This window comes from Capsicum annuum, unplaced genomic scaffold (genome assembly GCF_002878395.1).
Source record: "Capsicum annuum cultivar UCD-10X-F1 unplaced genomic scaffold, UCD10Xv1.1 ctg1490, whole genome shotgun sequence".
Lineage (NCBI taxonomy): Eukaryota > Viridiplantae > Streptophyta > Magnoliopsida > Solanales > Solanaceae > Capsicum > Capsicum annuum.
Genome location: NW_025820315.1, coordinates 2,690,402 through 2,762,490, shown reverse-complemented (window position 1 = coordinate 2,762,490; position 72,089 = coordinate 2,690,402). Strand labels below are relative to the sequence as shown.

The following is a 72,089-nucleotide window of genomic DNA, read 5'->3' as shown; positions in this document are numbered from 1 at the left end:
GACTACAACGAATTTATTCATGCGGAGAGTTTAGAACTCAATTGAAGCATTTATAACACAATCGTACATATAGAACTATGACGTGATAGCTAATGTGATAAAATTCCCAAGTGTTACTTAGAAAGGATTGCAAGTTTGCTCAGACACTCCGTATCATAATTTCTAATAACAATCAATGAAAATAATTTTGGGCATGATTTGAGTATAGAATTTGAATAAGTAATCACAACATAATCTAACTAGTCAAATTCATTAATATAGGTCCTTATGATAGAGGATGGTATAGACTTAGACATGAGACATCCTCTGGCTAAAACTATATATCATGGAATATAGATATATAGAACAGAAACAAGAGTAGGATTACTACACCTTAGATGATGCAACAGTTAACTTTAAAACTTAACAACACTTCTCAAACACTCTTCCCGACTATTCTTCTCCTCTCAAATACTACACTTCATTTGATGCAACTTATAATCCTCATATATGTACATGTGACTAACCCAACCAAAGTCTGAGTTGAATTACATACTCTCACTATGCTCAAGCCTAACTTAGAGTCACAAGGTACTCCACATAACACAATAATACTAGTCTAAACTACGATATTCAATATCCTATGATTTTCTTTCAGGGCTCTCATCGTAAGAATAATACTCCTTACCACTTCAACACTAATTTTGAGCTCTAATCAGGAATTCAGTAGTACACAATTCATTCATCCACTTGTACACCAACATGATATTCAAGTCTATTATTATAACCACATATGAACATCTAGGCAACTAACCCATCTGGTATTTTTTTAATATTTTCTAATACTCCTTTCAATAACAATTTCATGAATTTCTACAAAAAAGGCATACAAAAAATTCTCAACTAATTATTACATATACCATAGTTTTGCATCGATATTTATCCACACTTATAGTCTTAAATAAAATAAGCATACAATATTTTTTCTAATAAGGAACATCTATCCTCTCCCATCTAAACCAGCGTTCATTCATTTTCATCAGCACTATATTAACATAAAGTTAGGTCACTGAAGGGCTAGAACATGAGGACATAAAGCATGAAAGAATACTTTTCATAACTTTGACACTTACTTGTACCCTGGGGAGTATAGCATCGTAGGCACAGGTTTGTTGAAGAGATTTAAACTCAGGACATACATGACATAATTTGATTTCACTAGTCATTCAGGACTTATCGTGAGTTCAAAATACTAAGCATACTATGAAACATTAGTTCATATATCATAAGTTACTTAGTATAAGACAAAATTTATAGATTCATAGGGAATGAGTGGGATCACGGAGTGAAGCTATTACTTTTTTAACTAGGAGATGAGATGAAAATGAATATATATCAAGTGTATAAGCATTAGTCACAGGTGTAGTTCTATCACGCAAGACATGAATAAAGTGCCATAATGACTGAAATTCAAGGAATACACTAGAGTAAAAATGGATCACTATCTTATCAGAACTCTTATTTACATGCATGACAATCCAATTCACGAAACTTGATTTTATTCTTCACTCTATCATTTCTCACTTAGATTGAAGCTGATATTTTCAGCATATGGGCCTATTCCACATTCTCAAGACTAAGCCAGAATTCCTCTAGTTTGACGATCTATACATGAATGCTCAACTCACATAAGTAAATTATACTTAAAAAATACTAACTTCATCTTTGCACATTTCTTTTATATATACAACCCTTAACTTTCTCTAGCTATAATAGTTATCGTCATATACTTACACTTATCTCAACAAATATACCAGCCTCACTAAACATATTTTATTAATTAAATTTTTATTTGATCGGATGGCCATTTTATTCAATCATACAAAAATGCAAATCTGACACTAAGTCCCAACAGAAAATAAAATACAAAAGATAATCCTTGATTTGGGTCTAACCCAACCTCAAAATCCTATGTCTATAAAAGACTCCACTATCCAAAATGAGTGCACTTTCCATTTTTGCCTCTCCTTTTCCATGTTGCCTCCTTATTGTCGGTGGAACGCTTTATTGATGTCACTTCTATTGTGGGTCGTATGTTCCCCTATTCTCATTGTTAAGCAGCTTCTCTTTTTAGAACAACCAAGGTATCAGTCAGCTACCAGTGGCTACGACCCATATAATAACTCATTACCAAACGTTATGAGTCATTACAAAGGATTCATCGTCATAATAGTAAAGATCTCAGTAACAAACCCATCCTATGACTCGTTACCAGTGGCTACGAGTCGTTAGGAGGGACTTATCGTCACAAAAATGTATAGCCAAGTATCCATACCAGTGGTAACAAATATAGAACATGACTTGTTATCATACATTACATATCGTTGTGAGGACATATTGCCTGAATAATAAAGAATCCAAAAACTAAGTCTTAGACTATGACCACCCGACGACTCGTAGTCAGTCATAACGAATTGGTAGGAGGGTAGTCTTAGTCATAACATAATGGACCTAAGATCCCAGGACCTCAGGTTATGACTTAGACCACGACTCCTAACCAGTCATGACAAGTCATGGGGTGAGTCATAACGACTGAAAATAAAAATTCCTACACGTTTTAAAAAGGGATTATTATGTAAATTCCCATCCTTGTAACCCCAAACCCATGTCGTTTGGGCACTCTAACATCAATTATTGAGGTATTAAAATTACCCTAACACCTCAAAAATCCCAAAATCACTTCTCTTAGTGAAAAAAAAAAGCAATCTTTTTTTTCTCAAAGTAAACTAGGGTTTCTCAAGAATAAGATTAACTCCAAAGATATTTCCAAGGCTTCTACGTTCAGGTATGTCGAATTTTATCAATGGGTCCCTTTCACCCATTGAGTCCCAAGAACTTCCTAAATTTACAAGTACAAACCCTTTTCTTTTTTAATTAAGTTCCAACTCAAATATGAGATTTATCAACTCTCTCTCCGTTGTTTTGGTTATGAACTATGAAAATATGTTTTCCCATGAGAATTGTGTTTTCATATGTTTGACAATTTCAATTGTCTATAACATGATCAGTTATTGAAATATTGAACACTATTCATGAGTTTTCATACCATGGTCAGTTTTATTCTTATCATGTTTTGCTGCATTAGTCTATGCTAGTGAGTTATGAATACCTAATACTAGGTTATTATCACCAGATACCTAGGAACTCATTGTAACACCCCAATTTTCTAAATCGGGATGTTACACGGTGCTTATGACCCCAAAGGACCACAAGCTAATCCATGACTGATTTCTGTACCTGTGCACTGCAATATATAATGTAATAATGCAGAGACATGAACATGTAGGCCATAAGGTTTAACTTAATAAATAATATGTAAATAGTAACATCCATGTGGGTGAAAGATACCCAAAACAATTGAAAACTAAATCAAATCTGAACTAAATCTGAAAGCCTCTAAATACTGTCTGAATAAAGAGTTGAAGGAACATGTCTCCAACTAACACCATCTAGCAAAACTGAGCTGAAATAATAATAAAATAAAATAATATCATATCATCCTTGAATGAAGAGGACTCACTGCAACTCTGTATACTGGAATACAGCTACTACTGCTGGTCTAGGACTCGTTTCTCTGAACCTATGGTGTAACATGAAAATAAAGCACCATAGCGCAAATGCGTCAGTACAACTAGAGTACTGAGTATACGAGTGAGGTAGGCTAATGCAAAGGGTTTACATACATGAATAATGCTAACTAACTGACTGATATAAACGTAAGAGTACAAACATACATACATAGTAACTGAGATCATGAGTACGTGATAGCTAAATCTATATGTTAATACATGGTTTAATGATAACTGACATGGCTAAAACTGTAGTTCTTATAACATGGGCGACTGTGTCTGACAGTCTTGAATCTGATGAAACTTTTTGAGTCTCGTGTAATAACTAAATTTGACTGTATCTAACAGTCCTGGTATACTGATATCTAAAGAACTATCTGAGTTCTTTTACTGAGACTGATTTTAAAATTATGGGAGATAGTTGTTTAACCAACATACCCCATGTGTGCCATTATGGCTAAGCTGGGGTCCAATCTCTACCCCGACTGAAGGGGTGTCAATATCGCGCCACTGGTAAGGACAGTTGTGAGTGACCCTTAGCTGGAAGGTACTTGAAATGGGAGCGGTGGGAACCCTGAACTGACAGGTTAAGCCACCTCATCAGCCCTAATCTAACAGGTTAAGATGTCTCAACCTATACTAGCTACATAGTTTTAGAACGCAAGGATGACTGCTAAGAATCACACCCTAAACTGGTAGGTGAGTTCCCATCCTTAGGTTCACTCGATGCTAACTTCTACTCCCATCTAAAGAGACTGAACATGATTCAACTGACTGTACATGGACTGATTAACTAACTTCCATTGACTGACAGAATAGTACTACTATCTGAGAGTTAACTGAGATCATGAGATTTCTGAGGTTTCCTAAGTCACGTGACAGAATAAGTTCGACAGATTATAGCTTGACTGAGATTATCGTGACAACATGACATGGCTCTAGGCACACAGCTATATTTTTTGGGTACAAATACCCCCAGGACTCGATAGAAGGAAACTGACACACATAACATGACTTGATCACAAGATTGGAGTCCACAATTCATAATATCATAAGTAGGGGATCTTATACTTCATGTAGTTATTCAACATCTTAGACATTGTAGGGATTGCATGGATATATTTCGTGTACATATTATACATATCCATTATCATACATGCTTCATACCACAACAATAGCAACATATCAATAGTATGGAATTCATATTTAAGTATATAGCTAACATCAACTTGTCATTTAGATATCATGGAACTATGTAAACATAAATTCCTAGCATCCCAAGCATTTTATCAACCACCTAGCATTCATTCTTTGAGGCATAGGTGTGTTTCATAACTTGCACCATATTACACCACCTAAAGTTCATAGTTTTCAACTAACAACCATATATATTCCATGAAAACACCTTTAGAAATCATCTTAAAACTTAAACAACAATCATCAAAATGTACATGCTCATATCACCACAAAAAGTTCACAAAATAGTATTTAAAATATGGTTCTTGAGCTCTATGAACGGATTGAATCCATAGATGAACACTACGCATACCTTAGATTGATAATCCGTGAAGATAGTAGTGAAATAAGCTTGGAATTTAAAACCCCCAATTGAACCCTAGACTTGCTCTTGGTTGTTCTTGAGTGAATTTTGATAAAAAAGTAATGTAAAGAGCTGATTTGGGGCCTCAATCCCATGTTTGGGACTTATATAGGGGGGAAGATGACCCAAATACCCCACTAGATACGTCATTTAATTTCTATGAAAATTACCCGATTTAGGCTCCCAGCGCGATGCAGAGACATCACGTTTCCACTCGTTTATGACCTGAAAACTCATCGCGACGCACTGGAATAGTGGAGAGACACTGGAAATTGACAAACGTCATTTTACCTTATGGCGCGACGTGCCACTGACTGAAATGACGCTGCTGAAGCTTTAAATCACCATAACTTCTTCACGGGGTGTCCGTTTTAGGCGAATTTGGTATCAACGAAAAGTTTATTCAATTCTCTACAATTTGGAGGGTATAAATCTGCCAAAATACCACCTATAAACCAAGTTATGCTCATTCAAAGATGATCTATATAAAATCACACACAAAACCTTGGTGGATTCAAAAGTTCTTAGCTTGGCTTACTCTAAGTGACTCTTATGAACATGCTTAACACATCATAAGCTCTATTATCACTAGGATACTCATCCTAACTCACGTACTAAAATATGAATCACAGGATAGGAGGTTTCATGTGGTTCATTTTCTAGCTTAGAAATACATGGGGTATTATAATATCTACCCCTTGAAAACATTTGTCCTCGAATGAGACTAACTGAAATAAAGAGAGATGATAAACTGGAGTACGTACAAGAAATACACTACTGGAGCATGATCTCATGATGGACATGACTGGTAAGCTAAACATATCATGCTGGACATGCATATCTAATGCATGAGTAACTGATTCATGAATGCATAACTGAGACTTCTGATAACTGAGTTCTCCCAATGAGAATGCATATTTAATGAATAATTATGCACTGGATTGATACATAATGCATGACTGAATATGCAACGATAATAGATACTAAGTTTATGATGAGAACATGAACATGAAACTGAGTACGCTTAAGGAGAACTATTACCTTGAGCTTGATCTAAATTGGCGGAGAAGAGGTGAGGATACTTGGTATGCATATCTGCTTCTGCTTCCCAAGTAGCTCCCTCATGAGACTGATTTCACCAAAGAACCTTGACTAGAGGGACGTCTTTGTTCCTCAATCTATGAGTCTGATAGTCTAAGATTTCAACTGGTATTTCTTCATAAGAGAGATTATTCTAAACGTCAATGCTCTGAATAGGGACTACAACTGCTGGGTCTCCTATGCATTTCTTAAGCAAAGAGACATAGAAGACCGGATGAACTGAGGCTATATCTGAAGGCAATTTGAGCTCATAAGCTACCATGCCTAAGTGACTCAAAATCCTGAAGGGACCAACATATCTGAGACTGAGTTTCCCTTTCTTGCCGAACCTCTTCACTCCCTTCATGGGAGAGATCTTGAGGTAGACATAATCATTGACCTCAAACTCAAGATCCTTTCTACGAAAATCTGCATAAGACTTTTGTTATCTCTGAGCAGCCCGGAGTCTCTCTTAGATCAACTGAACTTTCTCTAAGGCACCGAATACTAAGTCAGGACCTATAACTGAGGCCTCACAAACTTTGAACCAACCGATTAGAGATCTACATCTCCTACCATAGAGAGCTTCGAATGAAGCCATCTGAATAATGGAATGATAGCTATTATTGTATGCAAACTCAATCAAAGGCAAGTGGTCATCCTAACTTTCCTTGAAATCAATTGCACACGCCCTTAGCATATCTTTGAGAGTCTAAATGGTCCTTTCTGCTTAACCACCTGTCTGAGGATAAAACGCTGTACTGAGATAAACTTGGGTACCAAGACCCTTTTGGAACACTTTCCAGAAGTGAGAGGTGAACTGGGTACCTCTGTTTGATATAATAGATAGTGGAATACTGTGTAATCTGACCAACTCCCTGTATAGAGTTTGGCATAATCCTCGGCTGAATAAGAGGTACGAACAGGAAGAAAACAGGCTAACTTGGTCATTCTGTCTACAATGACCCAAACTGAATCATGCTAATGATGAGTTCTAGGAAAACCCATCACGAAGTCCATGTTCACTTCTTCCCACTTCTAAGTAGGAATAGTGAACTTCTGCATGGAACCACTAGGTTTATGATGCTCTATCTTAACCTGCTGACATGTAGAGCACTTAGACACAAACTCTAGAATATCTCTCTTCATCCCACTCCACCAATAGATCTCCCACAAGTTGCGGTACATCTTAGTGGCCCCTGGATGAATAGAGTATCATGCACCATGTGCTTCTATAAGAATTCGCTGCCTCAAGCCATATACACCCGGAACGCACAAACGACCCTGACAACGAAGAACACCATCTCCCCCTTGGGAGAAAACCTCAACTTTCTAATTCTAAACTGACTCTTTCATCTTGACAAGGATAGGATCCCTGTCTTGCTTTTCTTTCACCTCGAACACTAGAGATGACTCTGATCTACTCTAAATATATACACCACCCTCGAAAGAGTCAACTAAGTGAATGCCTAGTCTGTCCAGCTGATGGATTTCCTGAGCTATTTTCTTCTTGCTATACTCAATGTGAGAAATACTACCCATAAAGAGTCTACTGAGAGCGTCGGCCACAACATTGGCCTTGCCCGAATGATAAAGGATGCTCATGTCATAATATTTCAAGAGCTCTAACTACCTTCTCTAACAAAGATTGAGATCTTTCTGAGAAAAACATACTGGAGACTCTTATGATCTTTAAAGACATCTACATGAACTCCGTAAAGATAATGTCTCCAAATCTTCAAGGCAAATACTACGGCTGCTAACTCAAGATCATGAGTAGGATAATTCTTTTCATGGGACTTTAACTGTCTGGAGGTGTAGGCTATGACCTTACCATGTTGCATGAGGACACAACCTAATCCCACTCTGTATGCATCACAATAGACTACAAAACCGTCTGAGCCATCTGGAAGAGCTAGAACTAGAGCTAAGGTGAGTCGAGTCTTCAACTCTTGAAAACTCTTCTCGTATGAATCTGACCATTAAAACTTAACCTTCTCCTGAGTCAATCTGGACATAGAAGATGCAATAGAAGAAAATCCCTCCACAAACCATCTGTAATAGTCGGTCAAACCCAAGAAACTCCTAATATCAGATAGAGATATAGGGCGAGGCCAGTTTCTTACAGCTTCGGTCTTTTGAGGATCTACTCTAATGCCATCACCAAAAATAATATGGCCAAGAAATGCTACTGAACTTAGCCAAAATTCGTACTTACTGAACTTGGTGAATAACTAATGATCCCTAAGAGTCTGGAGAACAATTTTGAGATGGTCTGAATGATCACATTCAGTGCGAGAATAGACCAGAATATCATCTATGAAGACTATGATGAACATGTCTAAGTACTGCTTGAACACCTGGTTTATCAAGTCCATGAAAGCTACAGGGGCATTGGTAAGACTACGAAAAGCTGTCTTCGAGATGTCACATTCTCTAACTCTGAGCTGATGATAGCCTGATCTGAGGTCTATCTTAGAGAAGTAACTGGCACCCTGAAGTTGGTCAAACAAGTCATCTATTCTAGGAAGTGGATACCTATTCTTGACCGTAACTTTGTTGAGCTGATGGTAATCGATACAAATCCTAAGATAACTGTCTTTCTTGTGCACGAATAAGACTGGTGCACCCCATAGGGATACACTGAGCCTGATGAATCCCTTATTTAAGAGATCCTTCAACTGATCTTTTAGTTCCTTGAGTTCTGCTGGTGCCATTCTATATGGCAGAATAGAAATAGGCTGAGTATCTGGGAGAAGGTCTATGCCGAAGTCTATTTCCCTTTCGGAAGGAATACCTGGAAGATCTTCGGGAAAGACATCTGAATATTCATTAACCACTGAGACTGATTCAAGACTGGGATATTCAGAACTAGAATCCTTAATATGCACGAGATGATACACACACCTCTTAAAAATTATTTTTCTTGCCCGAAGGTAAGAAACAAGTTGACCCATGAACGCTGAAGTACTACCCTTCCACTCTAGGACGGGCTCATTTGGGAACTAAAATTAAAATTTTCTATTTCTGCAGTCTACTGTGGCATAGCAGGAATGAAGCTAATCCATGCTGAGAATGACATCAAAGTCAGTCATCTCTAACTCGACTAAATCTGCTGACATGGATTTCTGAAATATCATAACCGAGCAGTTCCTGTATACCCATCGAGCTATGATGGTTTTACTCACTGGGGTAGAGACTAAAAAGGGCTCTGCTAAACTTTCAGGACTGATTCCAAAATCACCTGCTATGTATGGAGTGACAAAGACAAGGATGCACCTGGGTCTAGCAAAGAATAAATATGAACATGGAAAATTTGTAATGTACCAGTAATAACATCAGGAGAATTTCCCTGATCCTGTCGGGTCTGAAGAGCATAGAGTCTTTGGGCGTTGCCCACTAGTAGCACTGGAAGTGGTACCCTACTGGTTTGGGCGATTAGACAGAGTTGTGGAATAGTTCTGCTGACCCTGGGGACCTGGCTGAGGAAACTCTCTAATTCTGTGGCCTGACTTGCCACAACCAAAACAAACATCACTACCGGCTCTGTAAATACCCTTGTCATTCTTACCACAAGTCTGACATAGGGGATTTGTTCGGGCACTACTAACACTGTCCTAAGATTTAGAGCCTGGTACTCTATCTCTGTTGCCGTCTCTAAATTTTGGCACTGGGCACTATCGAAGGAAGGAGCTGGAACATGGTGAAATAATGAGCTAGAGCTGATGACTTGGGATAAAACTGTAAATGATTTCCTCCCTCTAATTTAGGTTGAGCAAAACTGAAACTTCCTGACCTTCCTCTCTTATTCTGTCTCTCCCTAGTCCTGACCTTCTGCTTCTATATTTGCTGAGCATGGGTTATGAGTCTGGCTAAAGTCATATCATTGTTCAGTATCGCAGATCTACACTCATTTACCACACTATCATTCACCCCTAACACAAACTTGCTCATCTTAGCCCTGTTGTCTGCAACCACATGAGGAGCATATTTAGTTATTTGAGTAAATCTAAGAGAATACTCTAACTGTCATATTTCCCTGCCTGAGGTTGATGAACTCAAGAACTTTGGCCTCTCTCAGCTCTTGGGGAAAGAATCTGCCTAAGAAAGCCATGACAAATTCCTCCCATTCAATAGGACATGCATCGTCTACCTTCTCGAACTTCCACTATTTGTACCAAGTATGAGATTCATTTGGGTGAAGTCCCAAATCCTAGCTGCTACGAAATTGGCCACTGGATTGGCCAAAATAACTGGTGGCCATTTATTTTGGGCATCCACAGACTGAGGAAGTATGGTGAATGCGGCTCTAAACTCCGCATAAGAGACATGTTCACCCAAAGGATCTTCGGGCTGGGAAGTTGGCTGGTTTCTTCTCTTTGGGGCCACATTCTGAAATAAGAGAAGAACAGATTAGACTGAGAGTTTAACTTGAGATTATGCTTACTAGCACGACATGAATACTAAAAGAAGGGAAACTGTTCCTAAAATATCTCATAGCCTTCTGTACATAAATGTGGCGCGCAACACACCAATGCACAAGAATCTACTAGATGCGACTTTTAGACTTTCTAGGACTCTATTGAACCTTAGGCTCTAATACCAAGTTTGTAACACCCTGATTTTCTGAACCATAATGCTACACGGTGCTTATACCCCGAAAGACCACAAGCTAACCCATGACTGATATCTGTACCTGTGCACTGCAATATATAATGTAATAATGCAAAAAACATAAATATGTAGGCCATAAGGTTCAACTGAATAAAGAATTTGTAAAGTAGTAACATCCGTATGGGTGAAAGATACCCAAAACAACTAAAAACTGAATCAAATCTGAACTAAATCTGAAAGCCTCTAAACACTGTCTGAATAAGGAGTTGAAGGAACATGTCTCCAGCTAACTCATCTAGCAAAACTGAGCTAAAATAATAAATAAAATAAAATAATATCATATCATCCTCGAATGAAGAGGACTCACCGCAACTCTGTATACTGGAATGCAGCTACTACTGCTGGTCTAGAACTCGTGTCTCTAAACCTATGGTGTAACATGAAAAGAAAGCACCATAGCGCAAATGTGTTAGTACAACTGGAGTACTGAGTATATGAGTAAGTTAGGCTAATGCAAAGGATTTACATGCATGAATAATGCTAACTAACTGACTGATATGAACGTAAGAGTACAAACATACATACATAGTAACTGAGATCATGAGCACGTGATAACTAAATCTGTACGCTAATGCATAGTTTACTAATAACTGGATTGGATTTAACTACAGTTCTGATAATATGGCGATTGAGTCTGACAGTCTTGAATCTAATGGAACTTTCTGAGTCCCGTGCTATAACTAAATTTGACTGTATCTAACAATCCTGGTATACTGATATCTAAAGAACTGTCTGAGTTCTTTTACTGAGACTGAGTCTGAAACTGTGGGAGGTAGTTGTTTAACCGACATGCCCCATGTGTGCCATTATGGTAAAACTGGGGTCCAATCTATGCACTGACTAGAGGGGTGTCAATACCGCACCACTGGTAAGGACAGTTGTGAGTGACCCTTAGCTAGCAGGTACTTGAAACGAGAGTGGTGGGAACCCTGACCTGATAGGTTAAGCCACCTCATCATCCCTAATCTGACAGTTTAAGATATCTCAACCTATACTGGCTACATAGTTCTGAAACGCAAGGATGACTGTTAAGAATTACACCCTAAACTGGTAGGTGAGTTCCTATCCTTGGGTTCACTCGATGCTAACTTCTACTCCCATCTAAAGAGACTGAACATGATTTAACTGACTGTACATGGACTGATTAACTGACTTTCGTTGACTAATGAAATAGTACTACTATCTAAGAGTTAACTGAGATCATGAGATTTTTGAGGTTTCCTGAGTCACATGACTGAATTAGTTCGATAGATTATAGCTTGACTGAGATTATCGTGACAACATGACATGGCTCTAGGCACACAACTATATTTTTTGGGTACAAATACCCCCAGGACTCATTAGAAGGAAACTGACACACATAACATGACTTGATCACAAGATTGGAGTCCACAATTCATAATATCATAGGTAGGGGATCTTATACTTCATGTAGTTATTCAACATCTTAAACATTGAAGGGATTGCATAGATATATTTTGTGTACATATTATACATATCCATTATCATACATGCTTCATACCACAACAATAGCGACACATCAATAGCATGGACTTCATATTTAAGTATATAGCTAACATCAACTTGTCATTTAGATATCATGGAACCATGTAAACATAAATTCCTAGCATCCCAAGCATTTTATCAACCACCTAGCATGCATTCTTTAAGGCATAGGTGTGTTTCATAACTTGCACCATATTACACCACCTAAAGTTCATAGTTTTCAACTAACAACCATATATATTCCATGAAAACACCTTTATATATCATCTTAAAACTTAAACAACAATCATCAACATGTACATGCTCATATCACCATAAAAAGTTCTCGAAATAGTATTTAAAATATGGTTCTTGAGCTCTATAAACGGTTTGGATCCATAGATGAACACTATGCATACCTTAGATTAATAATCCGTGAAGATAGTAGTGAAATAAGCTTGGAATTTGAAACCCCCAATTGAACCCTAGACTTGTTCTTAGTTGTTCTTGAGTGAATTTTAAAAAAAAGTAATGTAAAGATCTAATTTTGGGCCTCAATCCTGTGTTTGGGACTTATATAAGGGGGAAAGATGACCCAAATACCCCTCTAGATACGTCAGTTAATTTCTATGACATTTACCCAATTTAGGCCCCCGTCGCGATGCGGAGACATCGCATTTCCACCCGTTTGTGACCTGGAAACTCACCGCGATGTTTTGGAATCATGGAGAGACACTGGAAAGTGAAAAACGTCATTTTGGCTTACGACGTGATGCGCCACTGACTGAAATGACTATAATGAACTTTAAATCGCCATAACTTCTTCATCGGGTGTCCGTTTTAGGTGAATTTGGTATTGACGGGAAAATTATTCAATTCTCTACAATTTGGAGGGTATAAATCTGCCAAAATACCAGCTATAAACCAAGTTATTCTCATTCAAAGATGAGCTATGTGAAATCACACACTAAAAGTTGGTGTATTCAAAAGTTCTTAGCTTGGCTTACTCTAAATGACTCTTTTGAATATGCCTAACACATCATAAGATCTATTATCACTAAGATACTCATCCTAATTCATGTACTAAAATATGAATCATAGGATAGGAGGTTTCATGTGTAGGAACAACGGTCCATTTTCTATCTTAGAAATATACGGGGTACTACACTCATGCATATAACAACTTACATGTTATTGAGTATTTTAACTTGTGCATGTATTGTTATTTTCATAATACCATGACTTGACCATATCAATTATTATTTCATGTATTAGTTTATACTTCAATGTCTTTCAGTTGGGAGTAGTACTTAGCACCGAGTGAACGCAGGGATGACGATTCACCCATCAGCTAGACTTGAGACTGCTAGGAGCAGTCCTTAAGTTCTAGAACTATGGTGCCACTGTAGGTTATAATGGCCACCCGTTAGTTTAGGCTTGACATCCTAGTCCTTTTGGACATCAGATTAGTGTATCCACACCAGCCAGTGTTGGTACCTCTCGCAAGGTACTAGTACCTATACAATAGGGGTTACAAGTTGGACCCTAGTTTTGCTCAGATTGGGGTATGTCAATTGTAGTTAGCTTCCACAGTCTCTAGTTTAGTTTTAGATTTACATATTCAGTTTATGTTTCAACTCAGACATGCATGACCTTGTATTAAGTTATCCAGTTATATAGATTATTCAACACATGTTTATACTTGGTTTTACATTCAGTTAACATGTTCATGCATTCATGCTCAGTTATACCAGTTAGCCTTCCCATCATGTATACTCAGTACATTCAAAGTACTGATCGCATACTCTCTTTTGTGTTACGTTGTCTTATAATATAGGTTTGGACGCTCAGTTTTTGGATCAAGCCTAATAAATTTCTATGCCACTCAACAATAGTAGTGGTGAGCCCTCGTCCTTTTAGGACTAGTCATTAGATTTTATTTTCATTACTTTATTTTATTTCGATTAGTTAGAGTTAGTTAGGGGTTTGTCCCATCAACTGCTCATGTTTAGAGGCTTTCTAACAGTCAGACATGTTTTTAATTTTATCAGATATTTAGATATGATTGATGTTATTTTTATTACCACTTATTATTGGATTTTTTAGTTCAAATTCCACCTAATATTTTTGTTGTTTTCTTCAGTGTTCATAGCAGGTGCCAGCCCATGGGTTAGCTTGGGGTTACTCGTGACTCTAAGTACCGTGTCACGACTAGGGAGTAGCCTCGATTTGTGACAAACTTAGTATCAGAGCATAAGGTTTAATGTGTCCTAGGGTGTTTAAAAGTCCCACTAAGTTGAGTCTGGTCCATGGGTGTAAAGGGCGCCACACTTATGAGCGAGAGCCTATAAACATTTTAGGAAAGTTTTACTTCTTTCATTACTTATGTCATTCGATGCAGTAAGAGCTCTATTGAATTTTATCTTCTAACTCATCCTCTAACCATTTACAAATTATTCCTCTTCGATGGTCTAACGGAAGGATGAATGGGGGACCAATCAGCACCGCCACCTATCCTGAAAGACCTTTTGAATAAGCAAGTCTCCAATGCTGAGTTTAGGGTTGCCTTCACAATACTATCCCAATCCATGGATGCCTAAAATAACCAACAAACTATCTCCTCATCCAACCATTAGCAAATACGACGGCCACCAAGATCTGAGACTTCAGCTGGATGAATCCCTGGGTGTTCTCTGGATCTAAGTCTAAGGAAGATCTATAAGAGTTTTTAGAATGCGTACAAAAGGTGACTGATATTATGGGTGTTACTCTGAGTGAGAGTGCTAACTTAATTGTTTACTAATTGCAAAGGGTGGCTCGCGCCTAGGTTAACCAGTCGAAGGAGGACAGATATAAAGCCCCGAATCTGGTACTTGGAATGCTACACGGTGCTCATGACCCTAAAAGACCACAAGCTAACCCATTACTGATATCTGTACCTGAACACTATAAAATATATTATATAATATGGAAATAAAGGCTGAAAGGCCATAAGGCTCAAAACTGTAACATAACTGATAAAAAAATAACATCTGGATGTAGTATTAAATACCCAAAACAACTGAAATAAACCGTCTGAACATGGTAATCTGAAAACACTGTAGTCTGAGAGCCTCTAAACTATCTGAATAAGGAGTTGATGGGACATGTCCCCAACAAACTCCATCTACTAAAAGCTAAACTGAATTAATGAAATAAATCATAATATCATCCTCAAATAATGAGGACTCACTGCTAAATCTGGCGGCTACTGATGCTCTAGAACTCGTACTTTTGAACCTATTGTATAAGACACCACAGAACAAATGCGTCAGTATGTTTGAATGTACTGGTATGCAAGTGAGGTAGGCTAAATGTAAAGGGTTCAAATGCATGAACAATGCTAAAAGACTAAATAATATGAACGTGAGAATGCATGCATGAATAGGTAACTGTGACTGAATTCGTGATGGTACTGACTACTGAGTCTCATTACTGATAACATGAGTCATTGATAACTGATATAACTGATACTGAGCGACTGGATCTGACAGTATAGGTTCTGATGGAACTAACTGAGTTTTGTACTATTCTAAGTTGACTGTATCTGATAGTCTTGAAATTCTAAAGAACTATCTGAGTTCTATTACTGAGACTGAGTCTGAAACTGTAAATGTGGGAAGTAGTCATCTAACCGATATGCCCCATATAATGCAATATAGCTGAGTTGGGGTCCAATCTGTAACCCTAATTGGTAGGGTGTTAATACTTCGCCATCGGTAAGGAAAAGATATGAGTGACCCTCATCTGACAGTGTCTCCAAAAGAGAATGGTGGGACCCTCATCTGATAGTGTTTATCCACCCTATCAACCCTTATCTGACAGTGTTGATGTCTCAACCTATGCTGTCTACATAGTTCTGGAATGCAAGGATGACTTCTAAGAATCACACCCTCATTTGACAGTGTGTGTTCCCATCCTTGGGTTCACTCGGTGATAATTTCTACTCCCATATGAATAGATAATGAACATGATTAACTGAACTGGATAACACTAAATTCATGGAGTTTCATTAACTGAAGGAATACTATTGAGATTACTGAATTACTGAGCTTTTCTAAGTCACATGACTAACTAAGTTCTATGGATCATGGCTTGACTGAGGATATTGTGAAACATGTCACTAACTCTAGGAACATAGCTATATTTTTTGGTTACAAGTACCCCAAGACTCGATAGAAGGAAACTGACAAAGCATGACTTTCTTGAATACAGGACCAACATCAACAATACATAATCCATTGGATAAGGCATTTCCTCAAACACTTGACATACAAACTTGTTCATGAATGGGGATTGCATATTATCATACTATTATGACATTTTTCCTTCACATAGGAATTTAATCAAACATATGGTGAGCATGATTTCGTTATACAATTATCAACACATCTAATAATCATGGATACATAAACCAACTTGTAAGTTGATGGGTTTATCATGAATATCGTGTAAATCATCACATATTAGAATCAATTCTTGTAAATAAATAGTCTATAACATGGAAAGAAATTAACCAACAACATGAACATCAATTTTCAATTCAATCAAATCATGAACATTCATAAATATACAAATCTTGGATTTTCAAAAGAGATTCTTGAGCTTAATGGGTGAAAGAGACCCATGAATCAACATATGACATACCTTACAATGTAACTTCGTAATGATCTTTAAAGAGATTCTTGATCCTTCTCCTTGAATTTTTAAGATTAGGGTTTCTTGGCTTTGAGAGTGTATGAAGAAATTGGGGGAAAATAGAGTGAATAATGATATCCTAAGGTCATGTAGGGTTAAATTTCATGTTTAAGGCTGAACTAAAATCATGAAAAAAAACCTATTTAACCCTGGACACATCTTTCAAATTTTGTGAAAAACTTTCCGATCTGGACCCTGGCGCGACGCGGTGCTATCTTGTCGTGTCGCTGGAATTTGACAACTGGGAAATTGAACGACAGCGCAACATGGGGTCATCGCAAAACTTCACTGGATTTTGACAATTGGGATTTGAGAGCCCTCCACGATGCGGTAAAATCATGAAGTCTTATTGGAAATTGACAAATGTCATTTTGGCTTATGGCGCGATGCGCCACTGACTGAGATGATGATGTTTTACGACTGACATTTTAAATCGCCATAATTTCTTACCCGGTAGTTAGATTTAGGTGAATTTGGTATCGATGGAAAGCTTATTGAATTTTACACACAACAAAAAGTGAAAATATTAAAAATTACCCATAGAATAAATATTATTCACTTTAGAAGATAATACTTGACATTTTGGGACGAAATTAGTTAGGAAACTTCGAGATATCACAATAGAGGTGCCGATGTAGGGCCTGTAGAGTAGGATGAGTTTGTTGTTGCTATTATGGATAGATTTTTCCCATGATATGAGGGAAGACAAGGTGGAGAAGTTCATTAACTTAAAGCAGGGCAATATTAGTCTTAAGGAGTATTAACTCAAATTTACTCAGTTGGCGAGGTATGTCCTAATATGGTTGCTAGGGCCCAAATGAGCAAGTTTATCTTTGGGGTATCAGAGGATGTAGTCAAGGAGTGTAGAACATTGATGCTAATTAAGGAGATGGACCTCTCTAGATTAATGGTTAAACGACGATGTTGATTAAGGAAATGAACCTCTCTAGATTAATGGTTCATGCTCAGCATATTAAGGAGTAGGAAATCAAAGAAAAGGAAAGAGAGAATAAGAGAGCCAGAACTGGTAGTTTCAATTCCTCTCAATAGAGGTCAGATGGTAGGAATCATTCTCAGTTGTAGCAGAAATCTTTAGCCCCAACCCCATCTTCTGCTAATGCTTTAATGCCTAAGTTCTGGCAGGTTATGTGTTCCCGATGTGGATGATTTGAGATAGTGGATGCTAGCAGAGGCTCATGGTTCTCAATATTTTATTCACCCAAGAGCCACTAAAAAGTACAACAACTTGAGAGAAGTCTATTGGTGGAATGGAATGAAGAAGGATATTGCAAAATTTGTGGCTAATTGTTCTAATTATCAGCAGGTTGAGGTTGAGCACCAAAGACCTAGTGGTACCCTTAAGGAATTCAGTATCCCTACTTGAAAGTGGAAAGTGGTGAATATGGATTTCATTACAGGATTGCCCCATACGCATCGTCAGTATGATTTTATTTGGATTGTTGTAGAACAAATGACTATGTCATCCTATTTCTTACCAGTTAATACTTCACATTCATTCAAAGATTATACTAGACTCTATCTCAAGAAGTTGGTGAAGTTACACAAAGTCTCAATTGATATCCTTGACCATCAGATTCGTAGGTTGAGAAATAAAGAGGTCGCTTGAGTAAAATTCTTATGGAGAAATCAATCCGTTGAGGGAGAAACTTGGGAAGCAGAGGCTGATATACGAGCCAAATACCCCTGTCTTTTCTTTTTGAACCCGGTTTCAGCTTGAGGTAATAGTTTTCTTAATTAATTCTTTTATGTTATATCAGTTATCCAGTCATCCTCATGTCATAGCATGCATTCACGAGTTTAGTTCACTCCATGCATCAACTACAAATTCAGATGTTAAGTCATGATTCAACTCATAAGGGTTTAGTACATAATCTCAGTTATCCTTAGTAGTCCAGTTCAAATAGTTTCATTGGGTGGATGAATGATTCCAAGGGGGATATATTGTAATACCCCAAGTTTTCAAGCTTTAGACCCCTCTAAAGATAGGCCATTATCTTTTCAACGCTATAAGTCTTGTCTTAATCTAATAGCATGGCAAAATGTTATGCAAATTTTTCCTTAAGTATCAGTCAGCTGCTAGTGACTACAACCCATGTGACGACTAATTAACAGATGTTACGAGTTTTTATAAAGGAGTTGTCGCCACAATAGTAAGGTTCTCAAAAGATAGTCTAGTGATAATAACTCTACCCTATGACTCGTTATCAGTGGCTATCAGTCGTTAGGAGCGACTCATCATCACAACAGTGTATAGCCAAGAATCCAGTCCAGTGGTAATGAGTCCAGCGCATGACTCGTTATCAGACATTATGAGTCATTGTATGGACCCATTGCCTGAATAGTAAAGAATCCAAAACCCAAGTCTTAGACTACGACTCCACCCGATTGCTCGTAGTCAGTTATAACAAGCCGTTAGGAGGGTAGTCGTAGTCATAATAGAATAGACCCAAGATCCCATAACCTTAGGTTATGACTCATACCATGACTCCTAACTAGTCGTGATGAGTCATGGGGTGAGTCGTAATGACTGGAAATAGAAATTTTTGCATATTTTAAAAAAGTCTTTTCGGTAAATTCCCATCATTATAACCCCAAACCCATGTCGTTTGGGGACTCTAACATCAGTTATTAAGGTATTATAATTACCCTAACACCTCACAAATCCCAAAATCAGTTCTCTTATTAAAAAAACAATCTCTTTCTTCCTCAAAGCAAACTAGGGTTTCTCAAGAACAAGATTAACTCCAAGGATTTCTCCAAGGCTTCCATTTTCAGGCATGTGGGATTTCATCAATGGGTCCTTCCACCTATTGAGTCCCAAGAACTTCTTAAATTTATAAGTACAAACCTTTTTCTCTATTAATTGAGTTCCATGTCAAATATGAGATTGATCAACTCTCTCTCAGTTGTTTTGGTTATGAACCATGAAAAAATGTTTCCCTATGAGAATTGTGTTTCCATATGTTTGATAATTTCAGTTGTCCATAACATGATCAGTGATTGAAAGATTGAGTACTATTCATGATTTTTCATACCATGGTCAGTTTTATTCTTATCATGTTCAGTTGCATTAGTTTGTTTTGGTGGTTGTGAATACCCGATAGCTAGGAACTCATGCATATAACAACTTAAATGTTATTGAGTATTATAGATTGTGCATGTATTATTATTTTTAGAATACCTTGAGCATATCAGTTATTAGTTATACTTCAGTGTTTTTCAGTTAGGAGTAGCACTTTGCACCAAGTGAACATAGGGATGACGACTCACCCATCAGTTAGGCTTGAGACCGTGAGGAGCAGTCCCTAAGTTCTAGAACTATGGTGCCATTTTAGGTTATAAAGGGACTCCAGTTAATTTAGGATTGACACTCTAGTCCTTCAGAACATTAGATAAGTGGATCCATGCCAGCCAGTGTTAGTACCCTTGGCAAGGTACTAGCACCCATCCAATTGGGGTTATAAAGTGAACCCAAATTTTGCTCATATTTGGGTATGTCAGTTTTAGTTAGCATCCCATAGTATCCAGTCTAGTTTTAGTATTTATATATTCAGTTTATATTTCATCTTAGATATGCATGACCTTGTATTAAGTTATCTAGTTATTCTCTTATTCAACACATGTTTATACTCAGTCTTGCATTTATACCAGTTAGCCTTCCTAGCCTGCATATTCAGTGCATTCAAAGTAAGGATCGCATACTCTCTTTTGCGATATATTGTCTTATAATATAGTTTCGGATGCTCAGTTCTCGAATTGAGCCTAGTCGGTTTCTGTGCCACTCAACAGCAATAGTGGTGAATCCTCATCCTTTGAGGACTGGTTATTAAATGTTATTTTTAGTACTTTATTTATTTTGATCAGTTGAAGTTAGTTGGAGTTGTCCCATCAATTCCCTGTCTTTTATATGCTTTCAGATAGTCAAACGTATTTTCAATTTTATCATATATTGATACACGATTGATGTTATTTTCATTACCACTTATTATTGGACTTTCCAATTCAACTTTCGCCAAGTATTTTTGTTGTTTTCTTCAGTGTTCATAGAAGGTTCCAAACCATGGGTTAGCTTGGGGTCACTTGTGACTTTAAGTTACATGTTATGACTGGGGTAGCCTCGGGACAAGACATTAACAACATAACTTCTCATACTATTCTTGCTTGGCAGAAATAAAATATAAAATCAAGAAATATTAGTCCACTAGAACCACATGATAACAATAATTGATCATAATCGTATGGTTTATCTTATTATAATCCATTAGCATATCTTGCTTTCACACAACACTACTACTTATTCATTCATACGCCTAAAATATATTCATAGCTCTATAAGTATCAACTAATTTCTTTTCCACAATAACAAAAAGGGAAGCCCATATTAACAACCCTTAACAACTGAATACTTTCACGAATGACCTATGCTTTTCTAACACATGAAATGCCATAAAGAACTCCTTTTCTACTTCAAGCATACCCCATTTCTCCTTAACTAATAAATCCTTTTCTACCATCCACCATGAAATCCACACTACCCTCACTACCCCTTAGTTAACACTCAAAGACATATTACCTCAATTCTAACTAAATAGCATATATAGACTCATCAATATACTCTTAGCCAATTGCTATTCCCACCTTTATTGTCACTACACTTCTAAAACCATACTACCAACTCTGAGGTTATTCTACTACTTGTAGATCATAACACCCTAAGTTTTACTAACCCTCAAATGAAAACTCTATTCAATAATCTAAGTACATACTCTCTTCTCTCATAGGTGTTAATTGTAATAAAGGGTTAAAGAAGAATTTGAATATATCATATTTTGTCTCAATCACATGATTTGTATGGATAAGAAAATAGGCTTTTATATTGAAGGACTTGAAACTCACTAACGGGCTCCTCTTAAGTCTTTTGTGCAATTTTTGAAGTTTTTGATAGTCAATCTAAGAGGTTCATATCGAGAGGAACTGAAATTTACTCAAATATAAGTCATAGCTGGAGGATTTTAGAATAATACATGAATCGACATGAATTTCTAGGAAGAAAACCTTACTACACGATCTAGAGTGTGAAAGAAGGGAAACAATTTCTAAATGTGTTGTACCCTCCTGATTATAAGTGTGGTGCATAATACACCAATAAACAAGACTCTACTAGATACAGCTTCGCATACACCCTAGGACACTTAAACTCTATGCTCTGTACCAAGTTTATAATGCTCCGAGACTATCCCCTGGATGCCACACGGTGCTTAAAATCATAAGTGATCTCAAGCTAACCTATTATACTGGCATAATTCATGAACAACTGAATAAAATACATAAAAATAAAAATACTAAGCAAAAGTAATATCATTGGCTGAACTTTTTCAACACAATACTATTTAAAAATATTTACATCACTGGATTACACAAAAGACAACTGGAATTGAATACATCAACTCTGTGTTACTGTCTATGAAGTTTCTACTAATAGTGACTATAAGTAGCTAAGACGTGACCCCAGCTATCCCTAATCAATACAATTAATTAAAATAAAATACTATAACTATAACTAACTTGAGCCCTCGAATAAAGAGAACTCATCACTGGTGGTCTGAAAGCTGCAAACTATCTGATCATGATTTTGTGAGCTATAACTGATGCCTCCATTATGAAACAATGTAGTCAAACATACATATATATGGCTAGTACTTCTAGAATGTACTGAGTATATGGGGTGAATGTAATAAGTAAAAACTGATATAACTAATAATCTTAAGAACATGCATGCTAACTGTATATGGACTCACCTTATTCATAAATAAACTGAGAGCTAAAATATCATAAAGCATAAGTCATAAAGCACAATCTGATAAACCCAGTGAGTTATTACACTTAGTTTTTGAAATCATCTTTTTCTGTAGGAAATTCATATAACCGACATAAACCATGTAAACTAGTATTGAGTCCAACGTTTGACAGATGCTAACGGTGGTTATTTCATACCTTGCCTTCGGTATAGAATTTGAACTGGAGTAATATTTAAAATAAGCTCACTTGGTCAAGTAAGACACTCTCTGGTGAGGATCCCTTAAAACTATGGTGGAATGTAGTTTCTAGGAAATAAGATACGATGGACCTATATCTTCTTCGTTTCTAGATACTACTCCCAAAACATATTGGTTCTCATATATATGAAATTCACCTTAAATTAAGCATATACATTTATAAGTCTGAAATTCAATCACGCTTCTATTTATATATCTTATTCTTAAATAATTGTGTGAATTTCATATCTTACCTGAGATCATAAGATCAAAACTAAAATCTGAATGATGTTGTGATAAACTGTAATATGATATTGCAAGTCTAAATTGCTTGTAAACTAACTGAATCATGTTGAAAATAATGTACATTTACCAACTCATAAATATTCATGTCAAAATACTAAAACTCATCTCATAATATAAACATGTGAGTAAAAACGTGAGTAAGTATGACTTCTTGTGCTAAATGGACTTTAAACCACATGGAAATATCATAATTTTAAAAGCATAAAAAATGGATATGAACCCTAGCCATTAATTCCTTAAAATTCATGTCAAAATTAAACTTTTGAAAGATAGTTCTTGTTCAAACACCACATACCTGAACTTCTCAATTTTATGAAGGAAAACTTGAGTTTGGAGCCTTAGAAGTTGAACTTTGAGAAAAAAAACTAATTTTGTTTCTCTTGAGAGTGGAGAGGAGAAAGAGCAATGAAAATTGATAACTGTTGAGTAAATAATATTTATAGGGTGATTTGAGTCGTGAGCTAGGATTTGAGATAAGGAAATGACCAAACTACCCCTAAGAAAACTAAAAACCTTGCAAAAATTTCTCGATTGATGACTTTAATTAACGGACCGTCAACTAGTTGACAACTCGTCAACTCCTGTAATTAATATAGGGCTAATTTTGAGCTTTACTGCCTAAGGTTGACAGCCCATCAACTCCGGTAGTTAATCTTTGGCAGATAGACACCCTCAGGTAAAATGAGCATAACTTTCTACTTCGATATCAGATTAAGGTAAAATCAGATGTTTTGGAAAGAGAACTCAAATACCTTCCATTTAGTGCATCTTGAGCTCTAAAACACTATATATTCTAGAAGATATACTCATTTAAATTTGACCCTTGTAGGTTCAGATACTAAAACTCAATTAATAGCAAATGTTCACAACTCAACTTTGCTCTAAATGCTTTCTATGATCATGATTCTCATCAAAAGAACTTTTAACACTAGGTAAATGATCATGACACTTATCTATGATTTAAAATAATTGTTTTTGGGCCTTTAATTTAAACATATGTCGAATGGCTAGAAACTTAGCTAGGAGTTTGTAGGTGTTACGATTATCCTGGGATAATTGTTTCCACATCCAATTGACCCCTAAATAGAGCTAAACAATATAATTAGGCTCCCATGGTCCTAAACTCCTTCTATTTCAAAATAAATAAATAGAAAATGAAAAAATACCTCTAAACTATCTAAAATAGAGCAAAAATATCCCCGATTAGTTTTTAGCTTAAAAATACTCCTCCATTAAATTTTAGTTCAAAAATGCCCCTCTCTAATGAAATGACACCAAGCATGCCACATATACACAAATGCAACATAATCAGTTCGGGTGAAAAATCACCTCATTCAATCCATTGTTGTTATTTTCCATGTCATACTAATATTGTTTGTTTTGTTTTCTATAGTTTAATTGGCTTTCCTATTACCAGTAGTGAATTTGCTACGCTTTCTTTGGATTGAAATAGGCATAAAAATTGGGAGGGGGGGGGGGGGGATTGTTCTTCACTAAATCATACTTAATAAAATAATTCATAGCGTTTAGTTCTACTTGATAAGAAACACACTAAATGGAGGTCGTGCTTAATCTCCGATATTTACTTGATTTGCATCTTTAATATTCTTCTTAGAAGTGTTATCATCATTCCTTTCTTCTTCTTTTTATTCTTCTTCATCTTCGAGCATCAGTTTATCGAGTTTAATATGATCCAACTTTGCCAATTTCTTGTACCTACAAAACTTGTTCAGAAGTTGTTGGTGTGCTCCTATTAGCAATGCAGCACAATCAAATCAATATAAGTTTCACTCATTTTCAAGAGAAAGTTCAGTCGAGGTCGAATTTTAAATGGACAAAATATATGCTGACGGTAAGTGGTATTAAATCGCTAATTTTCCATGTGGACACTGATGTCGACTGACAATATGGCATTTTTTGTCCATGTGGCATGCTTGATGTCATTTAGTTAGGTATTTTTGAGTCAAAAATTTAATGGAGGAGTATTTTTGATTCAGAAAACTAACAGATTTTTGCTTCATTTAAGATAGTTTAAGAGAATTTTTGACCCATTTCTGATAAATAAATTTTATAAATCCAATGATTTATCAATTTCTTTTTTCAAAAAAATCCTTCTTTTAATGAGTTTCAACTATCTTTAGCTTTATGAAAAGTATGGCAAGAAACAATAGGGAGAAATACATCATTTCACCCTTGAACTTGTTCGCATAACTTACTTTAGACCCTAAACTACACGAGTAATTATATACCCCTCTTAATAACTTTAAAGTGAATTTTATAGCAGCCCAAAAATATTATACCACTCTCACTCCCCCGATCGCTCATCTGCAACTCTGCTCCCACTCCACCCCCAAAACCCAAAATCTTCTTCTTCAACTCCATCCCATCCCTTTTTTTCTCTTCATAATGATTTTCGATGTAATTTTATTAGGAATTGCACAAGGAGTAATATGAAGGAAGAATTACAAGAATTCGCATACATATTCACCTTGTAAACAAATCCAAAACCACCTTCTCCAAGCTTATTTACAGAACCAGAGTTATTTGTGGCAACTTTAATTTGTGTGAAATCGTGAATTTGGATAGCAATATAAGTATATAAGTTTGATGTGGAAAGTAGTCTTTCAAAGTAATAACTACACCTAATATTCCATATGGTACAACTATTCGCATGCACTTTAATTTGGAAAAACCATTTCATTTGTCACTCATTTTGATACAACTACAAGAATCACCCAGATTGCAACACACAAAGTTCTAATAACATTTTATAGGCATAAATAAAAATTAATGAAAAAATATTTTGATATATATTTTATTGGAGATGGTGAGAAAAGAGGAAGGAGAAGAGAGAAGGTGGTCGGGTGTGAGGAAAATGAAGGTGGTGACTGAAAATAAGAAGTGAGCCCCACTTTTTTTAAATTTTTCTTTGCCTTAAAGCGCTATATTTATATTTTTTTTCCACATTAGCCTATTAGGGTTGTATTAAATTCAGTTAAAAGTTGTTTAGGGGGGAAATAATTGCCTATAAAGTTAAAGTGACAAAGTCAGTTGTGGCTACAATTCAGGAGTGAAATGATGTATTTTCTCAACAACGGGACATGCTTGCTTGAACTATTAGAAGTGTGTCGAAGTAAATTCATCCTCTTTTAAGGAAATTAACCTCGACTCTGACGCCACCATAACTAAATCAAAGAAAAAACAACGAATTATGGATCTTAAATTCACACAAAAAATTATTGATTTTGCTATCAAAAAGAAATTACCCCAAATCGATTTCGTCTCTTTTAGAAATAGAGAATTCTTCACAAACTAAGAATCTTTTTAGTGTTGATGTCTTTTTTTTTCTAACATCTCATTTTTTATCATCATTTTACTCTGAAGAAGAAGATTAATAAAGGAAAATTGTGATAGCGGTTCACTTCCCTTTTTTTTTTGAATTAAGACGATTGTCAAGCTTATTTTCTTTTTCAGAAAAACAAACTGATTGGATCGATACAGATGGATAACTCATGACTTGCAAAATCTAACAGGCCAACACCCTGAAATTGTTGATTAAGACATTACAAATCCAACTAATAAAGATTTGAAGAACAAAATATACCTAACTACTACTAAATTATATCAATTATCAATTAAAAAATTGTGATATAAATTATATTTTTTAATTGAGTATGGATTCGAGCTTACCACAAGGCTCGTAAAACTAGTAGTCATATGTAACACGTGTTTTGAGCAAAACAAAAATACATGGCACACCAAATCACAATCAAACAAAAAGAAGTACTTCCTCCATTCTATTTTATGTGTTGTCATTTTTTTTTGTCCGTCCCAAAAAAAAGTATCACCTTTCCTTATTTGGTAATTATTTAATGACATTATTCTCATTTTACCTTAATAGGTTTCACTTATAAAAAAAAGATAACTAAAAAGTAAATGTGGTAAAATAATAAAGAATAAAGAAGAAGAGTAAAGAGAGAATAGATAGTAATTCTTGTTTCTCTTGAGGGATGATTTACAAAGAAAGAAGTCCTTCTATTTATAGAGGAAATCTACTCCTAGTTTCTAAGTAAAAGACAGATACTTCAAATCCTGATAGATATCAACTAGATCTTGATAGACATTCACTATAATGTAAATACATTTATAGCACTCTCCCTTGAATGTATAATTGATAGATAATGTGCCTCATTAAAACCTTACTAGAAAAAAATAATAGGAAAAAAATTTAATGAAGGAAAAAGAGTACACATTTATAACAATACACATATAGGCCGCCTCATTAAAAACCTTACAAGGAAAATCCAGTGGGACAAAACCTCATAAGGAAAAAAGAGTACAACGTATTAACTCCTCCTAATGAGATCATCCTTGAACCTTTGCATCATGATCTTGTGCATCATCTTCTTGAAAGTTACAATTGGAGTAGACTTGGTGAATAAATCAGTCACATTGTCACTTGAACGAATCTATTGCATGTTAATATCACCATTTTTTTGTAGCTCATTTATGTAGAAAAGCTTTGGCAAAATGTGCTTCGTTCTATCTCTTTTTATGAACCTTCTTTTAGATGTGTTATGTATGTTGCATTATCTCTGTATAAAATTGTGGGTAGATTGGCATATTTCACACCACATTTTTCTTGAATGAGATGTATCATGGACCTCAATCATACACATTCTCGGCTTGCTGCATGAATAGCTATCAGCTCATCATGATTCAATGAAGTGGCTATGATAGACTGCTTTGTATATCTTCAAGATATGAAAGTACCACCACATATGAACACATAACTTGTTTGAGACCGAACTTTATGCGAGTCGGATAAATACCTAACATCAGCATGACCAATAAGATCAGGACTGCAATCTTTAGAATAAAATAAATCCATGTCTTTTATCCCATTTCAATGTCTTTTATTCATTAATCGTATACCGCACATCAAAACTATTAGATGAAATAGTTGGTTCCTGACCTTGAACCAATTGGGAGGGCAAAATAATCATAATTTATTGGTCTAATGCATACAAGTATACGCAACATACCATATTTCAGACCAACAAATGAAGCTTTGTTCTCATTAGTAATGGTTTAGCTATTATCGAAGGTATTCAATGCCAAATCATTATTATTAAGACGAATTGTCTTGATTTCACAATCTGAAAGTTATGCTCTTAACTCAATTTTATTGAGCAAGCAACTTTATGAATGTCAAATTGCAGGTTGACAAGAAACGTACAAGTGATCATCTTATATTGATGCATCTTAATAGATCATATGACTGGTGAACGGGCCCATATTCACCTTTTATACTTTTCAGATTTTGAGGGATTAAATCCCAGCATTAGTTGGTCCAACCAACTTATCATGAGAATAAGCACATTAAAAGTTAATGAAGAATTTTCTAATTCTTCAATACATGTTTAATACTTAATATGCACATCTTTGGAATGTCATAATCGTTCATACCAATTTATAAACTTATTTGTACTAGTAAACTCCAAGTTTACCATGACATGTGCCTTTTACTTTAGTAAATTTCAGATTTACTATTAGGTGAATAAATGTCATATTTACTACTTTAGAAGTAGATTTTAAAATAACTCTTTTCAATTATTCAGCCTCTTTCGGAAGTGAGTTATGATACCATCGTAATCAAGCGTACGTTTGCATAATAAGCTTCTCTTCTCCAGGAATGAAATATAATCATTCCTTAAGCCTATTAAATTATGATAGCTTATAGCCTCTTTTAAGATATTGCTAATTCAGGAGCGAATCGAGGCATACATATGGTTGTAGAGAAATTTTCTCTAACATATCTTATAATCATAATAAGCGTATAAAAATATTATCACTTTTGATGATTATATATTATACATATTGTCCTTCCACGCTTATATTCGTGCATTCAATCACTTGTCTTCTTTTGGATATATTATGCACTGATATTACATACACTTCAAGAATGAAGTAAGTTGTCATAGTTCAGACTTATCATATGTTGCTACCGCATTCACTTCACGGAATAAAGCATATTCAATGGGTCGGATTTCATGACTTTTTCACCAAATACCCATTATTTTGCCTTAGCCATCATAATATTATCAATATGGTGCATTTAGATTCAAACTCAACGTCTTATCCATATAAAGGCGTCTTAGGCTATAAATCAATGGGACTTGAACTCAACATCTTATCACTCCTTAAGCGTAATATTCTTCGGGAACAAATTTTAAAGTATAAATGATTTCAAACCACTAAGTTTTGCTCAGATCCAACAAACCCAACAATAATTATATCATTAGTAGTAAAAGATAAATAACATAAGGAATTACTAATCTTGAAAATTACTTTTAGATTTATAATCTTACTTTATTTGGCAGAGTCTCATGCTGATAATGTGTGGTAAAATAATAAAGAATAAAAAAAAGAGTGGAGAGAGAATAGATAGTAATTCTTATTTCTCTCAAAGGGATAATCTACAATGAAAGAAGTCGCAGAATGAAGGAATTTCTCCATTAACATAAAAATCTACACCCATTAAGTTATACATATCATGATATTTATGTTTTTTATACGAGATTCCTCAATCTCTAGTTCGATCGCAAAGCTGGTTAACAAAAATACTTGAACTATCAATTAAGAACAACAAACATAGATCAGAAGAATTTGGAATTATGTTTTCCGCACCTTATGCCTTAAACCCACTGTCAGTATGAAAGCGATGATCCCAAATGGCTACTGAAAGCGATGATCCCAAATGGCTTAGGATATGGAGCACTAGCCGTAGAATATGAATCAGAAATTCTTCACGCCTTCCTAAAAAATTTATTTCTAATTTCTGAATAAAAGACAGATACTTTAAATCTGATAGATATCAACTAAATTTTTACAAACTTTACAAAGTATCACTTATTTCTTAAACTTCTCAAATGGCGACAGACACATAAAATGAGACGGAGGTAGTACTATATTTACAACTGAACTGACACACTCACTTGAGAAGACAAAGGCATAGTGATTTTCGCCCTGATCCTTACATTGTTATTCTTACCCCAAACAAGTTCGATTTCTCATATATTTCACAAATTTTTCTTGAGAATTCAGTGGCAAGTGAAGGCGCGAGAGATGTTGTAAAAAGAGGTAATTTTTTTCTTTGTTCTTTGAGAATTTTATATGAGGTTCTGAGATGGATATTCATTGTTTCATGTTTTAATTTTGCTGAACAACCTTTGCTTCTGTGACAAAGCTGCCTCACCTAACACATCATGAAATTCTCATCTCGTCACAAAAAGAACTTTTTTTTTCGAACAGTTTTGAAATTACGTTGAGAGTAGCTTTGCGAGACATCTAGTAGTTTCAGACGAGAAAATTAAGTGGGAGTGATAAAAAAGTCTTAAAACAACTTTGACCAACTAAAGTAAAACCTTCATTTAAATTGTGATTAAGTTAATTAAGGGTGTAAAGTATACTTTTTAAATGTTTTTAAATTTTTTAAAAAGTCCTACAACTTCAAATTTCAAATTTTAGAGTTTCCTTTTCTTATCTTTCAATCTTCTTCTCTTTTTTATTCTTCCATTTTCTTCTTCTTATTTTTTTCTGTTTATATAGATTTTCCTCTTCTTCCGTCTTCTCTTTTTTTTTTCTTTCTCTTTTTATTTTGTTCTTCCTTTTTCCTTTTTTAATTTTCATGGACTATTAAAAAAAAAGAATTAAAAAGTTTGAAAAAAAAAATTGATTTTTTTTAAAAATAAATGAAGAAATAATTTAGCACACATTCAGTAACTATGAGAGTTGCTTCTGCAACTACGGCAATTATTGCAACAACTACGATTAATTGTTGCAACAACTACTATTAGTTGTTGTCTTACAACAATTATCGAAGTTATTGTAGAAATTATTCAAGTTGCTGCAACAATTATCGAAGTTGCTGCAGCAACTTCGATACTTAATTTCTGAAAAAAGATCTGATTGTAGGAGAAGCCCACGAAAAAGTGATATTAATGGTAAAAATGGAGGTGGTGGTGTTGGTGGTGACGCCGAATGAGAAGGTGACATTTGTTGTGGTGTTGATAGCGACGGTGGAAGAGGAGAAAGAAGAAAAATAACCGATAGTTGTAGAGGGAGGAAATAATGGTGAATCTAGAAGAGCTGACAATGGTAATGATAGTGATAGTGGAGTAAGAGGAGGTGGCAGCGGTAGGCGGCAACAAAAAAGGTGTGGAGGAGGAGTGGTGGTGATGGTGTAGATATGAGGTAGGGATGTTTGTGTAAATAATAAAACTTGAGGATTTTAAAATTAATGTCATTAACACTAATCTTGTGTCACTCTTTTTTTAGTTTTGAAACCTTTTTGTCACCCTTAATTAATTTGCCCGTCTCAGACTCTGTCTTCGAATCTTATGCCCCCTTCCTGGCTTGCAGTTAAGTAGATTTGAGTTTCTGAGAATCATTTGTTTTAGTTTCTTTTAGCAAGAATTGGTTGTGATTTGAATATTTGTACGTGTGGCGAAGTCATTTGAGTTTATGAATTGGTTCTATATTGCAGCACATCCTTTCTCCAGAAATAGAAAAGAAGAGAACAAGTTCAATAGATTTCACAAAATAAGTTTTCTTGAGAATTCAGTGGCAAGTCAAGGCGTGAGACATGTTGCAAACTGAGGAAATTCTTTAGTATGTTAGTGTTTCTAGGATTGTTTCATATTTTAATTTTTTTAGACTATTGTCGTTGTTTCAGAATTTTGATACGAGATGGATGTTCATTGCTTTGCTTATGTGACAAAGCCGCCACACGTGAGACTGGCCAGCTTTAATTATATCTCTAAAAATTATGGGTCATCTGAGGTAGTTGGTGCTGTTTTTATGCCATTATTATACCAATATTCCTCTCCATGTTACTCATGGGGAAGAAGAAGGCAAAACTGAGAGGTGTTCCGGTTCAAGTTGGTGGTGAAGCAGGTCTTGCAATGCGCAATGCTAAATCAGCCAGGTTAATTGAAGTTCCCTGGGAAGGGGCTAGTACTGTACCAGATTAAAAACATTCATCTGATCGTTGTCTTGGAACTAGAAAACTAGTTAGCAGGGACTTTGTTACTGCAAGTGATGGAAGGAAGTTTGAGAAACTTCACTTGGGGGAGTATCAGTGGGAGTCTTATGGGCAAGTATTTGATCACGCTTGCAACTTCACTTCTGGTCTTATTCATTTTAGTCATGATGTGGGCACTTGTGCTGCTATCTTCACAGAGACTCATCCTGAGTGACTCGTTGCCTTTCAGGTATGCAAGTTGTAGACTAGTACAGTCCCTTATGCTGTGTTCCTAGTTCTTATATTGTGAGATACAACAGTTTTCACAATGAAATTATTGTACTCAGAGATGCTTCCGGTAGAATATTACTGTTGTTACAATTTATGCTTCCTTGGCCGATGATGCACTTATCCATTCATGCAATGAGGTGATCCAGTTTTCTTATTCATTCTGTCTATGCATTTTCCCTTTGCTATTTGATGCGTCATATGACGTGATGAATTGAATTCACTTGTGACCATTGACAGATTCAGGTACCTACATTGATATGCGATGCCAAGCAACTGAAAAAGTGGCTTCTGTTAGTTTGAGCCTGAAAACCGTCAAGAATTTCATCTATTTTGAGGATAACGAGACGGCAACAGATTCCGCACATATTGACAGCTGGAGGGTGTCGTCTTTCTCAGAAGTTGAAAAGCTGGGTAAAAATGGTCCTGTGATCATCTATACAAGTGGCAGTATAGAATTTCCTAAGGTCTGACTCCTACTTTCTATTGATCCATTTCTCCTGATGAACTGGAAGGCAATATAAAAATATGACCACTGTATGTCTCTTTTAGGCTATGGCTAGTTTGTTATTACGGGTTATGCTACCTGAGGCTGATAATATATGGGATTGTTGAATCCATTAAGCTTTGGTTATCAGAGCACTGGTAATTTGTAAATTCAAAAAGTTATCCAGGGTGAGATGCCATTCCAAGAAATAAAAAGAAGAAAGAAAAAAGTGTATTTCGGCTCTGGCATGGTGTCACTTAAACACACCCATAGTGTAGATTGCACTACTTCTTCCTAAATGTCTATCCTTCCACTGATGCTTGTTGCCTTTTTGACCCTTTTTTTAAAACCAGCTGAGTAATTGTGTATTTTATCCTTTTTGATTACGGAAAGACTACTGCTCTTAATTTATTGTTTGTCTATGTTCTATAGGGTGTTTATGATAACTCATGGAAACATTGTGGCCACTTCAGTTTCTGTTAGGATTGTGATTCTAAAACTTGGAAGCGATGATGTCCATTTCGCTTACCGTCCTTTTGCTCACGTATTTGAGTTGGCTTCCGAGGTAACAACTTAGGAGTACATCTTCTGTTTGTTAAGTTTATGTTTTACCTAGCAAATGATTATTGTCGTTCTAAGTGATTGTGCTTTGCAGACTGCAATGTTGACTGCAGGTTCTTGCATTGGTTATGGCTCAGCTCTCACAATGGACGGACACTTCTAACAAAGTCATGAGACCAAGGGAGATGCTACAGCTTTAAAACCTACTTTAATGGCAGAAACTCCAGCCATTCTGGATCATGCTGTTATTAAGAAGGTTTCCACCAACATTCCAGTCTTAGATTCTAGTGAGAAGAGCATAATTAGTTTGAGAACGGGCCTAAATAGATTCAACGGGGACTAATTGTTGTTTATATTTTTCGTGATGCTAGGTTGAGGGGAAGGCAGGTTCTGCCAAGAAACTTTTCCTCATTGCCTTTAACCATCGATTGGCTGCTATGGAAGGCAGCTGGTTTGGAGCTTGGGGTCTAGAGAAACAATTGTAGAATATCATTTTATTTAAAAAGCTGAGGGCTGTGCTTGGAGGAGATATCCGTTTCATGCTTTGTGGTGGTACTCCTCTATCAGGAGATACTCAAAGATTTATCAACATTTGTATGTGGGGTAATTCTTCTCACTCCTGATGCTGGTCTTTATTATCCATTCTGTATACGTTCTCTTGCTTGCAAAGATATCTGCTCCTAGTATGACTTGCCTGTGGTTAAGCTACAAATTTGACAAATGTTTTTAATTTAAAATTTTTTGTGACAACTTGCTGTACAGCTCCTATTGGTCAAGGGTATGGCTTGACAGAGACATTTGCTGGAGCTGCTTTCTCTGAGTGGCATGATCCTTCCGTGCTTATTTAGTTGACAAAATGGTAACATTTGCTAAATGGATAGCCTGGTTTGGATATAGAGTTCATTTGAGAGCATCAACTGCAATCATTCATCTATAAAATAAGCACGGAAATATCGTTATGAAACTATATTAGCAAGTTGTTCTGAATAGATATAATCTGGGGAAATCTTTATAAAAGATCAATATTTCGCATTAACTTCATATCTGTTAGTTTCTACCTTTTCCTTCCCTTTATATTTTTGACAATCCTGCAGGTTTCTGTAGAAACTATGCTTTCAGTCTTCTGATACCATCTTCTGTTGTATGCCATGAGAACGTGAGGATAATTTCATTTTTTTGGTCAAGGTTTTAGGCAAAGCACATGTCTTTGTTTTCTAAAAGGAGAAAAAATAAGCACGGAACTACAAATAATTTATACAGTAAAGTTAATGAATTAGAGACGTGCAAGAAAATTTTTCTGTTTATTAATGTCCTTTTTTTAGTTTTTCTCTTTTTTCACGACTTATGATTTCTCTGATAAACAACAAACTTTCCAACAAGGCAAGACAAAAGAGGAAAATCAGGAGAAACTAAAGAGGACATCAGCCTCTCATACACCAAATTATTCTTGTTTCTGGAAAACTCTCCAATGAGCCAGCATGCACCTTCATACATCTCCCACTTTAGTGGTCCCAATTGTCAACTCTGCCAAGAGCCTTCTCCACTTTGTGATAATGAATATCTTACGGGTTGGATTAACGTGACTCTTTTAGGATGTTATCTATTTTGTAGAAACCCTCAATGTTTGACTCTTTTAGGATGTTATCCATTTTGTAGAAATCCTCGATGTTGATAATCTTTTTTGTGTTTTGTCAATGTTTATTTATCAAACCAATGACTTCAAAATTTCACCAAAATTTTTTATTTCTCATTTTTTGTTTTTAACCACTCCAATCCCTCCATCCTGTCCTACTCCGCCCCCACCATACGAGGTTCGATCAACAGCCCATACCGGAGACACATGCTAAAGGATAGGGCACACAATAAAGACCTAATGGTTACGCTTGTAATGTTCTACCACTAGAATAATCCTCACTCGTCAAGTTGTGTCTTCCATGAATGAAGCTTCGTAATTGTAGTTGATCCATTTAATTAGAAGCTCAACCTAAATTTCTGTGGTAGATTATGTCCTTTTCTTTAAAGGAAAAAAACTGAGAACCACTATCTAGTCTTCTTATGAATTCTACACAAGGAACTAGTTTCACATTATTCAGTGTTACTTAGATTAAAGTGTCTAGATTGCGTTGTCAGGGTATTTATAGTTGCTCTTTCCTCACATATATAATTTATTGTACTTAAACTATGTTGCATAAGTTGAATTTAAATGGAGAAACATGGTCCAAGAAGCGATCGATAGTCGTGAAAGTTCCAGTTGTTCTTAAACATGGTCTCGGTTATAGATTGTGAAACTTAAACAATCTAATTGAAATCCGAAACAACTTTAGGTTTGTGGAACTTAATGATTTTCAGAGAAACGTCATAGTACATTAATCAAGAAAACATATATGGATCCATGATGTTTTCTTGAATTATCTTTAGTGGGATGACTGAATTTTAGGTGAAATTTATTTCTTTTCTTTGCATTGTGCTCTCTCTCACATTATTTGCTAAAAATAAATGTGGATTGCAGTTGAGAGTGGACCAGTTTCTTAAGGCTACTTTATACTCCAATTACGCAGTGTGTATGTATATAGCCAAAAATTTTATTTTCTTGATGTATAACAATGAAGATATAATGAGATATTTATAGGAGGAGGGTGATTGCACAAGCATGACATAAGTATGATGCATGTCATACGTGCAGGTCTCATTCATGCACGTGTGACAAGTTTCATCCATGAACTTATTAATATGTCAAGTGACACCTCTTATGCATGCTTTGGTAAGTGTTCGCCGTGCAAGATCCTTCTCTGAATGTGCGACACGTCCACTATGCATGGTGCATGTCATGCAATGTGATACATGTCACATTGATCAATCATGTTCACATGTGTCACACTGATCAATATGTTCACATGTCACATTTCTCAGCCACGTCCACGTGGGAGAAGGTATGGTATATATCTCAATTATTAAGTGGATTTAGTAAATTAAAAAGGCTAATTAAAGAATATAGATGAAAACTTATAGGATAACTTCTAAGGATATTAAGCAAATTCCCACTTAAAAGCGGAGAATTAAATCGGCATTTCATAATTTGGAGGTGACCATGTACAATAAAGTGGGTGAGAAATGTGACACGTATCAGCATGGTTGGTTAAAGTGACACGTATCACGTCGCATGCATGTGCTACACATGGTGGAGTTGTGTGTCACAAGCAGGGAAGGGTCTTGCATATTTGCGACTTATTGTCAAAGCACGCATAAAAAAAGTCACTTAGCTTGACACACTGGCAAGTGCATGGATGACACTTATCACTCATGCATGAATGCGGTTTGCATGTGTGACATTTATCACACTTATGTTGCGATTCCACAATCATCCTTCTTCTATAAATAGTTCACCATGACTTTATTGTTACACATCGAAAAAGAGTATTTTCAGCTATGTACATCTACTCTTGGCAGTATAAAGTAGCCTTAGAACTGGTCCTCTCTCAACTACAATTCTCTGTCATTCCCATCAAATAGCGTGAGAAAGATTGCAGTGCAAAGAAGAGAGATTAGTTTCTTCTAAACTTCAACCATTTTGCTAAAGATAATTCAATAAACATCATAAATTCAGGTATGTTTAATTTATTTAATTAATGAAATATATTGTGAAAATTATTAACTTCCACAATCTAAAGTCATGTCAAATTTCATTAGATTATGTAAGTTTCACAATCAATAATCGAGAGAAAATCCTAACTTAAACTTATAATGTAATAAAAAACGAATCTAGTACTTCGAGAACATTAAGTGAGAGTTGTTCCATATTCCTCTAGGGAAATAACTCAACACTGAACCAAGTGCACAATTCAAACTTTTTGAAATCTGAAAAACTACAGATGAGACTAGATCAATTATATAGTAATATGCACATAAATACCTAGTTTGGCAGAACATGTGTTTATGTGTGCCTAAAGTACTTAAGAAAATCCATCCCAGTATGTTACCTCTGGATCCATTCCTCCTCACACTAAAAACTAATGGAGAAGGAAACTTAGAAAGTGAATATGTGTAATTTGAGACTTTGGCACATTACCATTAATTCGAGAGTAAAATAATGTTGCGGGATTAATCATTAGCTTTTGGTATTGAGGCCTCTACAGAAATAAATGGCAACATTTTGGTTATTTCTCTTGGGTATTTAGTTTGTTATTCAAACCTTTTTATCCTACTTTGATACTCTAGATTTAATTGAAAATAACTATGAAAAGTTGGGACAACCCTAGTGCTGTTAGAGGTACTAATGATCAAGTTGTGTTGATTCGATCACTTGCACCGACTTATGAATTTAGAGTTCATTACAAATGGCTATCTATAGGAACACCAACTATACATTAATACTACACTGTAAAGGTGAGAATAAAAATATGTTCTGTGTGATTCTGGTAAAGACATGCCAACAAAGGTTTTTGAGGAAAACAAAAAACATGGCACACCAAAACACAATCAAATAAAAAGAAAAAGTAGTATTGGCATGATACTTAAGACAAATGCCGCAACTGAACCAAATGTTTTACATTGTTATTGTCACCAAATCTCCTTATTTCAGAAATTCAAAAAAAAAAAAAAGCTCCATTTTTAAAGATCTCATAAAGTTTTCGGAGAAACTAATGGCAAGTGGAGGCGTGAGACATGTTTTGATTTTGATGAACAAGCTTAAGACATCTGTGTCCCTATGTTGGTCCTAAGTTGCCTAACCTATAACACATCATGAGATTCTCTGTTTCAATTTTACATATATTTACTCTGATTTTTCAAGAACAGGGTCGAATAGTGGCTGCTATTGCTATGAGATTTCAATCGCAGAAATAAAAAAAAGAAGAGAAGTTCAATTTCATGATGAAATTTCTGACAGTGCTCTTGAGAATTTAGTGGCAAGTGAAGGCGTATTGTTGCTTCAGAATTTTGATATGAGATTCTAATATGGATGTTCATTGTTTAAGACCTTAATTTTGATTGAAGGTCTTTTCGCATAAAAGTTATCTTATTCCAACTCATTTAGCTTTTTCCCACCTTTTAACTCAGCCCAACTTTCCCATTTAACACCCACAAGCTTCCAATGAAGCTTTGTAACTGTAGTTGAATAATTTAGAAGCTCACCATAGGTGTGTGAGCTATATTGTACTTTGTGATAACAATTAACATACACCTGAAAGATATAGTTAGTGTGTGAGTATGAATGTGTAAAGACTCACACTTACAATGACACTTTTTGGATGTTATCCGTTTATAAATTGGTGATGTGTAAATGTACAAGTGATTCTTTGAAGAGAAAGCAAATATTGTAGAAACCCTTGATGTTGATGCAATTTTGTTTGGGTTTTGTCAAAGTTTCTTTAGTTGAGTTTCACAAAAAAAGTTTATCTCTCTCCTTTTCTCAACTACCCTAGCTTCTCCAACACACATCTTGTCCCTACTCCACCCCAACCCACTACTGGAAACATGTTGCTACTCCTTCACAAATGGGGACTTTGGAAAGAAACATAATAACACAGAGACATAATGTTTGCAATTATAATGTTCTCACATTAGAATATTCGTCACTCATCAAGTTATGTCTTCCATGAAATTATGAAGCTTTGTAAATACAGTTGATCCATGTCGAAGCTTAAACTAAATATTTGATGTATCTTATTTGTACTTTGTCATAATGAGTTTCTTTTGGGTATGGTAATATGTTACCCTTTTTGGATGTTTTCCATTTGCACATAGTTAATGTGTAGAGGTACAAGTGGTTCTTTAAAGGGGGGAAAACAAGAACTTCTATCTTGCCTTCTTATGAATTGCACTCAAGGAACTAGTTTCACATTCAATGTTACTTAGTTTCAGGTGTCTAGGATTGCGTTATCTGTGTCCTTAATAGTTTTTCTTTCCTCATATATATAATTTATTGTACTTGAACTATGTTGCATAAGCTGAATTTAAATAGAGAAACATGGTTTAAAAGTCATTCTACTGATAGTCGTGGAAGTCCCCGTTGGTCTTAATCATGATCTCGACTCGATTATAGATTGTGAAACATAAACAATCTAATTGATATCCAAAATGACTTTATGATCATGGGACTTTACGATTTTCCAAATACATCATATTATATTAATCAAAAAAGCATACATGGATTCATGATGTTTTCTTGAATTATCATTAGTGGAATGATTGAACTTTAGGATAAACTGATTTTTCTTCTTTGCACTTTGTTTTTTCTCTCATTTTTTGATTGGAATAACCATAAGTGCAGTTTAGAGAGGACCAGTTTCTTAAGGTTATCTTATGGCCCAATTACACATAAAGTATATGTATATAGCTAAAATATTATTTTTACACATAAAGTATATGTATATAGCTAAAATATTATTTTTCTGACGTATAATATTAAAGTTATAATAAGCTATAACACACAAGGATGATTGCGCAAGCACGATATAAGCATGATGTGTCTCACACATGCAAATCTCATTCATGCATGTTTGACAAGTGTCATTCATGGATTTTGCAATGTGTCAAGTGACACGTCTTATGCATACTTTGACGAGTGCTAGCCATCCAAGATCACTCTAGATATGTGATACATGTCCACTATGCATGATGCGTGTCATGCAATGTGACACGTGTCACACTTACCTATCATTTTGACATGTGTCACATTTCTTAGCCATACGGGATAATATAAGATATATATCTCATTAATTTAGTAGGATAATTAAATAGTGAGGGCTAATTAAAGGATATTGGTTTAAACTTATAGGTTAACTTTTAAGACAATGAAGCAACTTCCCACTTTGATGGGAGGTGGAGAATAAATGGCTATTTTATAATTTGGAGGTGTTCATGTACGATAAAAATGTGACATGTGTCACCATGATTGGTTAGAATGATACGTCTTATGTTGCATGATATGTGCTACACTTGATGAACATGTGTTGTATATTAGGGAGAGGTCTTGCATATCTACCACTTGTCAAAGCATGCATAAGAAGTGTTATTTGACATATTTGGAAGCATATGGATGTCACTCATGCATGAAAGTGGTTTGCATGTGTGGCATGTGTCACACTTATGTTAAATAGCTCAGTGTTACTTTATTCTGACACATCAAGGAAAGTACTTTTCAGCTATATGTATCTACTTTATGAGTAATTGGACTATAAAGTATCCTTAAGAAATTGAGCCTCTCTCAACTGCAATTCTCTATTATTCTAATCAAATAGCGTGTGAAAGATCGCAATGCAAAAGAGAGAAATCAGTTTCTCCTAAATTTTAATTATTTTACTAATGATATTAAGAAAACAATATGAATTTGGATATGTTTTCTTGATTAATGTAATATGATTTTTTTGTGTAAATCATTAAGTTTCACTATCTAAAAGTCATGTTATATATACGTATATATATGTATGTATGGATATTCAAAGGTAAGTTTACTATTTTTAGAACATTCAGGAGAGTTGTTCTCTATTCCTCTAGGTAGATAATACTAAACCAAGTACACAATTAAACCTTTTTGAAACATGGGAGTGATAGGGAGAATTATGTAAAGGAGAAAATAATAGCTAGAAACTTTCATAAATTTACTTCTGAACTTCAAAGCCTATATATAGGCAAACACTTAACAGAGTACTTTCACTAAAACAGGACACATCAGTCCACGTTAACTCATGTCTCCTAACAGAAACATAACACATTACTCCACTAATTACTAGAAATCAGTAAAACATGCAATTGACTCAACTTAAAATATTAAAACTCCTAAAGACTAAGTCAAAGTAACAGACTAAAAATTCCAACAATTCCCCCTTAAACTGATGTTTGCTAACAGTCAGTTTACATCTTTGATTGTGTCGATGTCTAGCAGACTTCTATGTTTCATAAATGACTCTGTCTTTAGGGCCTTGGTGAAAATATCGACAACTTGATCTTCACTCGTGCAGTAAATTAGATCAAATGTTCCATTATTGCTAAGATCTTGCAAGAAGTAAAACTTCACATCAATGTGCTTGCTTCTTTCACGTAGCACTGGATTCTTGGATAGTTGAATTGCTGAATCGTTGTCACAATAGATCTTGGTAGCTTCTGATTGTTTGAATTTCAACTCATCTAGAATTCTCCTCAACCAAATAGCTTGACAAGCACAAGCACAAGCAACAATAAACTTGGCTTCTGTAGTAGACAAAGTGACGATTGGTTGCTTCTTAGCTAACCATGAAATAGCACCAGACCCAAACATAAAAACATAACCTAAAGTACTTTTTCTGTCATCTTGATCACCAGCATAATCACTATCAGTAAATCCAAAAAGATTGAACTTTTCACTCTTCTTATAAAATAATCCAAAATCTCTCTTTCCTTGCAAGTAATGGAGAATTCTCTTAGCTGCCGACAAATGCATTTCTGTGGGATTCTTCATGTACCTACTGATTAAACTCACAGAGTACATTATGTCAGGCCTTGTAGCAGTGAGATACATCAAGTTGCCTATGATTTGTTTGTAAAGTATGCTATCAACCTTCTTCTCAGTATGATCTTTGTATTGCTTCAAACCAAGTTCAGCAAGAGTGTTAACTGGATTGCAATCCATCATCTGAAATTTGTCAAGAATTTTCCCTACATATTTCTTCTGAGAAATAAAAATCTCTTTATCAGATTACACCACCTCTATGCCAAGAAACTAGCGCATCAATCTGAGGTCGGATATTTCAAACTCATCCATCATCGACTTCTTAAATTCTTCAAACATGACTCACAATTTCCAGTAAAAATAAGATCATCAACATACAAGAAAATAATGAGCATCTTCCTTGATCCCCAATCTTATAAATAATGTATGCTCATAAGGACATTTTGAAAAATCAACTTTGAGAAAATACCCCTCAATTAGATTATACCAAACCCAAGGAGCTTGTTTTAGACCATAAAGGGTCTTTTTCAATTTGTAAACCTTATGCTCATTTCCAATTTTAACATAACCAAGGGGTTGTTCAAAAAATACTTGTTCCTCCAAGTACCCATGTAGTAATGCCGACTTAATATCTAGTTGGAAAATAGGCCAAGATTTCTGAGCTGCCAATGCTATAACCAATCTGATTGTATCATGCCTAGCAACGGGAGAAAATACTTAGGTATAATCGATCCCATATTGTTTCTTGTATCCCTTAGCTACTAAACGTGACTTGTACTTGTCTACTTCGCCATTTTCCTTTAAGTTCATTTGGAACACCCACTTCACTTCAATAGTTTTCTGTCCATTTAGAAGATTGAATAACTCCCAAGTATCATTTCATTCAATGACATCAATTTCATCGTCCATTGCTTTTCTCCAATTTTCTTCCTTCACAGCACTCTCAAAAGAGGTAGGATTGCCAATCTGAAAACAAAGCAAAGTGGGTTATCGGATCTTCAATTCCAGTTACCTTATAATCTTTCATCTAATTAGGCCTTCTTCTAACACGACCAACAATTTGACTTGCTTCTTTATTTGCCACAGCAACTATTGGTGGTGTTGTGGGAGTTGCATCTGAAGAATTTTCCAGTGTGCAGGGTGCTGAAAATTACTCTTGTTTAGCTTCATAATCAAAAAGGATCTGGGTAGGCTGCTACCTATTCCAATCCCAAGTCTTTTCCTCACCAAACGTAACATCCCTACTGATAATAATCCTGTTTGTCAATGGATTAAACAGTTTATATGCTTTGGAAGACTCACTTACACCAAGAAAAACACATTTTTCAGCCTTATCATCAAGTTTTTTTCTCCTCTCATCTGGGCATGAGCATATGCGATGCATCCAAATTCTAAAATAATTCACTGTTGGTTTTCTCCCACTCCATGCTTCCTCCGATGTCATATTTTTAATAGAAAAAGTTGGGCTTCTATTTAAAATATGAATACTTCAATTTATTGACTCTAGCCAGAAAGTTTTTGGAATATTTTCTCTTGCTAACAAGTTTCTCAACATGTTGAGGATGGTTCTGTTTTTCCTTTCCAATACACCATTCTGTTGTGGTGTATACGCAACTGTAAGCTCTCTCCAAATGCCATACTCTATACAAAAAACTTTGAATTTTTCTGAACAATATTCACCACCACGATCAGTTCAAAGAGCCTTAATGGCTTTTCATGATTGATTTTTCAAACGAACTTTGAAGCTTTTAAATGTCGAAAAAACTTCAGATTTTTCTTACAAATAATAGACCCATGTTTTTCTTGAAAAATCATCAATAAATGTGATTAAATATCGCTTACCTCCATTTGACGTTGGACTTATCAGACCACAAAGATCTAAATAAACTAACTCCAAGACATCCTTGGCTCTCCGCGACTTTCCTTTCGGAAATTGCGAACGTGGTTGTTTGCTAACAACACATTCTTCACAAATTTTGGAAGAAACAGCGATTTGTGGAAGACCTATGACCATGTTTTTCTGTTGGGGTGTCTTCAACCCTCCAAAAACTCAAGTGACCATACCAAAAATGCCACAATCATGAGGAATCTTTTGTTTCAACCATCAAACAAGATTTAATGTTATCAATCTTTAGTGGAAATAATCTTTTGGAGCTCATTTGAACTACCGCAATAGCTCCTCTCACGGGATCATAAATTTCACACTTACCTTTCTTCGTAGTGATGATATAACCCTTTTCTTGCAACTGACCAGCACTACGTAAATTAGCTTTCAAGTCAGGAAAATACAATACGCAAGAGATTGTTTCCACAAAACTATTCTTGGTTTTAATCCTGATATCACCTTTTCCCATCACTTCCACAGCTGAACAATCACCAAATGATACAGTAGAACGCAAACTATCATTTAAAGATGAAAAAGAAAATTTGTATCCACACATATGGTTACTGCATCCGGAATTTACATACCAAATATCAGTCAGGTATTTTGTTCTGTCATGGACAGCCATCAACAAAGTTCCTGCTTCCTTATTTTCAAAAAAATTTGCACTTTCTTATTTTTCTTGATCATTAGGTAGTCTAGTGTAACAATCTGATGCATAATGACCAAATTTGTGACATCTATAACAGTCTCCCTTGGATTTGTCATGGTCTCGACCTCTACCTTCAGATTGATCGATATTGGCTTTGAAATTCCTGCTGAAATCCCTACCTCCAAGATCTCTTCTTTCTCCTTCTCTTTCTCTGCCTCTACCTCTACCTCTTCCTTTTTCTCTATTATTGGTCGAATAAGTATCAGTAGAAGCCTTCACCATTTGCTCCTGTACTCTAAAACTTTTGGTCATCTTTTATTCATGAACTAGCAAAGAACTTTGCAATTCATCAAGAGATAGTTCATCTATATCTTTTGACTCTTCAATTAACCAGACAACATAATTATATTTTGATGTCAGAGAGCGCAAAATATTCTCCACAATGGATACTTCGTCCATCTTCTCACCGTGGAAGTGTATTTTATTAGTGTTCTCCATTGTTCTAGCACAGTAACTCAATACAGATTCTCCTTCTTTCATTTGTAAAGTTTCAAAATCTCTTCTCGAAGCTGTGCACGCTTCACTCTGGCAGTGCCTTGGTACTTTTTCTTTATGGAATCCCAAATATCCTTAGAAGTTTCTTTGCAAAGAATAGTTTCTAGAATGGGACGATCGATAGCCTGAAAGAGATAATTCTTCGCTTTCAAATCTTTTAGCTTTCTCGTTTCCAACTCATCCTTTTGAGTATTCGTCAATGTTTTACCTTCCATCGGAATTCCGATGCTGTCCTCAACAATTGGTCAGTACTCCTTAGATCGTAAGAAATTCTCCATCAGCATGCTCCAATGATCATAATGACCATCAAAGTGAGGAATTGTTGTTTACACTAAATTAATTTCAGTAGCCATCTGATAAGGAAAAAAGAAATTATATGTGGCTGTTCACTTGTTTTCCCTCTTACTATAACCTAGCTCGGATACCTCTGATAGGGAGAATATAAGATACGTAAAAGAGAAAATAATAGCTGGAAACTTTGATAAATTTATTTCTGAACTTCAAAGCCTATATATAGGCAAACGCTTAACAGAGTACTTTCACTAAAACAACACACACATCAGTCCACGTTAACTCATGACTCCTAACAGAAACATAACACATTACTCCACTAATTACTAGAAATCAGTAAAACATGCGATTGACTCAACTTAAAATATTAAAACTCCTAAAGACTAGGTCAAAGTAATAGACTAAAAATTCTAACAGGGAGACTACAGATAATATTATATTAATTCTAGGAATATGCACATGAATACCTAGTTTGGCATAAGACATAGCCTTAATTAGTTGACAAATCCATCCTGGTTATAACCTATGCATCCATTCCTCCTCACTGTGAAAACCAATGGAGAAGCAAACTTTGAAAGCAAATATGTCTAATTTGAGACCTATGACACATTATCACTAATTTGAGAGTAAAATCAAGTTGCAGAATTAAGAATTAGCTTTTGGTATTAATGCTGCTAAAGAAATGAATGGCAAAAATTTGGTTATTTCTATCGAGTATTTAGTTTGTGATTTAAACCTACTTATCCTTCTTTGATACTATAATTTTAATTGAAAATAACTATGAAAAGTTGGGACAAACCTAGTGCTATTAGAGGTACTAATGATCAAGTGTTGATTCGCTCGCATCAACTTATGAATTTAGAGTTCATTACTGCATCTGAATCTCCTTCACTGATTACGATGATTAGGAGACTGCTACTTATTTTTGAAGAGTTAGTGGTTACAACACTCACGATTACAGAGAATAATTACATTGATGCATACATACTAGTAGCAGTTGTTATGTATGACATCCGTTTAATTGTGATCATTAATTTTCTATTGATTGAGCCCTTTCTTGTAGATCTGAAAAGAAGCAAAGCACCTACTAGTTACCTCCTTCTGGACTGAGGAGGACAGTGTTCAAGAATTCCCTGGCCATCTACTCCTTGGATAGTAAAATACACGAAAATTGCAACGTTGCTTCAAGATATCATCCAACATTATAAAGAATTATCTGATGGTACAAATACAATTGGGTCTACAAATGCTCCATTGGCTCAATATAGTGAGGCAAAGGAACGACATTTCCAAACTCGATTGCATTTACATTTTCTTTGACTTATGGTGTATAGTCACTTTGTGTATCGAGGTAATGGAACCTTTTTCCCGACTCTATATCATTTACATCCTTAACAATATACATTTATTTATATTGAGAATAGAATAAGACAACAAAGAGGTGATGCTTGGACAAATGAGGAAAAACGTGAATATCCCATATATATTCATGGATCATTGGTCGAATGATTTTCATATTCTAATGAAAAGGGTTTTCTTAACTTACGATCTGCTGGAATGTCTATGCGACTAAATGTTTCTTTCTTGTTTAGTTTTATTGTGATAGAAAAATAAATTGCAGCAATAATGAAAAGAAAGAAACTCTGCAAGTGTGGACTTTTTCTCTGTATTCAAGTTACGAATGTGAAATTACATGAGTCCTTAAATAAAATAAAAACTGCTAAACAACACGATTATTTGTTCCTAACAATTCTGAATATAATACTGACTCCACTACTCCTGCAGCCTAAAGACTAGAAAACTACTTATTGACTCCCAAATAAATGCAACTAACTAACTACTGACTGACCCACAAAGCTGGTCACATTGCCAACATTCCCTCCCTTAAACTGAAATAACTTTCAGGTTAATTTGCAAACACCAAGCTGATCACGTAGCTCTAGAAATGACACTGGTTTCAAGGGCTTTGTAAACATGTCTGTAACGTGCTCTTCACTTCACTTCTGCAATAGATAAGACTAATCTTTGCATCTTTAGTTAGATCACACAAGAAGTGATACTTCACATCTATATGTTTACTCCGTTCATGTTCAACTAGATTCTTTGAAAGATTAATCACCGAAGTATTATCACAATAGATTGGCATTGGTCCTTCCTACTTAAAATAAAGTTCTGCAAGAATGTTCCTCAGCCAAATAGCTTGACAAGCGCATGACGTTGAAGCAACATACTCTGCCTCTGTGGTCGACAAAGTAACAATACATTTCTTCTTTGAAAATTAAGAAATAACTCCAGACCCTAACATAAAACATATCTCAATGTACTTTTCTTGTCTTCGAGATTTTCGGCATTGTCACTATCAGTGTAACCAACCAAATGTCCAGCTGCTTTCACCTGATAAAAAATTTCAAAGTCATTGGTACCATTCAAGTACCGCAAGATCCTCTTAGCAGCTTGTAGATGCATTTCTTTTGGACTCTTCATGAACCTACTAATGACACTTACAACGTGCATAACATCGGTCTTGTAGCCATCAAGTATATTAAGCTTCCCACAATTTTCTTGTATAAAACGTTGTCCACTTTTCTCCCTTCGGGTTCTTTGATGAGCTTTAGACCCTTCTCCATTGGTGTGTTCATAGTGTTGCGGTTTTTCATCTAGAATCTGTCCAGAATATCTTGCACATATTTCTTTTGAGAAATAAAAATGCCATCAGCTGATTGATTCACTTCTAGACCCAGAAAATAATGCATCATACCCAAATCTAACATCTCAAACTCAACCATCATGGACTTTTTAAAATTCTCAATCATAGTCATATCACTTCCGGTATAAATTAAGCCATCCATCTATACGCACACCATTAAGACCCCTGCATTCTGTTGTTTATTTAAACAGTATGTTCATATGGACACTTTCGAAATTCCTCCTTTAAAAAATAAGTATCTACACGACTATACCAAACTCTTGGAGCTTGTTTTAGACTTTTAGTCCATATAGATCCTTTTTAATCTAAACAATTTACTCTCAGCACCAAATTTCATATAGCCAGGAGGTTGTTCGATAAATACCTTTTCTTGTAGTTCACCATATAGGAAGGCTGTAATACCCAAAACTTTGTTTAAAGACTAATTTAGTCTCTAGAAGATTTAGGGATGACTTCCTAAGTGAGTAATATTTAAATCAGATATAATTTCCCCAATTTTGACTTTTTATCATATGGGAAATTGATATCGGGATAAAAATTTATGGATGTTTTACAGAAAGCAGTCTGAACTACCCAGGTGCGATGGAGAGGTCCGATGGACCGTCGAGCTAGCGATGGACCATCGCCCAGATCGTCGCAGCTGAGGCAGTGAGTCCACTCTCTGGCTAAGTGCAACGGAGATGTCTGATGGGCCATCGCCTGAGCCATCGCAGACAAGGAAGTGAACCCCTATTCTAGTCCAGGTGCGACGGTCAGTTCAACGGACCGTCGCACCAACTGTCGCAGATCCCGCTCAATAATTTCAAGTCATTTTTAAAAGGACTTTTTGGTCTTTTTTCACCTTTTTAACACCTATTTGAATCAGATCAAGTCTTATAACTCCATGTTTATCTATAACATTAAAAGCTAGGGTTTCTTTCAAGATTAAAAACCTAAGAAAAAGATCAAAACCCTTCTTCAAGAAAACTCAAGAAACCAAGAATCTCTCCAAGAACCTTCAAGAAAGAGTTTCTTAAGATATGTTAGATGTTGATTCTTGGGTTCCTTCCACCCAAGAAGTCCAAGAATCCTTTTCAAAATTACAAAGTTTATGTATTTATGAGATTTCATGATTTATGTGTATTAAAGTTCATGATTATGTGTTGTTGAGTTTTAATTCATGATTTAGACTACAGGTATTAAGAATTGATTCTAGCATGTGCTTAATTGTGTGATGTTCATGATAAACCCTCTTCAAGTTGCATGTTGGCTGATGAAATCATGATACTTAGGTGTAGTATTTGTTGTATAACCAAAGCATGCTCCCCATATGTTGGATAAAATGCTTGTGTAAAGGAAATAGGGTCATTATAGCATGTTGACAAGAAATCCCCAAATTGTGAATGAATTCATGTATGCTAAGTGTTTGTTGAAATGACTTAGTGGGTGAATTATGATATGTTTCATACATTCTTATGCTTGTGCATTCCTTATTGAATGAATTATGAGAAACTAATATGCATCCCTATACCTTTACACATTTTAAGATTCCCAAGTGCTTGAAGAAATGCTTTAGTGATTGTAATGGTGAATAAAATTCCATTGTCATGGTTATTCAAGAGTGGTTATGTTTAACTTTTATGTTATCGAGTCCTGGGGGTATTTATACCCAACAAATTAGCTGCAAGTCTAGAGCCAGTGTCAGTTTTAAGATACTCTCAATCAAGCCATGATCAGTAGAATTCAGACGGTTACAGAATGTTAGGAAATTTATTAATCTCAGTATTAGTGCAATTCAGTCTCAGTATCAGTCTAATCAAACTCAGTATTCAATTTCAGTTCAATAGTATTCAATAGTATTCAGTTCAGGCTTCAGTGAAACTCGGTAAGCTAACTAGAATTCAGTAGCATTTAGTCCGATAGTAGAATCCAAGCAGCATTCCATCAGATAGCGGAACTAAGAAAACTCAGTCAGATCAATCAAGTAATATAGTTAATAACAGATTCAGCTCCTTCTAAGTTTATTTAAGAATCAGTTTAGAGTCCTTCAGTTGGGAGTAGGAACTAGTACTGAGCGAGTGCAGGGATGGCGGCTTCCCCGTTAGAGAGGCAGAGTCATTAGCAGCAATCTTTATACTCCAGAACTACGTAACAGCACAGGATCAGGAGTCACCCATTAGATTAAGGCTTGACTACCTTCTAGGAGTCACCCATTGCCTTAGGCTTGACTTTCTGTTCAGGGTCACCCATTAGAGAGGCTTGACCATAGTAGTGTCTATACCCGTGACATGGTACTGACACCCTTCTAGCTGGGGTTATAGGTTGGACCCCACTAGTTCAGATTTGGGGTATGTCGATTAAATGAAAACTCCTACAGTTACAGTTCAGTCTAGTCATCACAGTAGCACTCAGAAATCAGGACTGTCAGATACGATCATTCATCTTAGTGAGGAACTTAGATAGTTTCATAGATTCATAGACCGCCCGCTAGAAAGGCCTGGTCTCATATGAAGTTAACCAGTATCAGTATTAATCGATTCAGAGACAGCCCGCTAGATAGGCCTGACCTCAAACTCAAATTCAATCATTCCTTATCGTTATTACTAGATTTAAAGATCATCCGCTAGATAGGTTTGATCTTAGTTTCAATCAGTCGGTATTAGTAAGCTTAGAGTTCAGTTATCAGTAGACTCAGTTATTCAGACTCTCAGTGTTAGTAAACGTAGATATCAGTATTAGTAAACGTAGTTGTTAGAAGTTCAAGTATTCAGAAGGTAGTATTCAGTCCATACATATATCCTCATTTAGTACTCTTATGTTATTCATTTAAGTTATGTTCATACATAAGCCCTTGCATTTAGCCTTACCTCATCTAGCATACCAGTACATTCAAAGTACTGATGCATATTTTTCTCCTGTGCTATGGTGTCTTATACTATAGGTTCAGAAGAGCGAGAGCCAGGGCACCCTTAGCAGTCCAGACTCAGCCAGCAACAGTTAACTTAGCAGTGAGTCCTTATCATTCGAAGATGAATCTTATTTTATTATGGCATTAGACTCAGTTTATTTTCAGTAGACGAAGTTAGTTGGGGATATGTCCCATCAACTCCATAGTTCAGAAAGCTTAGAGGCTTTCAGACTACAGAGATTTCAAACTATTTATTTAGATAGATGTGTTAGTTTGGATGTTGATAAACTTTATCCAGTTTTATTTCAGTTAAAATTTAAGTATTGAACCTTATGGCAAGTTTTTTGCATTTATTTTAGTATATTATGCAGTGCTTAGTTACAGATATCATAAAGGGTTAGCTTGTGATCTCTCGGGGTCATGAGCACCGTGTAGCATCCGGGGTGCCAGACTCGTGGCATTATAAAGGCAGACTTCACATCCAACTGGGAGATTTTCCAAGCATTTTAAGCAGCCAAAGCAATCACCAATCCTATAGTATCTGATCGAGCAACGACAGCAAACACCTCTTCATAGTCAACGCCATATCCTTTTGCTACTAAGCGAGCTTTAGACTTGTCGACCTCTCCGTTTCCCTTCAACTTTGTTTTGTAAACTCATTTGACACCATTGATTTTTTAATTTTCTGGAAGATTCATCAACTCTCAGGTATTATTTATTTTAATTTATCTAATCTCCTCATCTATGGCTTGCTACCACTTTGGATCTTTGACGACATCAGTAAAAATTATAGGATTAAAATCTGCAAATAATAAAAATGACTGATTGTATTTTCAGATTTACTGATCTCATATACCTCATAATCTTCCATCCAACTTGGTGCACCTCTGCTATGTTGAGGGCGTTTATTGTTGAAGTGAGCATTACCTAGTCATGTCTAACACCTCTAGGGTCTTGTACTGTTGGACTTGCTTGTGAACTGATCTCCAAATATCGTTCTGTTCTTCATCTTCTTTAGTAGAAAATGAAATACGTTGAAACCAACAATTGTAGCTCCAATTTTAGATTGCTGCTTCAAAAAAAATAACATCTCGACTAATAATAATTTTTTTGGTAATAGGATTGAACAAGCGTTAAGCTTTTGATTTGTCATCAACACCAAGGAAAATGCATTTCTGACCTTTATCGTCCAACTTTTTCCTTGAAGCATCTAAAATATAGGCATATGTTATATATACAAAAACTGGAAAGTACTCAACATTTGGTTTATGCCTGCTTCAAGCTTTATGAGGTGTCATATTTCATATAGAGCTAGTAGGAAATCTATTCAATATATAAATGCTCCAATGAACTACTTCTGCCCAAAATTCTCTTGGTAAGCCACTTCTCTTAAAAAGACTACGCACCATAGCAAGAATCGTGCGATTTTTTCTTTCGCACACACTATGTTGTTGAGGTGTGTACGCTGCCGTAAGGTGCCTTTTGATTTCATGCTTCTCACAAAATTCTACGAATTCTAGTGAGTTGTATTCAGCATCACGGTCATTCCGCAGACACTTAATTTGACAACCAACTTCATTTTCAACAAACATTTTAAACTATTTGTTGAGGTGTACGTGTAGGCTGCCATAAGGTACCTTTTGATTTCATGCTTCTCACAAAATTCTACAAATTCTAATGAGTTGTATTCGCCACTACGGTCAGTCCGCAAACACTTAATTTGACAACCAACTTCATTTTCAACAAGCACTTTAAACTTCTTAAAAGTTTTAAATGCTTCTGATTTTTCTCTTAAGAAACAAACCAATGTATTTCTGCTATAATCATCAATGAAGCTAATGAAATAGCGCTTACCTCCATTAGACGTAGGATTTATCGAACCACAGATATCTGAGTGCACCAACTCTAACATCTTCTTTGCCCTCTAAGATTTTCCTGTTAGAAATGATTCACGATGTTGCTTGCTAAATACACACTCTTCACATACTTCATTGGGAGATTTAAGATACGGAAGACCCAACACAAAATGTTTTTGCTTTAAGAACTTTAAGCTTCAGAACTTTAAATGCCCATAACAAAAATAACACTCCCAGGCATCCTCTTTCACTTTGGCAGAAAGACAAGATTTTATAGAGTTGTGAAGATATAAAGGAAACAATCGATTTGACGGCATGTTAACTTGAGCGATTAACCCCAACTAAGGATCTTGTATCTTACAAACTCCACCCTTGATATTAAGGTCATATCCCTTTTCTTGAAGCTGCCGGACACTTAATAAATTTGTCTTCAATGCAGGGACATAAAACACATCACCTATGGTATGACTGAAGTTGTTATTGGTTGAAACTTGTACCATCCCTTTTCCCTGGGCGGAAATCATTGAATTATCTCAAAATCTCACAGTATCTTGAGAAGTTTCATCCAACTCTGAGAATGTCTTTTTCTGCCTATACATGTGATTACTGCAGCCGGTATCGAGATACCACAAACTAGTGAAAACTTTCTCTTTGAAAGTATATGCCATCAAAATTGAAACCCCTTCTTCTTCTTCCTTTATTTTTGTATCTTCCTCTCTCGCTGCAAAATTAGATCTGTCACCACGATTCTTATTTAAATTGGTATGACACTCAGATCGGTAGTGTCCAAATCGATGGCATTGATAGCATTTAACTTGAGACATGTCACGTCTTTTTTCTGAGTATCACCAGTTTTGCTTTTCTCCCTTTTTGGTGCCAATTTTTTCCTTTCCATTTGTCTTTCTCTGGATCTATTTCTTTTGAAGACATCACTGCCTTTAATGCTACTCATCCTTGTTTTATTGGTTTATTTTTTGCTCATGAACCAACAGAGAACCTTGCAACTCGCTAATAGAAAGAGCATCAATGTCTTTGAATTCTTCAATGGAGCAGACAATATATTGAACTTTGCAGTCATTGAGCAAAGTATTTTCCTAATAACGGTAACATCCTCTAGTTTTTCTCCATGAATTCAAATTTTACTTGAGATAGTAAAAATCTTAGAGAAATATTATGTTACCAACTCACCACCTTGCATATGTAGAGCCTCGAACACACCACGAAGCTCTTGAAGCTACACTCGTTTCGCCTTCGTCGTTCCTTTATACTTCTTCTTCATGGAATCCCATATTTGTTTAGAAGTATCCTTACAAAGAATGGTTTCCAGTATTGAGCGATCAATAACCTGAAAAAGGTAATTCTTCGCTTTGAGATCTTTTAACCTTAAACTGTCCAACTCTGTCTTCTGAGGTTCCGACAAGGCAGTACCAGTGGTTGTCTCTTGCACGCCAATACTCACAACTGGCCAAAACTCTTTGGACCTAAGAAAGTTCTCTATCAACATACTCCAATGGTCGTAATGATAATCGAAACACGGAATAACGGGCTGAACAAATTTTTCAGTGGTCATTGTTTTGTTGCTGCAATAATACTTCAAAAAGGAAAAAATCTTTTTTGGCTCGAATACCAAATGATAGAAAAATAAACTGCAGCAGCAATGAAAAGAAAGAGACTCTGCAAGTGTGGAAATTTTCTCTGTATTCAAGTTATGAATGCGAAATTACAAGAATCCTTAAATAAGATAAAAACTACTAAACAACACATTTATTTGGTCCTAATTATTTTGAATCTAATACTAACTCCACTACTCCTGCGGCCTAATTAAGACTAGGAAATTACTTGTTGACTCCTAAATAAACGCAACAAACTAACTACTGATGGACCCACAAAGCTGGTCACGTTGCCAACATATTGAGCTCAATAAGTTTTCTGTCACTTTGAAAGAAAGAAAATGAAATAGATAATGATTATTGTTAAATAGAAACAATATAACGTACGGGGCGTTACATCATGACCAAGTGACTTGGATATGTCGGGCAAGTGCAGCACTGCATACTTCCGAATATGGCTCCCACAGTCAACCGCAATTTCTATTCAAGCTCTGGTCGTCGATGTTATCTGATCGATGTCAAGGCTTGTTTGGAAGCTTTTGTTCTCACTCTAGGCGGCAGAATTTCCAATCGAATTATTCTTTCATCAAATGTTTGCTTGTTTCTTTTTGTGTTATTTTTCTTTGATTTCTCTTGCAGTGGTTGAATTGATTTTGTTATCGAAATTAATGATTTGATTATAATACTAAGATTTAATTTGACTAACCTTTAATTTCTTTCAATGAAGTTAGGGAAAATGTAGTAGTTTGATCATTTCTATTTACTATTTGGACATTTGAAGTAAAATTGTTTGGATATATTAAATGTTTAATTGACAAGGGTAGCTTCTTTTCCGAAGCAAAAGGTCCAAAAATAACATACGTTCGAGATTTTAGGCTATTATAAATGATGGTAGGGATGACAATAAGGCGGTGTGGGTGTGGGGCTATGCAGGTTATAAGCTATGAGGAGCGGTGTGGATTTTAGATTATGTAGGGGCGGGACGGGTTGAAGTAAGTTTTCTTTTTTAAAAGATGCAGGGCAAGACGGGTTGTAGGTATATGCAGATTTAACTAAAAAAACTAAAAATTAGTATTATTCTCGTGAATATACCTAAATTATACGTATTCTTTACTTAAAATGTTATAATACTTAAAACGACATGTATAACACTACAAAAAAACAATTGTATAACTTTTTAATTTCTTTATTCATTTTAATGAAAATATGATATTTGATCATTATTTGTACATGTGATACTTCTCTAACAATTTCTTAGTGAAAAGTGATATAATAGAAATTAGTCGTTACTATTTCCTAGTTGCAGATTTGGAAATGTTATGGTTTTCAATAGAGTTACAAATTTTTCAAACAAAGAAAAAAAACAAAAATATGAGGCAGTGCGGTATGAGTATGTGCGGGTATGAGTGTGGGGCGGATTTATACGGATTTAAAAATGATGTGGTATGGTGCAGTGCGATTTTCTAAATGAAGGTAATAGAATATATTTTCAAAAAATTGATTTGAGTTATTAATATGTAACCTCTTATTATTTGCACAATTGCTCAAATCTTTGACTTCCCCTCTTCCTCCATCCCTATCCTATAGGTTTAGTGTTTGTATCAATAGAGAACCAAGGTCTCTACCATAAGAAAATGCCAATAATTTTTTTATCTTTGACTGTTTCTTTAAAAAAAAAAAAAAAAAGTACAAGCCAAGGTGTCTACCATAGGTACTTCATTAGTCATTATATATATTGTACTATATTTGGTAATATTATAGGTCAGAAAGTATGAATAGCTATATATACGCTGGATTGGTTTGTGTGGATTTAAGACAAGGAAGACTTATGGAAGAAAGCATCGCTATGATGGTAAAGTATTTGAGGAGGTTGTTCTAAGGTGACTGCTGATGAGAGTGGCAAAAAAGGAGATGAGGTTCAACTACATCAAAAAGGTCGAATAGATTCAAGAACAATTTATGAAGTATCAAGAGATTTTCGAATAGTTGGAGAAAGGAGACTAGGTAAACATATTGCTCATTTGACACAACTCTATTGACCACTCCTTTAAAGAATTATGTGGTTGATGTTGATGTTTTCTCCAATACTTGTCAAATCTCTCCAGAAAATTATGCATCTCCTATATGTTGTTCAAAAAAGGACCAAATATATCCACAACGAATGGACAATGGCTCACAAATATGAAATACCATCCTTTCATATTTTGGTCTAAAACCTAATTAAACTTTTTTTTTTGACTCAAGAATACCCTTGCTTCCATTTTTTGATCTAAAAATACCCTTACTCTTGATTTGTTTTCCATTCAGTGCACTGTTATTCCTTTGGTAGTGTTTATCAAGTGGTGAAATTTCTAATATGAATTTTTTTCCAACAGAAAAAGAATTACTCGGAAGAACTCTCTCCGAAATTCCTGCAAACCCTATTTCCTTAACGTAGCCATTATGGCTTTTCCGGCCACCGGCCGGCTTCCTTCTAAGGCTGGTCAATCCTTTTTGACATCCGATACCCTTTTTCCTCCTTCAACTTCATCCATATCCCACATAAACCCTTCATAATTACCTTCTGAGATGCCAGGGCCTATTGTTTTGCCTACGATAGATCCTAATAATTTGCCTAACTATGCACAAGTTGTGCATTCCAGTCTAACAAATAAGAAAGCAGGTGCTAATTATTCTATTCCTATTAAGAAAACTAGCATCATCAATGGAGAACATGTGCGTCGATGGACGGAGAATGAAGTCGCACATATGGACACTATCGAAAATTTGAATTTTGCTATCATTGGCAAATTCTCTGATGGCTGGCCTTCTTTGGATGAGCTTCGAAGAATAATTCCCCTGCAATGTGGAGCAAAAAGTGAATGTCAAGTTGTTTTTTTCCATAATAGGCATGTACTAATAAGTTGTGAAAGCAAAGAAGATTTTGTCAACATCATGTCCAAAAGTTCTTATTTTCTCAAAGCAAAGGATGGAAAATTGTATATGATGCGACCTCTCATTTATGATTCTAAATTTAAAATTGATGCTGAAACTACTCAGGCTATAGCTTGGATATCTTTTCCTAGCTTGTTACCCACTTTCTTTGTTAAAGCGGCTCTGTTTTCATTAGCCAGTGCTGTAGGGAAACCTTTACAACTAGATGCGGCTACAATAAATAAGACTGGACCTAGTTGTGCAAGGGTGAAGGTGCAAGTGGATCTCGGAGGTAACCTGCCTAAACATGTCAATATGGAGATTGTTGATGAAGACACATGCGCAATTAGAATGGAAAAAGTAAGAATCAAGTATGACTCTTTGCCAAGATATAGTAATAGGTGTAAGCTTCAAGGGCATTCCATGGAAAACTGTAGAATTCTACATCCAGAATTGGTTCAAAAGAATGTTGAAGGTGATAATTTTAAGGGCAATGGAAATATCAGAATATAGGAGCAGAATCTTCACACATTCCTAAGGATGTGGGTGGTGATAAGGTAGATTAATGGAATGATGTTCAAAAGGGAAAAAGAGGAGCAAAGGAGTTTGTTCAAAATGATAAGTTGATGAACATGTCTTAACACTTTTAGTTCTTTAGTGGATAATGAAGATTTCAATCCTACTAAGGAAATTTAAATACAAAAGGAGGATAAGGAGAAAGAGCAATTTGCAGAAGGAAAAAATTAATAGTCATAAACAAAATACTCCAAACAATGCAGTGGGTGTCCAAATCTTTTGTAAAGAATCACAACAATCAAAAAGAGACTTCCAAAATTGTTGAAGAGCAGCAGACTCCTAAGGTTAAATCATGGGGAGAAAAAATGGAAGATAAAAATGAGACATTGGAGGAGGGGGAAGTCGGGGCAACTCCACAGGTTAGCAGCAATAATAATAATGTCCAACAGTTGCAAGGGAACAAGACGAGAAGAATCAGCTGATGAGGTGATTGAAGGTGACCTGACAAAGGCTATCATGTTAACACAAGAAGTTGCTGATGAGAGTACATTACAGGATTATGGGGTTTTGGATGGTGTTAAACCATTGGCCATCATACATGTTGCTTCACCAATGGAAATTGTGCATACTAGTACAACAGACAGTCAGTGCACAAATGTCATCAACACACAGATGGCAAGCAAAGTAGCACATGCATATGGATCAAGCTGAATAAGGCAAGTACATAAAACAACAAGCTGATAATCTAACTTTTATACCAATATAAATAATATTTACACAGTGGTACTAATTTCAATTGAAATTCAATCATGGGATACTGAATATACTGGTATAAAGAAAAGATTAACAAGAAAGTTTCAAGGGTAAGCAAGAACCTGATGCGACTTCGTTGATCTTCAATCCCGACGATGGAAAAATTTCCTTGGTAAGTAGTATCCACGGCGCCTGGTGAGATCTTGAGGCTGCAGAATGGAACAAACCAAATCGTCAAGAGGAAAGTTGTGTCAGCTGAAGTTAAAAATGGAAAAATTACTCAGACCTAACAACAAAACTTACAAACGACGATGGATGATTCTTTTGTCAATGAGGTTACGAATCCCGTCGGTCAGCTGAGGTGGTCGGAATTCCCATGGATGATTCTTTTGTTTTGTTTTTAATTTCTAAAAATTACTCAATTACACAACTTATCTTTTCAATATTATAAAAAATTCTAACTCCTTAAACATATTACGATTATTTTATGTACATTAATAGGGAGAACCTAAACATATTAAAAAAATCTCAACATATACGTAAAATGCTATGTATATGTCAATTATGTTATGTGATTAATAGGAAAAAAAAATGAAGTAATTAAAAAAAAAAGAGAAAGTATAATTACTTCCAAAATGATTGATATTTATGTTATTTATACTTTTAATTTCTAAAACCACCACTTTATCTATCCAAAACATGGCTAACTGCATGACCTATTTTTGCTAGCTTTTGGGACAAAAAATAAACTCCTAAAAATCAAAAGCTCTCTTCTCTAAAAACTGTCCTAACTCTGTAAGGGGTCGTTTGGTAGAGTGTACTAAAAATATAATACATGTATTATTCTTTGTGTATTAATAATATCATGTTTGGTATCATTTTTTAGATTATGCATAATTAATATTTGCATTAGTTATACACACAATTATGTATTAAGGTGTGTGTTATTAATACTCATCATTTCCTATGTATTAGTAATATCAAGTATTTCAACACATGTACTAATTAGTTATTGACAAATTTACCCATCAAAGCTCTACTAAAACATTTTCCCCAAATCTTTTTTCCACAGTTCTTTGTTGTAGCTTTCAACAATGAAAAAGAAAGATTCAATGACTAAATTTTCCCTCAAATCTCACCTAGAATATTCATTTTCCTTGTATTTTACCTTTGTTCTTGTCCTTTGTCTTCTCTTCTCTTCTTTACACTGCCATGAAAAAATATGAAAAATTTTCACCACATCTTCTTCTTCTTTTCATATAATTAGACATTGTTTGCTCTTCTACACTAGAATTAAATGTTCTGTTATTGGGAGCTTGAATGTGAAATTGAATTCTTTGTTTTTGAAGATTGTTTTTGAATTTTTTGTTGCTTAATTTTTCATGCTAATCTGTTAAATCATGACTATTTTTGGTGATTTTCTAAAGTTATGCATAAAAATTGTTTAATTCCCTCATGTTCCAACTATCTTCTGTATGAGGAATTGCAAAATCAAAGTTTGTCATACAAACTTTTTTTATGGAAAGGGAATGGATATAAACTATTTGAGAAATTGATGGACAATGAAGTCAAATTCGTTGGTTTGGAAAAGAAAGGGGAGAGGGTATTTTAGTCATACAAAATATTTTTTATAAAAATTATACAACATATATTATTTTTAATACATCAAACCAAACACTGCATAAGAAAAATACAAGCATAACTAGCTCAGGTATAACTAACACAAGCATTACTAATACACCATATTTTGCATTATTATTATATATTCTACCAAACAACCCCTAAAAGCTTTTGTTCAAAGTTGCTTTCTCATTCAGGAATCTAAACAATTTTAAAAATACCTTGATTTTTCCCATTTTAACAAAAAAAACAAGGCCTAAGAATTTCCAATTCATTCTAGATAATATGAGGAAGAAACTTGCTCATTGAAATTCAAGTTTTTTCTCCTCTACTGGTAGACTTATTCTTGCTAAATCTTCTCTAAATGCAATTCCTGCCTACACCATGCAATATTTTAAACTTTCTTGTAGCATCTGGCTATTGATAAAATCCAAAGAGATTTTCTTTGGGGGTCTACGTTATAGAAACAAAAATTGCATCTCCTAGTTTGGGAAAAAGTTGTTGCCTCTAAAGACCAAGGTTGTTTGGGACTCTTAGATGCGCATACAAAAATCTTACATTACTTAGTAACCTTTCCTGATGATTTTTCAATAACACTACCTCCCTTTGGGATAATACTTTAATTAAAAAATAGAGCCACTCTAGACGTAGTGCTTCCTCCTCTTTCATTTGAAAGGAAATTTTTTCTCACCTAATATAATTTGGAAATCAGGTTCGGGAAAATCTATCCACTTATAGCAAATGAACGAACACCCCATCTCTCTGAAATATCGTCCATGGGCCCTTACACGAATCTGAAAAAAATCTTAGGCTAGTTGAACTTTGGGATGTAAATAGTTGGAATTGAGACAAACTCTCTCTTTACATCCCCGAACACGTTCATGATAGTGTTGCCTTTGTTAAGATTAATTGCCCCCTAAATAACGTTTATTCTCCCTACTGGGCAGCCACCAAAAATGTTCTCTTCACCACTAAGTTCATCCTCCCCTCGATTAGATCTATGCTTATCATTGGATAGGGAATTTAAATACTATCAGTAAGTTTAAATTCCTTCTTTGGCTTTGCTCACACAGTCGGCTTCCCACTGCGAGTTATCTTCATTCTTTAAATAAAGTCCATAACCCCCTTTGCCCTCTTTGTAAATATGAAGAAGAATTTGTTGTTCATATTTTTATTGAGTGCTTTACTGCTAAAAACTTTTGGTTGGACCTAAGTTTAAACAATCTTTTGAATTTTTCTAGTTCCCACTTGTTAACTGTTTTACGGGAACAAAATTCCCCTACCTTTCATCATACTTCACAGCCCGTAACGGGTTATAAATTGATTAATTTTCTCTCATTTGTAATTTGGCATCTTTGGACCATAAGAAATAACAATGTGTATAAGCAAACTACCACCTTATCTTCGGTTCCTTTGGTTATGAATAGAGTTATGGAATTCGTTCTCCTCACGGATTGTGAAAGTAACACTGACTCTCCAATTCATATCCAAGTTAGGTGGCTAAAATCATCTCCAGGTTTCCTCAAGCTCAATACGGATGCCTCCTTTAAGAAACAATGTACCAATAGTGGTATTGGAAGGGGGAGGGGGGTCATACGAAACTCTAACGGTGGTTGTTGATTTTTCGGGCTCTTGTGCAGCCGTCAATGCTTATGCCAAATTTTTAGCACTTCTTCAAGGGCTCCAACTAGCCCATGATCGACAACTTTTCCCCTTGAAGTTGAATTTGACTCTACTGAGTTACGTTTGTGCACAAAGCTCCCGCACTCTATAATTCTTTGGTTTGGTCTTGCAGGTAGATACTGAAGAAGTTGGGGAATCCAGTATCCCATCATAGCTTTCGGAAAACAAATGGAGTTGCTGATGGTTTGTCTATAATTGGTGCTAAACTACAAGGGCCTCATGTGAATATTTTGTCATTTCCTCCAGATCAAGCTCTACCACTCTTGAAAGCTGGTTCATAAGGAGTTTATACTACTAAGCTAGTTACTAGGAACATATGCAATAATTTAGCTAGGGAATCTATCCCTTTTTACTGTAACTGGTGCTTTACTGCTCTAGACACTATGGTTACTTCTATGTCTAGCGTTCTCTAATATTATCTATGATGTATCCTATTTTTACCCAAAAAAAAAAAAAACTTAAGAGATTTAACTCAACCTGAATTTATTTGAAGAAATTTTCATAACTTCCCATATTATCCGAACACCTACTGCTAGTAATAATGGATGTTACTTGGGAGTTTGGGCCACAGGTGACAAAAGATTTTTAAAATGAGGTGTAGGTAACACAAGTCTTAATTATTAGTTGGAGGTGACAATTACTTTATTATGGATTAAGAAAGTTGGGAAAGTTTGAAAATAACTCACAAATTTTTAAATTTACACTTTGATCCCAATGTATACCTAAAATAACGAAAAACGGAGGAAAAAAAGACGTCTTTCTCTCTCTTCTTTTCCATTGTTGTTTTCTCTCTCTTAAAGATTTTTGTTGTTCATTGTTCTTGTTTCTGCTGCTTTATTCATCATCTTCTGCTTCATTATCATCTTATACTTCATTATCATATTCATCTTCTTCTTGTCGACCATTTGTTGTTGTTAGTGGTGGTGGTGGTGGTACAGTACTACTGCCGTGATCTGACCAATTTCTTATGTCAAATTTTGTTTACTACATCACTTTCCACTTTGGCATTACTTCATAGGTGACATTGATAAGTAAACTTATGATTTTTATTCGTATTTATCATCTGGGTACACTTCTGTTTTTCCAACAATGGATAGAACTCCGATCATGAATCCAGCATAAGTACCCCAATTTAAGCAGATCAATTATCTGGTGCATCAGATGATCAATCTGTTGCATCAGAAGATTTATCTGTTATATCAGATGTATTATCTGTTGCATCAGACGTCTTATCTGTTGTATCAACATGTTTATCTGTTGCACCAGACTAATTATCTGTTGCATTAGAATGTTTATCTGTTGCACCAGACTAATTTTCTGTTGCAACGAATGATTAATTTATTTGAAACAACACAAATCAACCCCTGCCACAAACCCAACAGATAACCAATATGTTTTCAAATCTTGCTATTGCTACTGGATTTAAAATTATTCCTTACGTCCAATTACCTATCCCAAATTTCCTAATTTGATTTCTCACTTTACTTGTCTTTTTCATTAATCAAGAAAAGATTAAAAAAAATCCATGTTTTACCCTTTGCATCAATCATTGTTTCTTCAAACTAAAATGAAAACATCATTTAATAGGGGGATTATACGCCGACCGACGTTAAAAGCTTTCTTCTCTTATGAAATTTTGATTGAATAATAAACAATGGTTATTTCAAACACGTCTACTGTCCCACCAACTGATCAGTGGGTTATGGTAAACTAGACATCTTATTAATTATTTTTCTTAATCAATGTGACATCTCAATTTGGGATGGGTAATTTGAGAGGGAGGGAATACGAATTAAAACGTCAGAGCCAAGCAAAGCAACAAACTAGTCATCTGTTGAAAGAGACTACTTATCTGTTACATTAACTTCTTATCTATTGCAACATGATTAATCTGTTTTGAACAACACATCAACCCCTGCCACAAACCCAACAGATAAATCTTGCTATTGCTATTGGATTCTAAATTATTCCTTTTTACGTCGACATGTCTGTTGAGAAGATAATAGACAGAATAAAAATTAAATATGGATTAAAACGTCAAAGATCAAACACAATTTATTTATTAAACAAAAATAAATAAAAATACATATAATAGACTAAAAAAATAATAATCTAATTATTATTATTATCATCATCATCATCATTGTCAGCCGGCCAATCTTCAACCAGAAGTAGCAAGACCCTCCTGAGCCTGCGTATCTCGCGGAGCATTCTTGCTCTAACTCCTCCCAGTTCCCATTGCAGGTCACTAACTTGATTCTGAAGTTCATTCATGGCGTCTTGCAGAAAAGCAACGTCCCACACTGGGTCAGCCATAATCTTATCTTCAAAAGTGTAATATGAAAGACGAGATGCAATAAATAAATAGAGTGTAGTTGAATGAACGATTGAGTAAGGGGGGACCTATTTATAGAGGATTGAATTTGAATGAAAGGCAAAATGGCGCGACTATTCACCTCTATACATTAATTATATTTTTGATTAAATTAAGAAAATAAATATTGTGATATAAGTCATGACTTTTCAGATTATTATTATTAATTAGTTCTTTTCAAGAACCGCTTTTATTGAGTTGTGACTCGATATATGTTGCATCAGATAAATCATCTATGACAACAGATATATCATCTATTGTAACAATAGTGAACCTATTGCATCAGATAATTTATTTGTTGCAACATATAACCTACTATTTTAAAAAAAAAAATATCATCATATCATTAATCCAAATTTAATTACTTTTTTACTTTATAAGTAAAAAAAAAAAACACCTTTTCAAATTCCTTAATAAAACAATAACCATTTTATTATATAATAAATAATTTTAAAAACAAATTCAAAAATAAAAATGGTGAAAAGTCGCGATCAGTTATTAAAATTGTGGTTATAAATTGTGTTTATCATTTATTTTCTTATTATTTATTTACGAAACATTTTTCATAGTGAATAATCGGAAAGTCATGTCTTTTTTTTTTCACCCTCTCAATAACAACAATAATCCTTTTTTATTAATAACCGCCAGGTGCAACATATGATCGATCTGTCGTAGCAGATTAACCTCTGTTGACACAAATTATTGCCCAATTCCTACCACCAATCGTCGACGACATGTTGAGAATAAGGAATAAACAGAATGATTATTATTAAATACTAAATAAGAATTAAAAATTCAAAGTCAACAACAAAATGAAATGAATATTCGTAGATTTTTGAATCTCTTGGGTAGATCCGATATACAAAAGGAGGAAAATACATACACGCATTAAAATAAAAAACACTACCTAATTATTATTACTACTATTATTATTATTGTCAATCAGATATTTTTCATCTGGCAGCCTTGTTCCGAAGCTAGCCAAATCTCTCTGAAATTCATCAAAATACCTTTGAAGTTCACGCAAGGACTCGATATGAATATTCTTGTATGAATCTGGATCATCCTTATTTGTAAGGAGGGACCTATTTATAAATTATTGTATCTCGGAAAGAAAAGAAAATTGCTTTAAAATAAATCTAACAGATGGGTAATCTGTTGCAAAATATATTCTTTCTGTTAGATAACTTACAATACAACATGCTGGCAATCTTTTGCAGCAGATGTATATATCTGTTTGATTTCTGCAACAGGTTGATCAACTGTCGTAACAGATGTCTTCAATTGTTTGACAATATAAACAGATGTGTCATCTGTTGCAACTAGCTAGTCATCTGTATATTCAATTTAAGCCATAGATGGGCTAGAAAGAATAAGGTGCGTACAGATGAATCCACTATCATATGTGTGGGAGTTAAAGGTCATCGGGACAACACACACAAAGTACAATATTTTTGTGAATGCAGTTTTTAATCGATTAGGAATTGATCATTCAAACAAGATCCTGCATTATACCGTTAAGTTTGATGGGTTCGAAATTGATAAGGCTGAGGACCTCATGAAGATAATGCAGATACCTTATTACGAATTACTGACGGTTATTGCTCGTACTTATGCGTGTCAAGTTTTGAGAAGGGATCAATATTTGTCATCACTGCAGAAAACCAATAGCGATTGGACTTAACTTTAAGTGTGCATTGGACCCTTAAAGAGCCCTCGACGCTTTGCACTGCATCAAACAAGAATGGAAAACCAATATAGTTATTGCCCTAGCCAAAATTTATATGGCTGGGTTGCTCGCTCGGGGTGATGATTATATGCCAGAAAGTGTGGTAGGAGAATGCTTTCTAGGGAAAATGGGTGGTTGATGGAAGACTATATCATCGAGAGCTAATTGAAGAAGATACATGGTAGAAAGTAACTTCTAACGAATCTGGCTGATGGAATTATCTTAACAGATGCGAAATCTGAATCAAGTGCAAATATAAAAGTGTATCCGGTAATGTAATTTCATCTGTTGTGTCGCTAAAAGAAAAAAATGCAGATGGACACTTTGCTAGGGAGCTGCCTGGTCGGGATTATCACCTCGGTAGAAAATAGAAGAAGACCAACAAAGCAGTCTCACGGGCATCGAGGGTTGAAATGATGTTTAGCAAGTCTAGAAAACTTACGCCAACAACAACTACAGTTAAAATAAGAAAACTAAGCGAAGGCGGCAATTTCTGAATTTTAAATTTTATCCCATGCCTTCTTGTTTATGTTTTCGATCAGGTCCACTACCGTTGACCTGATCGGAACCACAGACGAGATTAAAAAGCAAATAGAGTATAATTACTTTCTTAGCAATATGGATTAATTGATTGTGTTTTCTTGCCTTATCATGTTTTCAACATTCCTTGAAAAAGATTAGATGTTTGCTGTAGTATGTGAATCCCGATAATTTTCAAGCTTGCCTCCATCTTGTTGATTCTGTATTCAAGCTGGTCGTTTCTATCTTCAAAGTTGGTAAGGAGTTCCTCATCTCTTGTGAGCTCGATCAGGAACACTACCTTCGAAGTTGTGGCATTTTAGAAGCCCTCAGAACACTTTTTCAGAAGCCTTAAAGGATACATGGAGGTTCGTTGTGTTTGTTTTAGGTCAAAATGTGTTAATGCACGTTGAAGATGTGGTCCCAACAGTTGAACAACACACTTTTATCGAGCGTTGCTCTATGTATCTTTCTCAACCAATTTGATAAATTAGTAAGCATGGAGTTACGTAGTGTGTGATCTAAACTGGCTCTACCAAGCCTATCAAATGTTATGTAACTCTGAGCTCATTACCTTATCAAAAAAATATGCCCGAGTTAGTGCACAAATCAAACAAGCCCAATCTGTCAGTCTTTCTGCTGATCACTCTTCTCCAATATAGATGACAGGATATCTGCTATGCAAAAGTCTACACCATCGCCAGACATGCTTACCTGGGAGCAATTATTCAGAACACATTAATAGATATCTTCAGAAGAATTGCTCCAAGGCAAGCATGTCTAGCGACGGTGTAGACTTTTGCATAGCAGATATCTTGCCATCTATATTAGAGAAGAGCGATCAGCAGAAAGGCTGAGAGATTGAGCTTGTTCGATTTGTGCACTAACTCGGTCATATTTTTTTGATAGGGTAATGAGCTTGGAGTTATGTAACGTTTGATAGAATTTATAGAGACAATTTAGATCACGTGCTACGTAACTCCATGCTTACTAATTTATCAAATTGGTTGAGCAAGATGCATGGAATAACACTCGATAAAAGTGTGTTGTTCAACTGTTGGGACGACATCTTCAATATGCATCAACACATTTTCACCTAAAACAAACACAGAGACCCTCCATGTGTCCTTTAAGGCTTCTGAAGAAAGTGTTATGAAGGGATTCTAGAATGCCACAAATTTGAAGATAGTGTCCCTGATCGAGCTTACAAAAGATGAGCAACTCCTGACCAACTTCGAAGATGGCAACGACCAGCTTGAATACAGAATCAGTAAGATGGAGGCAAGCTTGAAAATTATTGGAATTTACATACTACAGCAAGCATCTGATCTTCTCCAAGGAATGTTGAAAGCATGTTAAGGCAAGAAAATACAATCAATTATAACCATATTTCTAAGGAAGCAATGATACTCTATTTGCCTTTCAATCTCGTTTGTGGTTTCGATCAGGTCAACGACAGTGGACCTGATCGAAAACACAAACAAGAAAGCATGGGATAAAAGTTAAAATTCAAAAATTGTCGTCTTCGCTTAAATTCCTTATTTTAACTGCAGTTGCTGTTGGCGTAAGTTTTCTAAACTTGTTGTACATCATTTCAACCCTCGATGCCCGTGAGGCTTCTTTGTTGGTCTTCTCTTATTTTCTATCTAGGTGATAATCCCAACCACACAGCTCCCTAGCAAAGTGTCCATCTGCATTATTTTTTTCAGAGACACAACTGATGAAATTACATTGTCGGATACACTTTTATATTTGCACTTGATTCAGATCTCGCATCTGTTAAGATAATTCCATCGATCAGACTCGCTAGAAGTTACTTTCTACCCTATGTCTCTTCTTGAATTAGCTCTCAGATGATATAGCCTTCTATCAACCACCTATTTTCCATCGAAGGCATTCTCCTACCGCACCTTCTGGCATATAATCATCACCCCGAGCGAGCAACCCAACCATATAAATTTTGGCCAGGGCAATAACTATATTGGTTTTTCTTTCTTGTTAGATGCAGTGCTAAGCTTCGAAGGCCCTCTAAGGGTCCAATGCACCCTAAAAGTTAGTCCAATCGCTATTGAATCTCTTTACAATGACACCAAAACTAGATCTCTTCACAATGCTTGACAAATAATCATGAGCAACAACCGACATTAAATCTTAAAAGAGTATCAGAACCATATTCATGGTCCCTCAGCTTTATCAGTTTGGACCTAGCAAAATTAACTGTAAAATTGTAGACATCTTGTTTGTATGATCTATGACTAATCAGTAAAAGCAGCATTCACAAAATTAGTGCACTCTATGTGTGTTTTCATGATAACATTATCAGTAATACATACCTCCCATATATAAAGTGGTTCCATCTGCAAGAAGTTTATTTCTTCGAACCCATCTTTACTGCAGCCTCTTGCGATAGTCCGTCAAAAGTTGATCAACTGTTAGTTCCTTATATCTACAAAGAAGAGAAAAAAATTGATGTCACAAAAAAACATTATCCATCAGATGTGGAGTTTGTTGCAACAAATGTGGAATCTGTTGCAATAGATGTGGAGTCTGATAGAATACATCAAACCAGCCTTTCTAGTGGTTTTATTTGTTCCAATAGTTTCTCCATCTGTTGCAACATCAACAACAGCATAAACATCAACAAAAAAAATAATATTTATTCTAATAACATCATCAACAACAAAGAAGTAACATCCTTTGTTCCAGAACCATCAACAACACCACACCATAAGTTCCAACAACGCCAACCCCACTAACAACATCAATAACTGCATCAACAATAAAGAAATAAATAAAATACATACAAAAAAAATGATACTGCCAATAAGGCTTTTAAACCTCTCCCAACAGATGACTTTTTCTCATACTGTAATAAAAATTCTCGATTTGTTTATTCAACACTTAAAAGTTCCTTTAAATTTTTTTAATAAATATGATATGGGTAAATAGTAATTAAATAAAAAAACAAATGTAAATAACTTGCAAAGAAGAAGACGAGAATGAAAGAGCAATAATGAATCATACCTTAATATAAAAAAAGGGATCAAAACAAAAATTTAAGTCGAGGAAAGATATGGATCGATTTAGATCCAAAAAGATCTTTATGAGAAAAGAAGAGAAAAGAGAAAAAAAAAGGTTGTGACCCTAAGGAGAAGATAAAGAAAAAGATAAGAGTTAAATAAAATAAACTGCAGCTGAAGGAAGAGATAAGATAAGATAATTTTTATAGATGTATTGTGTACGTAGACGTGGTATTTTTCAATATTCATTAATTAATATTCATTAATTTCATTAATAATTTGAGGGGCACGAGGAAGACTAAGACTACTGATATTGAAAAGACAAGACAAGACTTGTCAATGAACTTATTTTTGAGATATCTAAGAAACATTTTTTACCGTCTTTAGTAGTAAGTACTACTACTTGATATTATCTACTCGGACCAGAAGCTTGCTTTAAAATTAAAAGAGAAAAAAAGACTTTCAAACAGATTTGTCATTTGTTGCAACATATATAAATATCTGTTTAGAAATTTGAACAGCTCAATTATCTGTTACAACAGATATAAATATCTATTTAAAAATCCCAACAGCTCAGTCATCTGTGACAATAGATGAAAATATTCATTTGATAATTAATAAAATTAGATATGTCATCTGTTATAACAGATATAAATATCTGTTTGAAAATTTCCAATAGCTCAGTCATCTATTACAACAGATGCAAATTTCTATTTGATAATTAAATCAGATATATCATCTGTTGCAACAGATATGAATACCTATTTGAAAATTTTCAACAGCTCAGTTATTTGTTACAACAGATTTCATTGCAATTGATTTAGGTGGAACTAGGGATGAATGAATGATCTCGCAGGTTCAACTACAAATCCAATTGAGTCTTTACAATTGTATGGCATTGGTATTGCATTCATCCCAACCCGAGTCGTCAATCGATCACTCTGAGTTGAAATAAGTTCTCATTAACTCAATGTTAGGATAGTGATAGTACCTAAGTTGATTTAGGTGGGACTAGGGATGAATGAATGAGCTCATAGGGTCAACTACAAATCCAATTGAGTCTTTGCAATTGCATGGCATTGGTATTGCATTCATCCCGACCCTAGTCATCGATCGATCACTCTGAGTTGAAATGAGTTCTCATCTACACAATGTTAGGATAGTGATACTACCTAAGTTGATTTAAGTGGAATTAGGGATAAATGAATGAGCTCACAGGGTCAACTTCAAATTCAATAGAGTCTTTACAATTGCATAGCATTGGTATTGCGTTCATCCCGACCCGAGTCATCGATCGATCACTCTAATTTGAAATGAGTTCTCATCAACTCAATGTTAGGATAGTGATAGTACCTAAGTTGATTTAGGTAGAAATGGGGATGAATAAATGAGCTCACAGGGTCAACTACAAAACCAATTAAGTCTTTGCAATTGCATGGCATTGGTATTGCGTTCATCCCTACCTCAGTCATCGATCGATCACTCTTAGTTGAAATAAGTTCTCATCAACTCAATGTTATGATAGTGATAGTACCTAAGTTGATTTAGGTGGAACTAGGGATGAATTAATGACCTCGCAGGGTCAACTACAAAACCAATCGAGTCTTTGCAATTGCATGGCATTGGTATTGCGTTCATCCCGACCCGAGTCATCGATCGATCACTCTTAGTTGAAATTAGTTCTCATCAACTCAATATTTTAAAAATTATATCTTTTAAAAATTTTAAAATTAATTAAGATCAATTCGGACCAAATTAGAATTTTCAAAACTTGTCATTCTTTTTCAAAATTACAAATCAACCCATACAAATCATCCATTTGTACAAAAAACTTTTTATTTCAAATCTTAGGTTCTCTCTCTTCTCTCTCTGTGTCTCTCAGGGTCTCCTCTCCCTCTCAATAATACAAATAACTACTCAATATATTGCTCAACCCTTCAAAATAGGTCGATTTTCTTCCCATTTATGACTACATATAGTTGTTTATTTCAACTTCATTCCCGCTTGTATCCGTCGTTTTCTCTGTCTTCGCATGTAACTGAGTTTGAGAAGAGTTTTGTATTTGTTCTTTATTCCAAAAAATAGGGATTTTTAGTTAATGATGAAAAAGAAGACTTTTAGTTGTATTATCTTCGAGAATGGGTTAACAATTTTGAGTTTTGATGCTAAAAATGTAGGAAGCACCGGAGA

At 35.2% G+C, this 72,089-nt stretch overlaps 2 protein-coding genes, 1 long non-coding RNA gene and 1 pseudogene across 3 annotated transcripts; 2 read left to right on the top strand and 2 right to left on the bottom strand.

The window, feature by feature from the left end:
• Positions 1–31,333: 31,333 nt before the first annotated feature.
• On the top strand, positions 31,334–35,102 carry LOC124890286 (annotated as a pseudogene).
• A 2,091-nt stretch (positions 35,103–37,193) lies between these two features.
• LOC124890285 lies at positions 37,194–39,221 on the top strand. Its single transcript, XR_007049092.1, has 2 exons — positions 37,194–37,511; positions 38,702–39,221. It is a non-coding gene; the product is annotated as an uncharacterized LOC124890285 (long non-coding RNA).
• Positions 39,222–41,753: 2,532 nt separating this feature from the next.
• On the bottom strand, positions 41,754–42,512 carry LOC124890277 (secreted RxLR effector protein 161-like). Its single transcript, XM_047402120.1, has one exon. It carries the CDS (start codon positions 42,510–42,512, stop codon positions 41,754–41,756), a length of 759 nt encoding a protein of 252 aa, XP_047258076.1.
• A 1,898-nt stretch (positions 42,513–44,410) lies between these two features.
• LOC124890276 lies at positions 44,411–45,406 on the bottom strand. Its single transcript, XM_047402119.1, has 3 exons — positions 45,205–45,406; positions 44,941–45,107; positions 44,411–44,860 (listed from the first exon to the last, which is right to left on the bottom strand). Exons 1-3 carry the CDS (start codon positions 45,404–45,406, stop codon positions 44,411–44,413), a joined length of 819 nt encoding a protein of 272 aa, XP_047258075.1.
• Positions 45,407–72,089: the final 26,683 nt, after the last annotated feature.

Coding starts and splice junctions, on each gene's coding strand:
- LOC124890277 (XM_047402120.1), bottom strand. CDS start 42,512: ATGGATTGCAATCCAGTTAACACTCTTGCTGAACTTGGTTTGAAGCAA.
- LOC124890276 (XM_047402119.1), bottom strand. CDS start 45,406: ATGAAAGAAGGAGAATCTGTATTGAGTTACTGTGCTAGAACAATGGAG. Junction 45,108..45,204: donor ATCTCTTGATGAATTGCAAA/GTTCTTTGCTAG, acceptor GACCAATAATAG/AGAAAAAGGAAGAGGTAGAG. Junction 44,861..44,940: donor TTATAGATGTCACAAATTTG/GTCATTATGCAT, acceptor TTTGAAAATAAG/GAAGCAGGAACTTTGTTGAT.